The sequence below is a fragment of the Ctenocephalides felis genome, unplaced genomic scaffold, assembly GCF_003426905.1.
Source record: "Ctenocephalides felis isolate EL2017-DRISC unplaced genomic scaffold, ASM342690v1 CF-g0.4_SCAFFOLD_01886, whole genome shotgun sequence".
NCBI lineage: Eukaryota > Metazoa > Arthropoda > Insecta > Siphonaptera > Pulicidae > Ctenocephalides > Ctenocephalides felis.
Window position 1 is genome coordinate 91,180,990 of NW_020538040.1, and position 72,089 is coordinate 91,253,078.

The 72,089-nt window shown below is 29.3% G+C and overlaps 5 protein-coding genes across 5 annotated transcripts; all 5 read right to left on the reverse strand.

The window, feature by feature from the left end:
- Nucleotides 1-4,009: 4,009 nt before the first annotated feature.
- On the reverse strand, nucleotides 4,010-13,840 carry LOC113377174 (FACT complex subunit spt16). The gene is made up of 17 exons (XM_026617399.1): nucleotides 13,261-13,840; nucleotides 13,083-13,178; nucleotides 12,861-13,019; nucleotides 11,227-11,395; nucleotides 10,894-11,024; nucleotides 10,182-10,597; nucleotides 9,966-10,110; nucleotides 9,665-9,833; nucleotides 8,862-9,101; nucleotides 8,228-8,426; nucleotides 7,347-7,744; nucleotides 6,778-6,944; nucleotides 6,147-6,448; nucleotides 5,691-5,959; nucleotides 5,224-5,401; nucleotides 4,749-4,964; nucleotides 4,010-4,309 (listed from the first exon to the last, which is right to left on the reverse strand). The coding sequence occupies exons 1-17, from the start codon at nucleotides 13,327-13,329 to the stop codon at nucleotides 4,303-4,305; spliced, it is 3,330 nt and encodes a 1,109-aa protein (XP_026473184.1). The 5' UTR covers nucleotides 13,330-13,840; the 3' UTR covers nucleotides 4,010-4,302.
- An 8,722-nt stretch (nucleotides 13,841-22,562) lies between these two features.
- LOC113375519 (beta-lactamase-like protein 2 homolog) lies at nucleotides 22,563-26,872 on the reverse strand. The gene is made up of 5 exons (XM_026615450.1): nucleotides 26,628-26,872; nucleotides 26,397-26,563; nucleotides 25,654-25,775; nucleotides 24,659-24,925; nucleotides 22,563-22,832 (listed from the first exon to the last, which is right to left on the reverse strand). The coding sequence occupies exons 1-5, from the start codon at nucleotides 26,747-26,749 to the stop codon at nucleotides 22,563-22,565; spliced, it is 948 nt and encodes a 315-aa protein (XP_026471235.1). The 5' UTR covers nucleotides 26,750-26,872.
- A 7,529-nt stretch (nucleotides 26,873-34,401) lies between these two features.
- Nucleotides 34,402-39,800, reverse strand: LOC113375520 (lethal(3)malignant brain tumor-like protein 3). The gene is made up of 6 exons (XM_026615451.1): nucleotides 39,563-39,800; nucleotides 37,299-39,353; nucleotides 36,663-36,894; nucleotides 35,923-36,234; nucleotides 35,172-35,403; nucleotides 34,402-34,978 (listed from the first exon to the last, which is right to left on the reverse strand). Exons 1-6 carry the CDS (start codon nucleotides 39,677-39,679, stop codon nucleotides 34,402-34,404), a joined length of 3,525 nt encoding a protein of 1,174 aa, XP_026471236.1. The 5' UTR covers nucleotides 39,680-39,800.
- Nucleotides 39,801-41,719: 1,919 nt separating this feature from the next.
- LOC113378058 (zinc finger CCHC domain-containing protein 10-like) lies at nucleotides 41,720-42,943 on the reverse strand. Its single transcript, XM_026618570.1, has 3 exons — nucleotides 42,672-42,943; nucleotides 42,424-42,597; nucleotides 41,720-42,161 (listed from the first exon to the last, which is right to left on the reverse strand). The coding sequence occupies exons 1-3, from the start codon at nucleotides 42,707-42,709 to the stop codon at nucleotides 41,891-41,893; spliced, it is 483 nt and encodes a 160-aa protein (XP_026474355.1). The 5' UTR covers nucleotides 42,710-42,943; the 3' UTR covers nucleotides 41,720-41,890.
- Nucleotides 42,944-50,649: 7,706 nt separating this feature from the next.
- On the reverse strand, nucleotides 50,650-59,158 carry LOC113378749 (neuropeptide CCHamide-2-like). Its single transcript, XM_026619329.1, has 4 exons — nucleotides 59,035-59,158; nucleotides 53,679-53,801; nucleotides 52,810-52,889; nucleotides 50,650-50,855 (listed from the first exon to the last, which is right to left on the reverse strand). The coding sequence occupies exons 1-4, from the start codon at nucleotides 59,120-59,122 to the stop codon at nucleotides 50,790-50,792; spliced, it is 357 nt and encodes a 118-aa protein (XP_026475114.1). The 5' UTR covers nucleotides 59,123-59,158; the 3' UTR covers nucleotides 50,650-50,789.
- Nucleotides 59,159-72,089: the final 12,931 nt, after the last annotated feature.

Here is a 72,089-nt window from a genome sequence, read left to right on the forward strand (position 1 = left end):
CATTTATGAATGATAAAATTACGTCATTTGACCATTCCATAATTTATTCAAAATTTTCAAACTGTACACGATAATTAAAAGTAAATATTATTAAAATGTTCAAACATTAAAATTATTAACATTATTATTAAATTATTAAAAAATTATTATTAAATTATTAAAATTATTAAAACAAAAATGTTCGTTTGCGTTCGTTGAGACGTCCACACTGCACACACGAGTTCAAACATGAACGAACAATTCCCTTTGATGTACCGACAAGTTGCGGAACATTGCTCGCCATGTTTGTTTATGTTCGTTCGTGATCGTCGTAGCGTCCACACTATGCTGTTGCCGTTCGTTCTGGTACGTTCTTTTATGTTCGTTCGTGTTCGTTCGTTAGGTGTGGACGCACCTTTATTCATCATGTTCGTTCGTTAAGTGTGGCCCACCTTAATACGTTTTTTTAAAATCAGTTCAAGTCGAACCCTCGACACGAGCGAACGTGTGAAAGTGAATGCTCTCGCGTCAAATTATTAAACTAGTGTAATCCATAATCAACGCTTGAAATTTATATAGTTATATACTGACATTAAATAAGTTTTTTTTATAACAATGTACTTAACTTGTATATTAATTAAATTGAAATTACATTTTTTGTGTCACCCTTATGGGGACACAATCAACAAACTTTCTCTTACCAAAACAAATAACATATTACATGAAGATTTGCAAACATGTTCAGATCAATCCACAGAAAAATTTCGTCTCAATTTATCACGCCATTTATTAGTCAAAATTCGCAAAAGTAATTGGAACGAAAATTCAATCAATTGTCAAGAAAATGTTCTATCTGGAAGGTAGAACATTGTTCGTTAGTGTAAAGGGTGAAAAATCCACATCACATCCATGCAGATGGGGATTGCCTCAAGGTAGTGTCATTGGGCCATATTATACCTTGGGTGCGTTCGACTTGGACGCTTACGCGCTGTGAGCGCTCACGCTTATAAGCACAAATTTTTAGCGTTCGACTTGGCCGATAAGCGCTTAGAATCGATAACTAAATTCCGTTCGTTTTGGATACTGTGAGCGTCAATAAGCATCAAAATGGCGGTAACGGTAATTGTGTAAATTTTATTACTTTCTGGATCATTCAGCGGGATTATAAAGAATTTATATACACTTATATACACTGCGGACCTGCCACAAAAAGATGACATTCTGAAAGCAACATATGCAGACGACTCGTGCATTCTGGCAACACATAAAGATCCCATAATTACATAAAGATGCAGCAGAATCATCTTGATGAAATACAAAAATGGTTAAGCTTGTGGAGAATAGAAGTTAACAGCAGCAAGTCAAACACATCATTTTCACTCTTTGCAAAGGGACTTGTCCTGCAGTAAGGCTTAATGACGAAGTTATAGATCAAACAGATACAGACAGTCAAATACCTAGGTTTACACCTGGATAAAAGACTAACCTGGAAAGAACACATAAGTAAAAGAGGAAGATTATTGGCTCCTCAGATGTAAATCAAAACTTGACACGCATACTAAAATTTACCTATATAAAGCCATCCATTTATGTTTATTTATCTATGAAGCCATCATTAAATCAATTTGGGTATAGAGGATACAGCTATGGTGATCAACCTTCAACTCAAATGCTTTAATAATTCAAAGATTAAAAGAAATTTTGAAAACACCAAAGTATGTTCCAAATTGGTTTAATACACAAAGACAGGCACTAGCTAGCTAAGGATGAAATAATTGCTTTCTCACACAAATATAAAAATCGTTTATCCCAAACATGCTTGCCAGAAAACTTCAGAACAACTCTACCAGTGCCCAATTGAAATGAAAATTTCTTCTGCATTAATCAACAATAGATAAGACCTTCGACAAATCTCTGGCAATGGTCAAAAGATTTGTATTTAACTAATAAATTCTAATAATAATACAATAACTGCAATAACATAAAAAAAAAAATCACACAGTTTAAAACTATGCTAACAGAACACATTACCACTTTAAAAGGCAATGTATATTTTTTTTATCTTGACCACACTACATTTTGAGGAGAATTTATACAAAAGATGTGTTAGCAAAGCTTTTTTTTTAACCATTTATACAATAGAACAAATAAACGCAGTAAACTTTATTTATATAGTATTTCCAAATTTCTTACAAAACAATAAAAAATGTGCAAAAAACTCACAATCTTAGTAAAAATCCTCTCTTCATTATGTCTACAACAGATAACACATATATCACACAGTATAATTATAAAACATTGTCATAATTTCAAGTTTAATGTTTACATTCCATAGTGAAGTGCTTACCATATGCTCATTCTACTGATTATTGAATTTTCAGATTTTAACACTGAAGATTAGCAAATTGCAAGTACTTTTTACTTTTTATAATTTTTTATTATTATATTACTATATTATTTTTTACTTTTTATTTTTTAATATTGTTTTGATTTAAGTTTTATTGTTTGTTCCCACTGAATGAAGGCTAAGACTATAGCCAAAATGTATAGGTTTTAAAATAAATTTCTAAAAAATTTATGTTTCTTCCCGATTATTAAATGTTTCTGTAGATGATTTAAAATGAAATTTATTTACACATTGCACATAATATGTTGTAAACTATATTCCTAAATTATTTTAGTTCTTGGTATAATTTTTTTTCTTGTTCAAGGTATAAATTTCATTATAGTACATTACTTGTACATATTTTTATTTGGCTTTCTTTTAGACTCTTTATTTTTCAACCATCTTGCAAATGCATTTTCATTTATTTGATTCAGTTTTACTTTATCATCAATTTTTTGTTTTTTATTCTTCAACATTTGAATTCTGAATAACTTTTGCTTTTCTACTTTCATTAGTAATTGACTTTTACTTAAACCATATTCCGAATTTAACCCATCATATTGTGGAAGCTTTTGTTGTTTGTTAATATCATGTTTGCAACAATATCTATATTTTAATTTCAATACTGGCGTTGGTTGTTCAATTCGTCTTCGAAAGTTACCATTGCAAAAAGTTAACGAAAGGCGCTCATTAATTTTTTGTTTGTGTTCAATAATTTTAATGTTAAGTTCACTTTCAGAAGAACTTTCAAAATTATCACAAATATCTGACTCACATTCAAATGTATGAGTATCACAACAAGTATCATCTTTCACAGATAATGTTTGTATAGTATCACTAATATTCAATACCTGTTTTTCTGAATAATCTGCTATCTCTGTTATATCTTCCTCAACACTACAACTATATTCTGCAATTTTTTTTCTGATTGATTGCAAATCATTCATTTCTTCATTGTTTGTATTTGTATAAGTATATTTTGCACTTGCTTCAAGTTCTGAATTACTGGAAACATCAACTTCAAATGAGTCTACATATCCATCATCTGAATCAGGTTCAAAATTTTCTATTATTTCATGAAAAGTTACACGAGGTTCGTAATTTCTATTTAACACTGGACTTTGTAGTAGTTGCTCATTAGCTCTAGTGATTCTTTCTTTAATGTTATATTCTTGGACAGGAACCAAAACTGCAATTTAGCAGAGTTTTATTGATCAACTTACATTTTATCATTCTATTTTTATAACAGTTTATATTACATATTATTCAATTTTCTGTAAAATTAACAACCAGTTATTTCCAACAAACAAAATTTAATAATTATTGAATTCTATCCACAATTATTTAAGTACAATAATATCATATAAATATAAAACATTCGATACTTGTCATATATGCTTAACATATGAAATATGGTTTGCATGACAAAATGAAAATTTTGCTGAATGTTATTCCAAATCAATAGTTACCCCTTCTACTATGTGTTACACATCATGATAAGCACCTGGTTATTTTTAGAATTGATCACTCTTATATCAATACTATTTCTAGACATTTTTCAAAGTAAATATGCAAGAATTAACAATAAAACAATATTTTATCAAAAAATGTTTAATTAAAATAACAATTACATACTCACAATAACTCTCACAATCATCTTCATCAGAATCAGAATAAGCATCCATTTTTATTTTTAGCCAAGTTCATTTCATAAATATGACAATTAAGTTACACAATACATACATCTTACCAGTTATATATAAAGTTGCTGATATTGATTACTTTTTTGAAAACAGCATTTTATGTGTATTTCTATGGTAACGAATTTATGTTGGTATACAAATTATTATACAAAAATAGAAAATAGTTGTGATCCACTTGAAATATATTACAGTGTAGGAGCATTAGGTTCAAAATAAGCATTTCACCATTCATTATTATTTTCTGTAAAATAAAAAAATTACATCAATATTTCATAATACCACAGGCTATGATATATAATGACAAGAGCCTATTATTGATCATGAATAAATAAATAAAATAAATAAACAATGAAGTATCAGACTTTTTAATGAAAATATTATTATTACGAATACTAAAATAACTCTGAGTATCGCTCAGAATAATTAAAAAACCAATGGGTCACTAACATTTATATATTATGTTATAGCTGACTGGCTATTATTCTATATAAGTGATAGCTGACTTAGTAAATAATAAAGATTATTTTCGCAATTTTCCTTCCAAGATTTATGAAAGAAACTGATTTTTTGTTAAAACCATATATTCAACTAGAATTTTGAATAAACTTATAAAGTGTTGAACTTAATACTTACAGCAATTTTTGAATGTTGGATCTAATAAATGAGTTTATTAAAATTACCGAGATTTTTTGGGGCTTTTGTGATTACTCCTATCATGACTTTCTTCCCTTGATCTTTTTCTGTCGCTAGAAGATTTATGGTGTTTATCACTACTGGATTTATGATGCTTATCTCCATTTGAAGATCTATGCTTATCACCACTAGAAGACTTGTGATGTTTGTCTTTACTTTTCGATGGACTACTACTGCTATTGTGCTTGTTCTTGGAAGGAGAGCTAAAATAAAAATCGTAAAAAATAATAAAATTATGAGAGAAATAATAAATTTAATTAAAGTACTATTTTGTATTGGATTTGAAGCAAATCTCTTTAGTATCTTATAAATTTAGTACAATTGTTAAAAGTTTTTTATAAAAATTTATTTAATAAAAATCCAAAAGCAAAAGCAAAACACATATTTAAGCACTTTTAACACATCTTAAATAAAATAAATATTATGAAAAATAACAAGCAAATGTAATGCAGTTTTACATACCTATGTTTATTACTATGCTTATGTTTACTGGAGTGTCGTTCATCATAATCACGTCCTCTCTTATTACTTTTTTTAGAATAATCTTCTTGAGCATACTGACCGCGCTCCTCATCTTCTTCAGCTGCTTCACGCTCTAAATCTGACCAATCTTTCCCAGACTCTTCATCACTTCCTAGATCTGAAATGATTATATATGCACGTTGTTAAAAGTCTATCAAAGTAACTGTTACTTAACATATTACACTAAATGACAATAACAAAAACATATTTGACATAGCAAAGAAAAATATATTAACACTATAATCAAAATTTTTCCTTCAAATTAGGCAAAATATTGAAAAAAAAATCCTAGAAATCCATAAAACGCAATGTAAAAAAAAATCACATCAATTTTATGAAACTAAGAATAAAATTTGCTAGTGAATCACACCTGAAGCAAAGCTAAAAATAATACAATAAATGTATACCTTCACTTTCATCACTGTCATCTTCGGACGCTTCACTGTATTCTGAATCATCATCTGATTCTTCATCAGACTCAATGTCTGTTGGTTCGTAAGCATCATCCTCTTCAGATTCCTCTTCAGCTACTTCACCGTTCTCATCATCTGATTCTGGATCCAAGAATGTCCATCCACCAGAATCGAAGAAACCTTCAGGATCATCGGTTATAGTTTTCATAATTTTGGTCCAATTTAGAGACTGGACTCCTTCAGAATATCGTATGTCACAAGAACTGTAATTTCAGTTTAAAATTGAATTCCAATAAAGCTAGATATAATATTTAGCATCATTGATAATTAAATAAATAGTAATTAAATTAAATAGACTTCATATTGCATCTCACTTTAACATAAAAAAAAATTGGATCAAGGCATAATATGCAAGATCACAAAATGTCACAAAATCATTTACCAACTTACTTTAACCATTCTTTCACATGATCCAGCAGATTCATTGGTATTGCATTTACCATCGATACCTTTTTATGGTAATCTTTGAAGACAAATATCATGTCAAAGTTTTTCAAGTGAAATTGAACTCTTTCAAAGTGAACTAGTTCAACGTCTTCTAAAGTTATTACAAATGGAGGCCACTCTGTTAAGTTCACTAAACTTCCGCTTGTTGGTTGTAATAATACTGTGCTACGGAATGGTGCACCTGGGAAACCTAATTCCCTAAATGGAGTATCAAATTCTATTTCTTGTTTAGTCATTCCTTCAACCTGGAACAATTTTTATCAGTCAACGTGTTAAAACTAATACTGATTAATTTATTGTTTTATTGTGTTATTGCTTTATGTACAACAAAATGCTAAATGCAACTCATATATATATATATATATATATATATATATATATATATATATATATATATATATATAATGCAAAGCTTGCATGTTTATGACACTTTATAATAATAGTCTCTATTTAGCTCTATGTGAGCAATATTAAATGGCAACCCAATTTCAAAATATATATAATAATTGCGAGATAATAATAATAATATTATCAACATTATTCATAAAAAAAGAATTACGGAATAAAGACAAACCTTTTCACAAAAGCTTTTGAATGCTGTTTTAAGCTTGTGTCTTAATTCCCTTTCTGATTGTTCTGCAGCCAAATCATCTCTATCGTGCATATGCTGATGTTTACCTAAATCGGTTGTAATTTCACCAACCTCTGTATAGAACTGCACATCCACATGCTTCTTTTTACCTATAATATGATCAAATTAATTTGTATATTGAAATAACATATTTCATAAAAGATTTATATAATAATACTTATAATTTATTGTTTTAGAAACAATGGTTCATTTTCTAACAATCATATGCTTCTACATTAATTATGTATTTTATTCATAAAAGTTACAGAAAAAAAAATCACACTGTTCATACTAAAGTGCCCAAATAGATAACTCTCAACAAAACCATCCATGTATTTATATGAGAATTGTTATTTTTTTTTTCAAAAACGAACTGAAATTATTTTTTTTATTGGAATCACTGGATGAAACCAGAGAAACAACATTCAATATGTAGTGCACATGTATGATTTATATGTAGATATACATACATATATTCAAATAAATGCATATTATATAAATACAATATTTACCAAACATAATAGCATGCTTCAAATGAAAATGTAGCAGAATTATCATTTCACTATCACAAGGTTGGAAAAATGCACTCTTGATGTTATTGTATAAAATATCAACTTTATCTCCTCGCACAGATGTATATCTAAAACCGTTCATATGCGCTTCTAATGAGCCAGTCATACGCTTGGTCACAATATTTGGGCGAATGTATAAATCTTTCAACTTGGGATTGCCCTTATTCTGTGAAAGCAATAAGGTATCTTGTTTTACTAAATCCTCCTTCTCACGCTCTTCAGCTTCCCTATTTTTAAATTTTTTCTGGACTTCCTTAATCAAGCGAAACGCAGTGTTAAGGTTAGAAGATGGTGGAGCAATTTCACCTGGTTCCTTAGTGTTTGTACTTCTATATGTACTGTAAAAAAGAAAGTTTATTTCTAAATAAAAGATAGCATTTTCATAAAGTTTGTTTGTTGGGGTTGCACACTAAACAAACTTAAAATTGGTACATCTGTTTAAATTTACAAGAAAGCATACTTCAAAATTGTTTTTGATAATTTAATGTGTAGTATCTTGCTTTGCAATTTCTTCTCCGTATAAAAGTTGTTATATGAAAAAATATCTTCTTTAAGAAAGAATTACTTCTAAATGCAAATAAAATTTTATGAGCAATATACACCACCACCTATTTCAATTCTTTGGGTACTATTTGATAAACAATAAAAATGTGTAAAATTTTACCTCTCAATCTCAATTATTTGAAAAATGTATTGCAAATTCAAAAATTCTTGATCAAACATTTGCATAGCAAATTATGCCAAATCCAATGACCATTTAATATTCCAAGTTTTTTTTATATAACTATATTTATATAAAACAAAACTATTTAGAAACTTACACTTCCTTTACAAATGTGGCATCAGGTTGAGGGTACATGCCACCTTCATTTCTACCCATTGTAGCACCAGGATGAAAAAAGTTTATACGTAAATATGTGTAATCTCCTTCCACTGATTGTGATATGTTTTTTATTGTAGAAATGTGGAATGGTACATTTAATCCAAAAACAGGAAGAATAACAGTTTCATACTTTTTATCTGAAATTAAAACATACTCATTTCTATTTTATGGAAACTTATTGGAACCCAAATGAATAAAAACATAAATAGCAATCTTTAGATACTTGTAGAGATATATAAGTAAGATATATATGATACAATTTTTATGTATGCATGTAATAATATTACATATGTAATAATTATAATATAATGTAATAATTAAAAAAAGTTCAATGAAATTAAAATCATAACCATATTTTACAGTTTTAACATTTACAGACACAAACTTAACACTGCAAAAATATAATAATCAATTGAAAATTAAGCAACAATAATAATAAAATGTATAAATCTATAACTCTTCTGAACAAGCACAACCTTAAAAATGAGCAATAAAACACTGGATATTATTTTCAAATATCTGAAAATACTGTTTATATTTATATATTAAGTAATATTCTGGATACTACTCACCTACAAACAATTTAAGTTCTTTTACTTCAGGTTCTCTTGGCATTTGATTTACACTTTTGTAAGATATTGTTGATTTCCTTACTTTTTCCTCCTCTTTTCCACCAGTTTGTTTAGCAAGCCTTTCTTTGGCTTTAGCATTTACTATAACAGCCAACTCCTTCTGATGTTGCTTACGCTTCTCATCACTTGTATGTTCAGAACGTAGCTTAGACTCTATCACAGCTGTACGTTTTCCTCGACCTTTATGATAATAAATAGTACATTATACAATAACATTTTCATTCAGAATAGATATTTTTACAATAATTTTTTGTATTTTAATGTATTAAATGCCAAAAAAACATTCTTAATTATTTATTAAATTAAGAATTTAATAAAAATAAGAATTAATTATTTAAAAAAATATTGTAAAATTTATTGTATGTCACAAATTAACAACAAAAACTCATCATAAATGTTCCGACATTAAAACATATTGAAATGGTCAGGACATAATAGTCAATAACAGTATATTTAACTTACATAATATAAGTGTACATACTTCACTGATATATTATTTAGCTTTTTTTTAAATTAATTTTGGAAAAAAATTAATTTATAATCAACTTTTCTTCTATCATGATTTGAATTTTAATGAATATTACTGCAATTTTTAATATTTAAAGTGATGAATGCAAAACTAATATAAATAAGAACTAAATAAATATAGTACAAACCTCTATCTCCTTCATAGAATGCATATAAGAAATAAAGAAAATTAAAAGATGTTAACAATAAGAATTCTAACAGTAAAATTAAATTACCAAGTATTTCAGGTTTCTTAGGTTTATCATCCTCTTCTTCCTCTTCATCATCATCATCTTTGACAAACAGGGCAATGTTTTTAATTTTCTTTTTCGAAACTGTAAGGATTGTAGCTGGGCTTTCTTTGTCATTTACAATAACAGTATCACCAATAAATAAAGCATATGTCTAAGAAAAAAAAGGAAGAGAATACACATAATATTGGAATAACACCATATTTCATGATAATTCAAAATAGTCAATAAATCAATAATGGAAGTGCATAAATTGATATTACAATACACCAGTAATGTGACTAACCTTTCCTTCATCATCATTTGCCTCTTTATTAGTGAGTTTTGATAAGCCAACATTCAAATTAAATACCATGCCTTTTTTCAATGCTGCTGTACTTTTTGGACCAATAGGTAAAGATGATTCTCGAAATTCTAAACCCATTGCAAACCTGAAGAAAAACAACAAAACTAGTATAAACACTATTCCATTCTATCCTATTATATCTTTTGAAGATCTTACCCAAATGATTTTGTCAAATTGTCTAGTAATTTAGGTTTTTCTTTCTGTGTAAATGACACACCGGCTTCATAAACCTCAGACAGCTTAGATCCTACAACCATTCTCTTAAGTAACTCCTCTTCTAAAGAAACTAAAAACTCATAATTGTTTTGTATTTCTTGTGTAGGATTAACTAGTACTGTCCGCACTATATTTGAACAATAAGATTTATAGCGCACACCCAAGGAACAAACTATAGCACCAAAGTGTAAATGATTTTTATCACTGACGACACTAAACTTAAGATTATAGTTTCCTCCAGATTGAATAATAGGCGGATAACACATGTCAACTTGATTCAGATCAACACCTAAAAGGTACTTCTTATCAGAAACTGCACCTTCCACACCTTCAGCGAGTTTTGAATGTTTAACTTTCTGAAATTGAAACAAAGTCCATATTAACTATAATAATTTGAAAATTAATTGTTTAAAGTTCAATCACATGATATTTTTAGCATAGTTCAGTAGATTTCAAGATATGTAATTTACTGCTCTTTAATTTGTTTTGCATTACAGTCAAATTAGAAAATTGTTTATAATGAAAAGTGTATTTAAAATTAGACATTTTTTGCTAGTGTCTCATATTTTAGTCTCAATTATTTAGAACCGATTGACAATATATTCATTCAGTAAGCTACAGCTCGCTAACAATCTTTTTTTTCAGCCTTCACCTTATCAGAATCTATTATATCCATTATTTGGTCTTTCAAATATTTAGTGAATATTTCCACTGAAATTGCACATGCTTTCTTGATTATATGAGTTTCTGAATCCTCTTTTGGACTCAGCAAATAACCAATGCCTGAAATATTAAAATATATATCATTTATGACTATAAATAGTTTTGCATTAAGAAGAAAAAATTAATTCAAACCATAAATAGAAGGCATTTTGAAAGAAAACTGTAATAATGATACTAAAAATCATCATATATGATTAAATAATTTGATATCTAATTTAAATTTTCAAGTCCAATAAAGTGTAGTAAATACTGTGAACATTACTTGTGCTGATGTCAACATTCTCAAAATCATGCTTTTTCAAAGCTGCTTTCCATCCTTCACAGAACTCTCCTTTATAATTCTCCTTAGGAAAAATACCAATACATTTCCCTTTCTTTGAGTTTTTTATACCCTCTATAATTTTTTCGTAATTGGATTTATCCTTGTCATTCTGAAAAGTTAATTTCAAACACAATATTGAGAACTTGATAAATTTTACATTGATTTTACAGCTTCAATTTAAATCTCATATAAAACAAAATATTATAAAGATAAATAAAAATGCAGATGATCAAAGACTGACACGTACAAAAACTGTGAGAAATAAAATGTAAAAGTGAACTACATTAAGAAAAAAAAAAGAATCAAATACACGATTTTACATTAATGCAGCAATTTCCAACCCTTCCAAAAATATTATTTTAAAATGCTGAGTAAGTGTCAAAAACAAATTAGCAAAATACGTGCAAGTAATCACGGACCAGTGTAACAGCATGAATATATGTACAATACTTTTGGTGCAATCCAAATATTTCGTTTTTGCGTTTATAGCCGAGTGGGCTGAAGGCCTATAAGCTAAAGATAAGCCCTCGGATCATCCCGAATATTTACCTGCTTACTCAAACAAAAGCATCTGAGACTAACTTAAGTATATAAACAAAAGCATACTTTTTATTCTGTTATCTATAAATCAAATTAGTTCATTCATTAGTTGTGATAGAGGTATACACTTTGATATATAGTTTTAGAATATTGTTAGCCAGGAATTATTATGAAAAGTAGTGAAAAAGTGTTTTTTTTTTATTTGTGATAAGAACCGTTTGTGATAGATAAATACGTGACTAGGTTGAAAAGAAAATTCAATAAAGCAGAAGAAGAGAGTGATGAAAATAATGGAAATATGTCTTTGCAAAATAGTAAAACTAAATATAGAAAATAGAAAATATATCCATGGTCATTAATGATCAAGACCGACCAATGTGCATGTATACTTCAGCCTCAGATAGCATGAAACCAAATAAATTAAAACGACATCTGGAAAAAGTACTCGCAGATTATGTTGGAAAAACAAAAGAATTTTCAAAAAAAAAAAAAAATAGAGAACTTAAATAAACAGAACGAATTGTTTTCAGAAGCTTTATCTTCAAGCAATGCAGTAGTTGTGTTTATATGTATATATTTTTATGATACTGAATATTGAATGATTGAATGATGTGTATTTATCAAAAATAACAAATACATACATAGATTTCAACGAAAATCAATGTTTAATAAGAAATTAACATTTCCTTATGTATGTATATATATTTTCTTATATTATATTACATACATATACTAAACTGCAGCATAAATCGTGCAAAAATTCGATTCGAAGATGTGTACATACATATAACTCTGTCCCAGTTGGTAGTCCGCATAATCGCAAATCCGTATAACTGAGGTCCGGATAATCAACGTTTTACTATATATATATATATATATATATATATATATATATATATGCCACAAAAATATTCCCTAAGCACAGAAAGTGTAACTAAGCATGAATATATTCCCAGATATAATTAAATTTTGTCTTTCGAATTCTATTACCCCATTATTTAAATTGTGAATGCAAATTAAAGCAAAACTCATACCCTATCTCGAACAAGAAGTTTCACTGCTGGTACTCCTGAATCTTCTTTGTTTTCAATTGGACGTAGGAAATCTATTTTCTTTTTACTTGAGAGAAAGTAAATGGCCTTCTCTGTTAACACAGTTAGGGTATCAGTTAATTCATACCCAAAAAACCAATTCTGAAATAAAATTAATTATAAGCACATTACATACTTCATATAAGAAGAATAGATAATTATTACCTGTAATGAAGCCGACTTGCTATAAACTATATCTTCATCTGTACCAACAATAGCTATCAGACAATCCACTTTACCGATGCCTTCATCTTTCGATTCCTAGACAGGAGTAGAGGTATTCAAAAAAAATTAGACGATTTTAGGTTAGGCTGCAAATTTAATTATTAGAGATATTACTTACTGTCCAAGCATTGTAAATTCGGTTCATACGCCGAAAAAACGTATCTTTATCTAAACTAACACTGGACATTATTATGCAGCGTATATAACAAAACCCAAGTTAGTTTATAACCACAACGTTCGAACGTTACTCCACTTAACTTCACCGAATTTCGGCATAGAAATTCCTTTTTATTAATTATTTTGAATAATCGCAAATACGTGCTTAAAATTAAATAACAAATATTTACAAAGTCAAAAATCGAGACGCTGAAAAATATACCGCGCTAGATCAATTAACTGTACACTAACAAAATAATGTTACCAACATTTAAATTTTGCCACTTCTTAACTAAAACGTAAAATAACTTAACACTTTCCGATCACAACCTATGTTTTACTGTTCGTAATTATTTATATCACAAATTAATTAACAATAATGGTTAATTCACCGTACGCAATTTTACAGCACAACAAAATCTCGGATTCTGGCGGTTTTTTTCTCGCCGTCATGTCACTAGCGTGGGAAATGCTTAAAAAAAACTACATCAAAAGTCACAGATATAATGTGAATGTGTTTTATAGATAGTCAACGATTTGATATGAAGTTAAACAACTGTAACAGTCAGAGATAAGTAATCATTGGTAACAGCAAGAAAAACCTGACATTGACATATTACTGCATATTACGCATGTCAATGGCTTTATGCTATGAATGTTTACTTATCTATGCTTATCATAGATAAAACTGGATAAAACCATGCGCACCATAGATAAAAGAAGAGTATATAAGATGCGCACATTGTGACATTGTATTGTCATGTAAACGTAGTAAATGTATTACTTTTTGGGTTCGTTCCATCCGAGCAAATCTGACAGTCCGAAACTGTTTCAAACTAGACCAGGGCTTCTTAAAGTGGGGGTCGCGACCCCCAGGGGGGTCGCAAGCCTACTAAAAAGGGGTCGCAAAGATCTGATACTTTTCAATCATTATAAACAAAATTTTAAAATTAGTATTATTAGGCCGACTATTTTCACGATAATTTATTATTATTATTTGGCCAATATTTTTGATAAAATCAATGATATGAATTCATCAATTAAGGGAGTCTGCGTTAATATGTTTATGTTAAAAAATAAACTTGAAGCCTTTGTTAAAATGATTCTTATATGGAAGAACAAAGTAGAAAGTGGATCGCTCGAAATGTTTCCATTTACTGACGAGTATATAATTAGTAACAATATTTCAAAAAAAGATACTCCAATAACAAAAATTATAGTTAATCATTTGAAGAATATGGAAGTTTACATTCATAGGTATTTTCTCAATGATATCGATACACAACAATGGATTTGCAATCCATTTTCAATTGAAATGAAAGAAATTAATTTTTCAAACCTAAAAGCACAAGAAGAATTTACCGAATTAGCAAGTGATACTATCTTGCGACTCAGATTTTATCAAGTGTCTGTGCATGAATTTTGGATTGAAATCAAATCAGTATATTCCCTACTATCGGAAATGGCAATAAACAAATTACTGTCATATGAATTGAGCCTAGATTTAATTATTTGTGTAAAACAATCACATTCATCACATTAATATTGTTGGATGTTTATAATAGGTTTTCATTAAAAAAATGTAACAAAGTTTTATTTTTTCTATTGAATATGTAGATATAGTTTTATGTTTTCTTATAAAGAATTTGTTACAAAAGTTTATATATATATATATATATATATATATATTCAATAGATAAAACAATTTGTTTTTTGAAGATGTTTAATAACGACGTTTCGGAACTAGGTACGTTCCATCATCAGGTTTATTCTGTCAAATACGTTTTTTAAAATTTGTTTTATATATATATATATATATATATATATATATATATATATATATATAGTTTTATGTCAACGTTTCCAATTATATATAACATGAATGGGTACATATTCTTCAATCCTTATTTTATTTACATTGTAAAATAGTGCGATAACGGTTAATATATATTTTATTATTTGGAAGAGAGGATCGTGTAAAATTTCCTAAGCTTGAAGGGGGTCGCTATATAAAAAAGTTTAAGAAGCCCTGAACTAGACCAAACTCTTTCTGATTTTTTTATGGCAGTTGGCAATGGTTTGGTTTGGATACATCCAACGCGTTCGAACTCGGAGCTCACTCGATAATAATAATAATTATTATTTTAATACATAAATATATATATATATATATATATATATATATATATATATATATGTATATATTAGACATATTTTAATAAAATATTACTTAATTATCAATGAATTTGCTTTTTAATATTTTCTAGTTATATATCGTTATGTCGCTTTTAATCTAATATTCTACAATATTTGGACTCCTGTAAATTCATTAAATTTTTAATGTTCTATTTGAGATTAAATAACATTATATTTTAATCGTATTAAATTGCGGAGTTTTCGTTTGTGCCGAATACAAACACAAAATGATAGTTTCAAACTCATCGGACTGCTTGATGGAACGCATTATTGACAGTCCGCAACAGTTTGGAATCCGAAATTTTGGATGGAACAGAAAAAAGTGTTCTGCGCATGCGCGGACAGTTCCGGACTGTCAGATTGGCTCGGATGGAACAAACCCTTTGTCTTCAGATATAATTATTATTATGTTACAAAACTGTTTATCATGATTATTTTAGGCTTATATGCTATTTAATTCTGAAATTTATATTTAAATGAATCTTGAAATTTGTTCTAACATATATTAATTATATTAAAATTGGATGACTAAAAAGGCGAGAAATACAATATCAGGAGATCGGGACATGCATAGATAAATAAGCAAGGGGGCATGATCAATCTATTAAGTGACTCTACACACAATCCGAATATCGGTGCCAACCTGTGTTTGCGCAAATAATCTCAGACATACTATTTTCAATTGGCTAGTAATGCGCAGTTCAAGCCGAACCCTCGACGCGGACGGACGTGTGAAAGTGAATGCTCTCGCGTCAAATTATTATACTGTGTATGTAAACCATAATCAAAGTACGAAATTAATGTAGTTTTTACAAACATTAAATAAGTGATATTTCTTATAACAGTGTACTTAACTTGTATAGTAATTAGTGTGTTGACATTACACATTTTTGTGCCACCCTTATGGGGGCACAATGAACAAACTTTCTCTTACTAAAACAAATAATATATTACATGAAGATTTGCAAACATGTTCGGATCAAACCACAGAAAAATTACGTCTCAAATTATCAAATAACTTGAACGGAAATTCGATTAATTGTCAAGAAAATATGGATATTGAACAAACTATTCCAAAACCGATGCCTCGGAAAAGCGTGAAAATTCATATAGAAAATCCATCTAAGCAGACCCGGACCCCATCAGAAAACTCACTTTTGAACGATTCTTCATCTTGTTTAGATAATGTTCATCCTGTGTCAATTTCACACAACCAACAACCATCGACCTCCAAACAAGGATCAAAAGTCATGAGCTTCGAAGAATGGATTGAGGTTAAGTACAAAAAACATAAAGCAAATAAACCTGCAGAGTATTGGTTAAACCCTACATTAACCAGCAATTCCTTTGAAATTTTAAATGAAGTTCAAGAGCCAACAGAGAAAGAAGTAGTATCAAAACCACCGCCAATTTTTGTCCATGATGTTAAAGACATCAGACCTTTGTCAATTTTACTAGAAACACACGCCAAAGGTAACTATACTAACAAAATTGTTGGTACAGATCAAGTCAGAATACAGTTGAGTTCTGCACAGCTATATAACAAAATTTTGAACCTTTTAAAAATTAGAAACACACAGATGCACTCTTTTCAAAGCAAAACCAACCGAACATTTAAAGTAGTCATTAGAAATATTCACTTCAGCACCGATATAAAAGACATCAAAAATGAAATTGAATCTCACGGACACAAAGTTGTGTATATAGCCAACATCAAGCACAGATTTACTCGTGCTCCACTGCATATGTTTATGGTAGAATTGGAACAAAACATTAACAACAAAGACATCTACAACATAGAATTTTTGAATAGAATTAAAGTTAAAATTGAGCCCAAAAATCCAACAAGAGAAATTGTACAGTGTACAAAATGTCAACGTTATGGTCACACTAAATCGTATTGTTTCAGAGACGCAAGATGTGTGAAATGTGCTGGCGATCATCCCAGTAAAAAATGCGAATGGACAGATCGCATCAACAAAAACGTCAAATGCGTACTTTGTAATGAAAACCACCCAGCAAACTACAAAGGTTGTAAGGAATACAAACAATTATTTGCTCAAAGATTTCCCCCAATTCGCACCAGATATTATCCAACAGAAAATACTATAAACAGACCGTCATATGTTCAATCTAATAAATCGTACGCGCAAGCCACAAACCCAATAGACCAAACTATCCCAGATCCAAATGTCTGCAACCAGCAACAAGCTAATTCCGACATTACTGAGCTAAAAACTATGATAAAGGATTTAGTAGGACAAATTAGTATCATACTAAATTTACTAACCACCGTCGCTTCAAAATTAAAATGAATAGTAACTCATTAATAATTGGAATCTGGAATGCCAATGGTCTTGCTCAACATAGGCAAGAATTAGAAATATTTTTAATAGAATACAAAATAGATATTATGTTGATCTCAGAAACCCACTTTACAAACTTAAACTATTTCAAATTAAACAATTATAATTTTTACAACACTAATCATCCGGATGGAACAGCTCACGGTGGAACTGCTATAATAATAAGAAAAAACATCAAACATTACCAAAACAAATCTGTCAATGAGCATTTTATACAAGCCACATCACTAACGATTCAACAACAAACTGAAAATTTAACAATATCTGCAATTTACTGTCCACCAAAACACAAGATCACCTGTGAACAATTTGAAAAATTTTTCGGAACACTTCAGAGAAAATTCATCGCGGGAGGAGACTTCAACGCGAAGCATACCTTTTGGGGATCTCGATTGGCAAATCCAAGGGGCAACGAACTTTATAAAACCGTCCAGAAACACGGGCTAACGACCCTATCTACTGGCGAGCCCACATACTGGCCGAGTGATCTGCGCAAATTACCTGATCTATTGGATTTCTGCGTCCTGAAAGGTATAGCAAATGAACACATTCAGGCTAAATCTTGTCTTGATCTAAGTTCTGACCACACACCGATAATAGTCACATACAGTACAAAAATTTTAGAAGACAAGAAAAATGATTTTTTAACTAACAAGTATACAAACTGGGAATTATTCCGAAACATTATAGAGCAAAATCTTAACTGTAATATACCATTGAAAAACAAACATGACCTGAAAAATGCTGTTGATAAATTTAGTTCAATTGTAATAGACGCAGCTAGAAAAAGTACCCCCCCCCACAAATTAAAAAGAAAATCCATACTTGCTCCATAGACACCAAAGCTCTTATTGCAGAGAAAAGGAGGCTAAGAAAAAGATGGCAGCTAACCAGATCTCCACAAGACAAAACGCAATTGAACAGAACGTCTAAATTGATTAAACAACAGATAACAACGTTCAAAAACGACCAATTTCAAGACTTTTTATCCCATTTAACAATATCAGATCATTCGATTTGGAAAGCCACAAAAAACTTAAAACGACCTGCCATTACTATACCTCCAATTAGAAAACTGGATAACACTTGGGCACGCAGTGATTTAGAAAAAGCAGAATATTTCTCGGCTTACTTCAAGGAAGTTTTTACACCAAATTCTTCAAAATCCTCGGAACAAGAAGAAAAATTTATTTTTGATTCTTTGAAAGAAGTTCAGTCAAATTTTTCATCAAACATCATTATCAAAGTTCCAGAAATTACAAATGAAATCCGAAGGGCAAAATCTGCAAAAGCACCTGGCGTAGACAACATTAATATTAATATACTTAAAGAACTTCCCCACAAAGCCTACCGTTTCATAACAATCCTGTTTAACGGTATAATAAGACTTAAATCATATCCCGATCAATGGAAAATTGCTAAAATCATAATTATTCCGAAGCCTGGTAAAAATCCGAATGAAGTCCAAAGTTATAGACCAATTAGTTTACTTCCAACGTTATCCAAAATATTTGAAAAGGTCTTAATTAGTAAAATAAAACCATTTATTTATGATAGCAACGTTATCCCTGAGCATCAATTTGGATTTTTAGAAAAACATGGCACACCAGAGCAAATTCATAGAATTGTCGACAATATAAACAAGGCTTACCAAAACAAGAACTACTGTTCAGCTGTTTTCCTCGATATTAGTCAGGCATTTGATAAGGTGTGGCATCCCGGCCTACTTTACAAAATAAAAAATGCATTGCCGATTGATATATACCTAATAATAAAGTCCTACCTGGAAGGCAGAACATTCTTTGTTAGTGTAAGGGGTGAAACATCTTCATTACATCCTGTCAGATCGGGTGTGCCTCAAGGTAGTGTCATTGGGCCACTATTATACCTCATATACACTGCGGACCTACCACAGAAAGAAGACATTTTGACAGCAACATATGCAGACGACACAGGCATAATGGCAACACATGAAGATCCCATAATCACATCAAAAATGCTCCAGGATCATCTTGACGTGATACAAAAATGGTTAAGCTTGTGGAAAATACAAGTTAACAGCAGCAAGTCAAAACACATCACTTTCACTCTTTGCAAAGGGACATGTCCTGCAGTAAGACTTAATGACGAAGTTATAGACCAAGCAGATACAGTCAAATATCTAGGTTTACACCTGGATAAGAGACTAACCTGGAAAGAACACATTAAGAAAAAGAGAAAGCAGCTTGAAGAAACCAGAAGAAGATATCATTGGCTCCTTGGACGAAAATCAAAACTTGACACTCATAATAAAATTTACCTCTATAAAGCCATCATCAAACCAATTTGGACATACGGCATACAGCTATGGGGATCAACTTCCAACTCAAACGCTTTAATAATTCAAAGATTTCAAAACAAGTTATTAAAAGAAATTTTGAAAGCACCAAAGTATGCTCCAAATTGGTTAATACACAAAGACTCAGGCACTAGCACAGTTAAGGATGAAATAATCGCTTACTCACACAAATATAGAAATCGCCTAGCTGATCACCCGAACTTGCTCGCGAGAAAACTTCAAATCAACTCTACCAGGGCCCGATTAAAAAGAAAATTCCTTCTGCACTAATCATCAATAGATAAGACCATTCGACAAATTACTGGCAATGGTCAGATGATTTGTATTTTGCCAACGCCTTCAGTTTCTTGTCAAATATTTTACTTGTTGTCCGTTTCAGGACAGTTGTAAAAATTATTAAAATAAAAAAAAAAAAAAAAAAAAAAAAAAAAATATTATTTTCATCGTGACACATCCGTTCAAATATACGTGGGTGATTTTCATCGTGACAAGTAAACATGACACACATCGTTCAAATCAATACTCTTCTTTTATCTATGCGTGTGTGTCACGATGAAAATCGTATGCCTTTTTTTTTTTTTTAATAATAATTTTTACAACTGTCCTGAAACGGACAACACATAGATAAATAAGCAACAAGTAAAATATTTGACATAAAACTGAAGGCGTTGGCAAAATACAAATCATCTGAGCATTGCCAGTGATTTGTCTAAGGTCTTATCTATTGTTGATTAATGTAGAAAAAATTTTATTTTTAATCGGGCCCTGGTAGAGTTGTTCTGAAGTTTTCTGGCGAGCAAGTTCGAGTGATCAGCTAGGCGATTTCTATATTTGTGTGAGTAAGCGATTATTTCATCCTTAACTGTGCTAGTGCCTGTGTCTTTGTGTATTAACCAATTTGGAACATGTTTGGAACATACTTTGGTGCTTTCAAAATTTCTTTTAATAACCTGTTTTGAAATCTTTGAATTATTAAAGCGTTTGAGTTGGAAGTTGATCCCCATAGCTGTATGCCGTATGTCCAAACTGGTTTAATGATGGCTTTATAGAGGTAAATTTTATTATGTATGTCAAGAAAATCGTATGCCTGGTTGTGAAGTTAATTGCGCCAATTCGCGCAAACACAGATCGGCACGGATAATCGCATTTTATGAATGAGAAAGAGTACTTTGCTTCTCTAGAAGATATGAAACATATATTTCCATAGATAAAAGAAGAGTATGGAGAGAGTAAAAGACTAGGGCTACGTACATTATGGCTCGCTCCACTACACGGCGAATCCTGTTTTTGACATGCGCGAGGTTTGCTTTTGCTTGCAATAATTTAGTCTGCGCACATTGCGAACAGATTCGCCGTACGGATTCGTGCAATGGAGACGAGCCATTACGTGATGGCTTATTTTATTTATCTATGGTACATGGGTACATAAGAGAAGAGTACATGGAGTACATGGTGCATAGATAAATAAGCATGGTGTACCGTACCATGGTATATGCATCGATAAAAGAAGGGTGCAAGGTATGCTCTTCTTTTATCTATGCATGGTACGGTACATAAATAAGAGAGGGAAGGTTATGCACCCAGACAATATAATAATTATATATAGGTTATATACACATCAATATTATAGGTTATGTACATCAATAGCCTGAAATATATGATTTTTTTAACCCTCCGTCGGGCGCAGTCCAAATACGTACAGAATCGGGCGCAGTGTATCTGACATACAGGTTTTAAGTTATATTCACAGGAGGCTCATGGTTTTATGTACTTCTAACTAATTAGTGTTTTTACAATGCTGAATCTGTATTTTATGAGTAAATAAAAACAAAATATGTATTAGAGCAATATTATTTTTATAATATAGCAAAATATAAATATTCGTACATGCGCGACGCACAAACCTGTATCTGTCAGGTCGGCTGCGCCCGACGGAGGGTTAAAAGGAAACGAATTGGAGAAATAGATTATGTAAAACAATTTTTTAATATCAAAATTAATAAGGGAAAACTATTTACATACGAGTTCGGATGAAGATCATTTAACCACTTAATAAATTATTAATCTGTTCATGATTTTTTAAAAATGCTTTACAATAACAAAGTGATAATGGACCAGATTTGTTTGAATCATATTGAGAGTACTAACATCAAATCAATTTTCATGAAAAATTTCATAGACCATAAAATAAATATTTGTTAGAAAATTGTTGCTAACATGCCTGAAACAGTATGAGAATCAATGAGTAGTATTATGTACAATGTTTGTATTTACTAAAAAGATCAATAGAATTATATTCATACTTTTATTTTATTTAACAAGATAATAAAAATTGTAACAATATATTAATAACTAAATAAATAATCACAGCATAGACTCCTTTCTATAAGTCCATAAGTGTTCACCATGAATTATTTTTTCTGATACTCTATTCTCTCGCCTGAGCTTGTTTAAATGCTGTGAAACATTTACTGATGCAGCAGGCCATAAATTTTCAGATAGACCAACATAAACATTTCTTACAATGTCTAATGTGTTTAAAAGTTTATCTGGATTGCTTTCAAAATATTCTAAAATTTGTCTTTCACGCTCATTTCTATGCTGAATATAGTACTCAATTCTTTCTACAGGGTCCTGAAATTGATGTCATTATATTAAGTCAAAACTAATAATAATATTAATAATATGAATAATTAAATTTAATAATTAATAAGAATTATAAAACCTAGTCTAGATTTTGAATCAACCAGTTCAGACTTGAAAACACTAATTCAAACAACTATCATAGATCTGATATTTTATTAACTAAATTAATAATTAATATAAACCCCTTTGATACCCAAAGTAGTCCATATCGACCTACAGGGGTTCTCCCGATGTCTACGTCAGCAGAAAAAAAAAAACGGAACCCACGCGGTAATGAATCATAATACACCACCACATTAATACTTATTTATGTATATTATACTATCTATAATAAAAAATAGAACTAAAAAGTAAATAAAAATATTGTTCTTTTTGATAAAAGTGAGTGTAAGTTGTAGGCACTGATTTGTGATTGCAATATGGTTGAGCTTATAAAAACCAAATTTGCTGACTATTGAAAGGTTTGGCAATATATTTTGCACTTTTTGAGACTGTCAAAGTATTTTCTAGATACTAAAGATAAAAAACGATTTAATAGTTGTAAAATATTGATCTAACAAGAAGAGACGCATTGCATTGGTTTACTAGACGGAGCACTGACAATGAGAGAGAATCCATTTGTGATATATAATATAGATGTTGATAATTAATGTGTGTTTTAAGATCAAATATTATTTTAATAGATTCAGAACATATTAACTTTCAGCGGAGCGAATTATTGAAATCAATCAAAAATCGAAAATAAATTTTTTTGCATATCTTCACATTTCAGAGGTTTCTGAACATTTTAGCATGCTAGCAAAAATAGATTGTGTATGTAGTATGTATGTATGTATGTACAGATACAATTTTCGATTCCTATTTATAAGGAGATGTGTTGATTAGGTTTTGGCAAAAGTCGATGCAGCCTTTGAAGATATGGAGCAAAGAGTTGCAGTAAATGGCAATTAAGCTTTTGAGAGAACAGTGCATCCGATTTGAATGATTAAGTTTTTGCAAAGGCAGGTATAGCGGTTTCGGAGATCCAGAAAAAAAGTAAAAAAAAAAGCCATTTGGCGACCGAAAATCTGATATTTCGTAATTTGAATCAACACATGTGAATGAGTATGAAAAACTTTCAAAAAATTTCAAAATTCATATCAACAAATCAAATTTAGTTTAGTTTTCAAAAAATTTCAAAAATATCAGTATTTTCAAGAAAAGCAATTTTTTCCAATATTCAATTTTTTTAAATGTTTTCAAAATTTTCAAAAAAATTCAAATTCTCAAAAAAAAATCTGATTTCTCTTTTCAGAGCTTTAAATTTTTTTTTAAATTAAGGTACAGAAAGTTCCAGCAATTTGCCTTGAGACACGATGCCATGGACCACTAGTTTTATCTTTGTTTTTGTTATCATATAGTATGGCTTTTAATTCTTATCAGAATAAACTAAATAAATGAATGTATCAAGAAAAAAATTAAATTTAAAATTTTCATTGGAACTATTATTAAAAACTCAAATTAATACATTGGCTTCTTAGATTAAGTCGATTATTTGCATTCGCATTGGTCAAGGCAAAAAACAACTTACACCTAGATGTCATTAGCCTCCATATAACGCAGTGCAAATGCTGTGATTAGTACCAATTCTGAGTTTCTTATTACACGATTTCCATCGAATGCAATAGCCAGTTTCCTGATACTACAAATTAGCCTGGATTACACATATATGGTACACACTCGCCGCGCTTTCGGAGGGTTGACTGTATATACACACACACACACACACACACACACACACACACGCACTCACACATATATATATATATACATACTCGTACTACGTTTCCATGCCCTGGATAAATAATGGTTGGCTTCAGATTTAATATGTGATGCAAAGATCTCATATAGTCATATAAATCTTCAAATACAGCTGTGCCCTCACCAAGTACACAGTCTCCACTAAATAATACAAGATCATGCTTTTTATCCTCTATGTTAGATTGATGAGTACATTGACCATTGCTTTTTGAATTCTCAGTAATTTCTTCATTTAATAATAACACTACATGATCAGTAGTGTGGCCTGGTGTATGGTGAACCTAAAAACATACTTCTATAAAATTATAGAAAATCTAAAATGGATTTTAAAAATTAAGTTAGGTTTCAAGTATAATTTTCAAATATTGCTCAAAATTTATTTATGATTGATAATATTTAATAAGCAATATTAAAATTTTCAATATATATTCCATTAATTAGTGAATAGATAATGTTACAAAAGCTATCTATCACAAAAATGCAATGTGATAAACTGAAAAATTGCAACAGAATTCATAAATACTCTGGCTGCAATAAATCTTTAAGAATTATTTAAAAAGTGGTTTTAGTGAAGCAGTTTTTAAGTTCGGCGTTCATTGAATTACTGATATTTTGTTGTTGCATGCCCCAAGCAAATGTTCACAATTCCAAGTGACATATTTGATAGATTTATTTTGTTGTTCTCATGAGTTTTCTATGGATACATGATAAATCTAATGAATCAAAGAATATAAAATATTAAATTATTATTTATATAATTTATGTAGTTTTTATTTATGTATTCATTTCACTTCTTCTAACTGAACAAGATGTAAATGCCATTAGGTAACTTGCATGAACTTCCTGATACACAAGAACAAATAAGACTCATCAACAGGATTTTAGATTTGTTCTTAACCCGAAAATTGGTTGGGGGTAACAATTTCCATAAGTTAGATATAATTACAGACTTCCTTTCACATACACACAAAAATTGAATGTTTATTTCAGCTAAAACACTTCAAAATACCTGTAATGTTGCACCTTCAACACATATATCTTGTTTATTTTTCAAAAAACTAACAGACAAATTTGCATAGAATGTACTATCCTCTTCAACCTCACTTCTAGGATGTTTCCACACTCGACAACCTTGAAATGTATGAGTATAATATTTTTATCACAAAATATAATATAAACAATCATTAACTCTGTGTGAGACTTATTGTACATATTATAAATTTTATATGCAAAATGTGCAAATCGATTAAGAATCGGTATCAGTAATATCAAAATCAAATTATTTAATACAAAATATTGCAACTATTCTCAATTTAAATATATAGAATATTTTCTAATATCTAAATTATCATTATTTATCACTGCTTAACTATCAAATTGTCATTGTCATTAGCAAACAAAATGTTTTTGTTAATTTGTTCTGGTAAATATATAGAATATTTTCTAATATCTAAATTATCATTAATTATCACTACTTAACTATCAAATTGTCATTGTCATTAGCAAATAAAATGTTTTTGTTAATTTGTTCTGGTAACTGCATATTAATATTGCACAATCCAATAACAAAGTATATATAAAGTCAGTTAATTATTATCTTAATGTAATACATTATAATCAATTATTTAAAAAAGTTATAAATTTTTCAAAACAAACTTAAATATTATTTGGCTTTATTAAAATAAAGCCAAAAAATGTTGATAGTAAACATTTTGAACAAATAATTGATAAATTCTTAATTTAATGATCTACCTTTGTTTTCATTAAGCTTTAAAATACTCTCCACACCTCCTATATGATCATGATGCCAATGAGTAAGTATAATATCGGAGAATGCAAATTTGTTTTCCGTCATAACAGAATGAAGATTCTGTATGTACTTTTCTACGCCTGCGTCTCCAGTATCAATTAAAATGCGCCTGAAATTATAAAGCTTATTACCATCTTATAAACCTTTCACAAAATTTTATGCAAAAATTTTACTTTGATCCAGTTCCCACAATATAAGTATTTGTTCCCTGCAAAGTCATTTCACCTGGATTACAACCTAAAACCCTAATTATTTTTGACGACAATCTCGTAATCGGTGGTATAACAGCAGTCATGATAATATTTATTTATATCTTCTTAATAATAATCTTAATAAAATTGAAATCTTTGAAGCAATTCTTTGTACAAATAAATAATATAGATGTCTTAACGTATAGGTTATGTATGCTACTCTAGTCGATAACACAATGGTATGATATATTGTCTAGGACAGGGGTCGGCAAGCTCTTAACTGTGGTATGCCAAGCCATTCTACCAATATGATTCAGGGTGCCGCCTTAATTCTGAAATATACAACCAAGTTCTAGGGGAGAAGAATCGTAACCAAATTTATCTTTTAAACATACTAGTCTGGGCATGAGCATCGTGCCTTAAGGCAAATTGCTGGAACTTCCCGTACCAAAAATTATTTTTTTTTATAAAAGATTAACATTTTTGAAAAAAAATTACTCTGAAAAATTAGATTTTTGAGAAACTATAAATTTTGGAGAAAAAAAGACTTTTTGGAGAAAAGTGTATTTTGAAATATTTTGAAAATTCTGAACTTTTTTTCAAAGCAATCGTGTACTGCTTTAACTGCATAGAGTCGAAATATCGAAGAGCCTAAGCGCCGCGCTGCCGTCTAACGGATAAGCATTGGTACGGAACCCATAGAAATGTAAACAAAATTTATACTTATTGTTAAAAACTCTATAAAATATCTGATAATTTGATGTGCATATCTAATGATCATTTTTGACCGCCAGATGGCATTTTTTTACTGTTTTTACTAGATCTCCGAAACCGCTAGACTTGCCTTCATGAAAATTTGATCAGTTCTTTATATTTTTAATACAAGTAAAATGTTTTTTGAATTATTCAAATCGCACGCTCCGTTCTCTTAAAAACTGAGTTACCGTTTTTGGCACTTTTTGCCCCATATTTACGGAACGGCTAGACCTGCCTTTGCCAAAAACTAATCAGCACGTCTCCTTATCAATATGAATCGAATGTTTTTTGAATTATTCAAATCGGTTGGTCGGTGTTCCCGAAATCGTCGACAAAAATTTGTATCCGCACACGCACACACACACACATACATGCATTTTTTCTAAGGTATGACAAAATGTTCAGAAAACTCTGAAACGTAAAGATATATAAAAAAATTTATTTTCGATTTTTTTACTATAACTTACCCTACGGGAAGTTAACAAATAGCATAAAATTCTAACATAAACTAAACAATATTAAGGCGAACCTTGTCCCTATACATTTTTGCTTAACATTACAATATCCGGAGTATAATTTGTAACACACATGATTCTGAATGTTTAGTTGTTAAACGTCTTCTTTGTGAATTCAAAATATGTTTCATGTGAGAAAAAAATTGTTCAAGGAGATATGTGGAACCAAAAGTTGAAAGGAGAGCACGCAATTTTCTTTAAACAATTAAATATTTCCGGCAATGTCATCCAACAATTTAATTTTCCATGGAGTCATCTTTCAGATTTTTTCGTAATTCCTTAATTTTTGTTTTCCATAATTCTGAAGATATTAGTTCGATAATTTCCATTTCAAAATCATCAACACTCATCCATTCAAAAATTTAAAAATCAATCATAATTGATGGATCTATGAAATCTGGTATTATGAGGAAGAAAAATATAGGCACATAAGCTTCAAAGTCTTTGCATCTGGAAAATACATCTTTAAGTGCTTCAACGTAGGTTGAATTACATTAGCGAGCTACATTATAAATAATAAATATAAATTATAAATGATTATAAAACATTTTCTCTTATTTAAAAATTCGACTCGATATATTTGCGATTTCCCTGATTACTTTGTAGAGTGCCATTCAGAACCCCATCGCGTGCCATAGGTTGCCGATGGTCTAGGGTATGATACCAATGATACCAGAATCCAAGTGCAGGTTTCACCAACACTCTGCATGCGGGCGTGTTTAACTATACTTATGACACATTTAGTAATTTGTTTTAACAAATTAATATACAATAATAATACTCTAATACAAGTATATACTGCAATACGACTTTATTTTTTCATAGCTGAATATGCAATAATAAAAAACATGTATCTCAACATCAATTTACCTAAACACAATACACACACAAACACACACACACACACATTATATATATATATTGTTAAGGTTTTTCAGCCACAAGTCGAAAAAATAAAAACAGAAAATAAATATAAAATCTTTTTTAGTACGTTTCGAGCTATTATAGTAGCTCATCATACCATATTTTTCAAAGTCGAAATTAACAATATCATATATATATATATATATATATATATATATATATATATATATATATGTGTGTGTGTGTGTATGTTGGGTAATTAAAAATAAAACTAAAAATAAGTTTTTTAAAATAATTTAATCGATCCACACGTTTCGAGTCCGAAGACACGTTACGTACTAGTGCAAATTATGTAAATGAATTATTTTATATTGCTTTTTCCAATTTGTTCATATCGACTTAAATTATAAGTTATATAAAATAATATAATTTTAAAAAACTAATATTTTTCTAATGTTTTTTTCCACTTCATATTGCCCTTCAAGGCACATCCGATATTCGGATAGGGATCAAAATAAGATACTTTGTTGAAGAAACCATACTTCTGATGTCCCGTGCATTGACCCAAAAATAAGGGTTAAAATTTGAAAAATTCCATTTATCCAATTTAGAGTCCAAATGTATGAACGACCTCCACTAACTGTGGAAGGCCGATCCGCCCATGCCCATTGCTTATTTATCTATACCCATGCCCGTGGTTCACACCCTGCCCATTGCTTATTTATCTATGCCCATGCCCGTGGTTCACACCCTGCCCCCCCCCCCCCTGATAGGTCACCCATACAAAAATTGCATCATTTTTATGGTACTATGAGAAAAATTAGCGATTTATTTTTAATGTAAAAATTATTTAATCATAACATATGTTTTAATTACGTAAAACTTATAAATTATTGCTTGAAGTCTTTTTTAACTTAAAATCGAAAATGAAAACTACCCTACGGGAAGTTAAAAAGCCGAAATTCAAAAACCGATTTGAATGGTTTAAAAAACATTCGATTCCTATTGATAGGGAGATGTGCTGATTAGTTTTTGGCAAAGGCAGGTCCAGCCGTTACGGAGCGAAGAGTGCAGAAAATAGAAATCGAGTTTTTGAGAGAACGGAGCATCCGATTTGAATAATCTAAAAATAACATTCAATTCGTAATGATTAGGAGAAGTGGTGATTAGTATTTCGCAAAGGCAGGTCCAGCCATTTCAAAGATACAGAGTATACAGAGTAAATGTACAAAAAATTGAAGTTTTTGAGAGTAATAAGCATTCGATTTGAATGATTCAAAAAACATTCTGCTTGTGTTGACGAAACAATTGCTCTGGGAAAAAAAATATTCTTCATTTCATTTTTTTTGTCGAAAATAATTCATATTTTAATTTTAATTCTCGTTAAAGTTCGAAAGCTCATTTATACACTTTAAGTGAATAATTTTAACTTTGTAATTCAGTTTATATAATTCTTTTAAATATTAGACAATATTACGGAATTTGTAATAATCCATGAGGGGTCGGTCATACATTTGGACGCCATTGAGGCACTTTAAATATCTTTGGGTCAATGCACGAGACATCAGAATTCATTTTAGAAGTATGGTTTCTTCAGCAAAGTATCATATTTTGATCCCTAGTATCCAATATATATATATATATATATATATATATATATATATATATATATTAAATAGTCTTGAATTTGATGTTGATATATATGTTCAATTTGAGTTTAAAATTCGGGCGTAACATCAATAAAAATAGTATGAGAGTTTTTTTAAAAGTTTATTTATTTAAAATCCATACGTTTCGGCTAGCATCTTAGCCATCATTCAGTGATAATGAAATTAACTATAAAAATTAAAACTAAATAAATAATATGTAAGAAATTTCATAGAAAAACAATAATAATAATAATAAAACACTAACAATTTTGTATCCTAATATAGCATATGAAACCATTATTAATCCATGGTATGAGTATGTGCACGTTGATAAAATATATATTTTTTAACATCACGAATGGTAAAACACACTAATAACCATGATAACTTAACAAGTTGTCAAAACCATGTATTTACTCTTCAGGGTTTAAGATAGAAAGGTCACATTTTTTCTTAAAGCAGTTTTTAGCATGTGTTTAACGTATGCTATATTAGGATACAAATTTGAAAGAGTTTTATTATTATTGTTTTTCTATGAAATTTCTTACATATTATTTATTTAGTTTTAATTTTTATATGAATTTGATTACCACTGAATGATGGCTAAGATGCTAGCCGAAACGTATGAATTTTAAATAATTAAACTTTAAAAAAAAAACTTTTTTATTGATGTTACGCCCGAATTTTTAACCAAATTAAACATATATATATATGTCCGAATCGGATATATATATATATATATATATATATATATATATATATATATATTATATATCCGAATAGTAAATCCAATAATAAAAAACAATTTGTTTTTTGATGATTAACATTAATTAATGATGGTTATTACAGATTATTTAGAAAAATTATTAAGGAATAGAAAGGAAGGAAAGGAAAGGAACTTGCGTATATGTTCGTGTATATAATTGTATGTACATGAATATATGGATATATGCATATGTATGTATGTGTATATGCATTTATGTGTATGTAGGTGTGCATATGTATGTGCATGTATATATACATAATAATATTTCTCAACATTTACTGAAGCAATACATTCCCATTTTTCGTAAATTATCAATACAAGAGCCATAAAAAATTATTAACTTCCCGTAGGGTAAGTTATAGTAATCGCAAAAAAATCGAAAATGAAAATTTTTATATATCTTTACGTTTCAGAGGTTTCTGAATATTTTGGCATACCTTAGAAAAAATGGATGTATGTGTGTGTGTGTGCGCGTGTATGTATGTGTGTGCGGATACAAATTTTCGTCGACGATTTCGGGAACACGGATCGACCGATTTGAATAATTCAAAAAACATTCGATTCGTATTGATAGGGAGACGTGCTGATTAGTTTTTCGCGAAGGCAGGTCTAGCCGTTCCGAAGATACGGGGAAAAAGTGCCGAAAACGGTAACTCAGATTTTAAGAGAACGGAGCGTCCGATTTGAATAATTCAAAAAACATTTCACTTGTATTGACAAGATGAAGAATTGATCAAATTGTCATGAAGGCAGGTCTAGCGGTTTCGGAGATCTAATGCAAAAAGTAAAAAAAAAAATGCCATTCGTCAAATTTATAGTTTCTCAAAAATCTATTTTTTTCGAAGTAAATTTTTTTCAAAAACCGTTTTTAAAAAAATAATAATTTTTGGTACGGAAAGTTCCAGCAATTTGACTTAAGGCACGATGCCTTAATTGCCCTAAGACAGAATTCCACTTACAGCTAGTTTTTGCCTAAATTCCGTACATATCCCTTACATCTGGCCGACAGAACTCCATAACATCAGTGTGTTAAAGTCTTGTGAAGTCAAAACATTTACAAATATCCTCGGAAAAAATCGAGTGTTTTTAACAAAAAATATTAGTGATATAGATATATAAATTATTACAGGTAAATAATTTTTGCTTCTCAATTTTATATAAAACCTTTTTTAGTTAATTTTTATTGCTCTTTACACTGGTACATAATCCATTCATTTATGATTTTTCTAAATAATCTGTAATAATCATCATTAATTAATGTTAATCAATAGTTTTAAAAAACATTGTCTTTGACAGAATAAACCTGATGATGGAACTTATTTAGTTCCGAAACGTCGTTATTAAACATCTTCAAAAAACACATTGTTTTTTATTATTGGATTTACTTTTCGGAAAAGGAACAATCAATATATTGAAAAAATCCAGGACTTATCTATTGAATATATATATATATATATATATATATATATATATATATATATATAATGCCAAATAATAAATATATACATAATACAATACACACATACATATTATATTATATATATATAAATATATATATATATATATATATATATATATATATAATTCAAAATTATAAATTATATATTATCTGCATCTCATCATACATGCCATATGTGTTTTTATTCGAGATTTTATAACACAACTTTTTCCAATGATTTCAATGCAACTCTTCCAAAAAACTATTAAATTTAGTGTTTTATTTCACCACAATATTAAATGAGAAGGTAATTCAGTATTCCATATTTTGCAATATGTAAAAATTGAGTCAAGTATTTGTTTATAGCATTTTATACACTTTAATACACATAATTTAAAAATATGAATAAATTTTATTCAAAAGGATTTTTTTTTTATTGAAATGGCAAAATAATGTACACTAAAAAAATAATTAGTAATCCATAATAATTCTGTAAGTTGATCGGAAAATTCTTATCATTCTATTTATTGTAATGAATATGTTTTGATACTATTTTATACCATGTTTGATAACTGATTCCAGGACTAATATTATCATATAATAATTATTGTAATAAGATATAAAATTCGATTTCAATTCATGATAAACATGCAAATAAAATTTATACTGCACATATTTAAGAAGTGCTTACAATAAATATTTGCACAAATTGTGTACAAATACACCCTCATTTATGACAATAGTGACAATTAATTGTAAACAACTTGTCAGCATTCTCTGCTAAATGTAATTTATTTTTATAGATTGCAGAATGAAAATAAAATTTAAAAAAAAATTGACAATAGTTACATAATTCATAATGTACAAAATCCTATAAGTAATACCATCATTTTTGAAGTAGACTTTTTCATAAAATATCAAGTTCTTCAAAATTGAAGTCAAAAGTTTCTGTTTGTAATGTAAGATCATAAGTCATATCAAATATCAAGTTATCACATTACACATAATTTGTGAATGTTTAATAAATAAAATTCCATAATTCAAGGCGTAGCATTACTTATTTAGTGAAAAACTAACAATTCTAGATGTTTTACCTAATTTTTTGAGTTGTTGATCTCTTTGGTAAGACTTTAGCTTCTTGTAGTCAATATTATAGTTTTTCTAAAATTGCACATATTTGATCTTTCATTTGCAATCTTAGAAGTACTTGATCAGCATGGCATTGCACTGACAATTATTGCAGCCTCAAATTATTTGAAATAAAAAAATCTTAATTATAAATAAAAGCACTTCATGTTTTTAGAAAAGCATTTTCAATAGGCTGATTTTTTGTTTTAGACAAAACAACTTGCATAGAAAAACTTATTCACTTATATTTTAATATTTTGAATATATAATAATATTTTAGAATATAAGCTGTAATATATGCAGTTTTATAATTATCAACATCATTTATGTAAGTGCATTTGTACTTAACTAAGCAAAAAAATTTAGGAATATTTAAATTTCATAAATTTGTTTTATAAACATAATTTCATAAACATATTTCTCAAATCATGCTGAAGATGATCATAGCATAGCTTCCAATTAATCTAATTGCAATATTGTAATAAACTTATAAGTTCTAGAACTTATATTATTTCTAAGGCAAAAGTCAATCTCCAAGAGAATTGTCAAAATAAATCATTAAATGTTAAAAATGGAATATATGATCATAAAAATTTAAGATATAATTTATGAATTATGTACAGAAATTAATATCAAAAAGCTACATTGACATCTGTTGTCTTAATATCATAATACTATTATATATTTTAATAGCAGGTCCAACACGTAAATTACAGTACGAAATAAGGTCCTTTGTCGTTAACATAACAAAACATTCACCATCAATTTGTTGTTCCTCAAATATTTTTGCGTAACTAGAACAATTTGGAATATTTCTAACAAATTTAGCGACATCTGTACTACTCCATAACCTTGGATCTAAATCTTTGTATGATTTTCTTATGACATAACTCAAAGGTTTTGTATATTTTATCCAAAGATCGTTATCAATTTCAGAGCACGCTGCAAGCATATTGGGTTTGAATACTGATGTATGAATTTTTGGTTTTACTTCAACCTTGTTTATCATGTTTGGCACTCGCTTCAGTTCAGGATTATTAACTGTCATCACAGCATTGGAGCTGTCACAAGTATTTGAATCATCATTACAAGTCTCTGATCTAATTGAAATAACACTGGAATCGTCAGCATTTGTACTATCATTATTGCTGCTTTCTGAGCTGGTAGTTCTAGGTCGTTTTGTTCCATTACCGTAACAAGTTTCACTATTGTTTCTCCTACATAATAAATTTCATTTATGTAAAATTAAATTCACCTTCCAACAAATAATATAATTAAAAATTTAACTTTTATTAAAATGTTGATTTAAAATAAATAAATTATCAAATTTTCATAGTGTCAAGTCACATATCTATAAAACGAATAAAATTGATATAAATACAAAAGATTTAACTGAAATTCATTACTAACCTTTTGAAATTAGTTTTTAATAAAACAGAAGCACTAAGTTGTGCTTCTTCATGATCAGAGGAAGACAATCTATCCCATCCTTTTTCAAGATGTAAATACAAATTTTTTGGTGCAAATGGACATAAACTAATCGATGAATGCTTTGATTGGTGCGGAATGTTAATATTTCCTTGACCATTGCAGCCGGGCACTCCACAACCAACTGATAAAGATATCTGAACATCATCTGGCACTGTAATTTCCAAATAAATATCATATAAAAACATTCAAAAGAATGAAAAAATATTTAAATAATCAGAATGTTATGTATTGCCGAGTATACCCATCATGCATATAAATCTTTGATCATTGGCCATTTAGATTGTCATTTTTGAATAGAAAGAAATAAAACATATTCTCAAATTTCAAAATATTTAGAATATTTTGAAGCTAATGTAAAATAAGTATTTACAAGATAACATTTTAGCTTAGAACAACATTTAACTCAGTTTTGATGACGCAAAATTGTGCACACAGTTCAGTTAACTGGTTAATATTAATTGCCATTTACCTCATAAATGTTGGAATAAGGTTTAGATTTTAATAGTTTTATGCCTCTAATAATATTTATGATACAAAAAAAACATTATAAATGAAGCATTATATCTTATTTTAAATTTAAAAGACTAAAAGAGACAGAGTGAAATGTAATAATATATTCAAAAATGATCTCATAAGCAAAAAAGTTATTAAAATTAATATTATAACTTACTCAATGGCGGCTCCAAAGGATGTCCTGTTTTAGTGCACCATCCCACAGGATGTATATCTGTACTGTCAGTATCAACCCAAATTGAATATCGAGGCGGCCATCCGTCAAATGAAACTTTAATTGAATTTTCTTTAACTTCTGCAACCGTAGCAACTCGTATAATATAAGGAACTTTAGGGTCAACCGCTTCTAATTTCATTCCAACTTGAAAAGAAGACATTGGCCTTGCTTTAAATGCACGGGATGGTACAGCAATTGACTTTGTTTCATTCAAATATGCAGTCCAATCAAAAGGATCAATATCAGTGCAATCTGTTAAAATATTCAAGATATATTTTAGTGACATTTAATTCACGTAACTCAACTGTATAGGAAGTAATGAATAATAAACCAAATGCATAAAAGCAGCTAAATGATATATAAACAATAATAATATATATGAAAATATAAGTTGTTTACATTAACATATACATATAATGATTTATATAATAATACATTAATCCAATAATCAATTGATCAATTTTCAAAAGGATTTTGAATTATATCTAACAATATAGTCTTAAGTGAGTAATATTTCCAATTTTTAGCATATTCAAAACTCAATTAAATAACATTTTTCCAACAATGGAGTAATACATTATTTAGAATTATATTGAATAAACTTACTAACACTAGTTTATAAATAATATTTTAATATAAAAAGTTTTAATTATAAATTATTATATATGATTGCTACTAACTGGGAGGTGGCAACAGTTTTTCCTTATGTTCTTGACACCATCCCACTGGATGTACATATGGGCTTGCAGCATCTGCCCAATAATCATACATTTCATTTCGCCCATCAAAATGTACTAAAAATCTTTGAGTTACTAACACATTAGTAATACTAGCTACACACATTTCCTTTGAATTTTTTCTGTCCAAAGCTTCCAATTTCATTCCGATACGAAAACCTAAAGGGCACACTGTCTGCAAAGTAAAAAATAACACATATTGTTTAAAATAGTAAATAACAACAGATAAAATATTAATTCCTATATTATTATTATTAAAGCTCTTTAGATATAAAAAATTGATAATTGATATTTTTTTTAATTATAACCAACAGTATTATAAAAAATCTACATAATATTCAATATAAACTAACCGATGAATATTTGAGCATTGGAAGGAATAGGACAATGAAAAAAAAATTGAATATTATGATAATATTTATTTAGAAGTTTGATAAAATTTATTAGCTGTGATAATGCTTGTGCAATTTGCAAAGATACTGATGCTTACATTGCAGAGTGCAAAAAATATTTAGCAATGATTTATTCTGAATATACCTATTTTATAAAAGTATATCACAATTGTGTATTATTATTTACCTCAAAAGCAAGATGAGGAAAAAGTGTTTTTGGAGCTGGAACTGATCTGCATTTTCTTAAATATGTTTGCCAATTGAAAGTTTCCAATGTATAATGCTTAGGTACTTGCAGAACAAGATTATTTTTCTCACACCATCCAGGTGGAAAAATATTATTAGAGTCAGCGTTAACCCAAAAATCAAATTTTGTTGAATATGAATCAAAATGCAAACAAATTCTATAGCCTTTGATATCCACTACACTCATTACACATATAAATGATTCATGCTTTGGATCTATTCCTTCTAACTTCATGCCAATTTTAAAACCATTAGCATGATAAGGAAATGGTTCCTTAAATAATTTGATAGGAGCAGGTTTCGTCTTCTTGAAATTCATATATTTAGACCAAGAAAATCCCCTGGTAGAAGTAGGCATCCATGAATATCGAGAATTTCTTTCTTCGTACTCAGTATCGCTATCGTCTGATATTACTATTTGGTTACGTTTCTGGTGATTTAAAGAATCATCATCTTTACTCATTTGACCCCTATGATCCCTATAAATATCTGCACAAACAGTGCTACAAAATTCTGGACTTATAAATTCAATTGCAGGACCAGTACTAGCACAAGTATAACATTCATATAAATCTTCAGAAGATGTTGATTGTTTTACAACTTGTATTTCTGTTCGTTTAGCTAAAGGGGTATAGTATTTAGAATCTTTCCTTCCTGTAGTTAAAGCATCATATTCCATTTCACTCAGTAGATCGTATATTCCAAATTCATTTTTTCGGAAATGTAAATTTGTATCATCTAATGTACCTATGCCATCTTTCCATAACAAGTTTTTGATTGGATCATCAAGAGTTTCATTAGTATTTTTTTTCATTATAGGTTTATTTTTACGCTTTGATTCTCTGCGTTGCTTTGTCTTCAAAACTTCTATGCACAGTTCTTCTTCTCTATCCTCTTTAACTTGAAGTTGCTGTTTCTTCACACGTGGCTGGGCTTTTAATTGAGGCATTGCAACTTGTTTAGTATCATTTATAATCTCCTCATTGATAGCATTAGAATTTTTTTCAATTTTACTTTGTTTGGCATCGTCAGGTTTTGGAATTTTAATTACATCGTTTACCTTATTAATAGAACAAGTTAGCTTTTTTAAATTATCTAAACTTTTTTCTGTTGTCATTTCTATTTGTTTATTGTTAGAACCGAGATGTTTTTTTAATATACTTGTTAAGCCGTGTGAACTGCTATTTAAATTGTTAAATATACTCCCATCAGCTGCTTTTGCTGATGTATCGTTTTCTATTTTTGCACAATTATAACCTTTGGTTATTAAAGAATTTCTATCTTTCTGAATTGGCTGTAAAGGTGGTAAATTTAAAACTTTTGATTCATTGTTAGAATTATTCGATGACAAAGAAATACCACTTTGATTGAATTTACCATCTGCTATTTTAAAATTGAAAATTGGTCCTTTATTTAGCATTTGAGATTTTGTGTTGGACAATCCAACAACAGAATTTTGCACTTTTGCTAAACTGTTAACATGAGAACCTACAACAAGTTTCTGACGATTTAAAATAGCAACATTTGTTGGAGACGATGTCTTAATATGTTCTATATTCTCATTTGAAGCTTTTGTATCATAGTTATTCAGAGATGTATTTACATGACTTGCTGCTGAAGTTATTATAATGGGATTTTTAACAACCTGACTTATATTGCTGGGTTTGGCTTTTATTACAGATACCTTGTTAATAGGCTTTATAACGCTACTAATCAAACTCGGAACAGAAGAAGAGGGTCGCAACACCGTATTTGATGTTAAATTATTACTTTTAATATAAACTATTTGAGGTTTAATCTGTGATGAAACATTTGAAGATTTTATTCCTTGAACATACTGAACTTGTTGTACGTGTGAAAGTGTTTTGTCACCACTAGATTTAGCTATTGTCTTTAAATGCACTGTTGCACTTTTCCCTGTTGATGCATCTTGCAAAACAACTTTATTAGTTGAATTCTTAATTCGTGACAATAATAAACTGGGCTGATCATTTGTCTGAAAGAATTGAAACAAAACAATAATACATTCAATAAAGAAGTCTGATGCTTTGAAAAAAAAAAAATTATAATCAATTTACAATACAATCTATGTTGTATGCATTATTGTAATACTATAAGGTTTTATGACTTTAATATCAAAATGATATGTATATAATAAAAATTAAAAAATAATGCGTCTTATAAATAAAATGTTGTTTTGCTCACCTGAGACCCATTGCTACTCTCTTTATCAGTTAATAGTGATCTGATTGATTTGTTAACAGCATTTGATTTCGAATTATTTGCTTCAATATTACATTTCGACGATATATCGCGAGACATTTTAATATAGACAGCAGTATCATTTGTTTTTAATCAGTTTTGAAGAAAAGAGTGACAGTTTTTCAATTCAGCTTAAATTCGGCACATGTTAAATGCATGCCCGAAATACATATACAATTATGTCGTGGAATTAAAATCCAACTGAATTAAGAAACCTTTTCGTTTATCAAATAATAATTGCTCAAAAATACACGATTCATATTTATTTTTCAAAAATTGATTTCAGTTTGAATCATTCTGCTAACTTTGTTGTCACACAATTTTATCTATTACTTTTACGAGGATCGAAATACACATGTCACTTTTAATAACTGATAGCATAATTTTAACCAAAAATTTGCCCTTTTGCAAGTGAATTTCACATATTTCTATAATAAAATATAATCAGTTAAATGAAAACAAATATTTTTCACAGATAATCATACAAAATCACACCGAAACATGCCGAACTACACTTACTTGACAGACAAAAATGGTCTACTCTATATGATCTATGCTTTCAAGCAAACACGCAGTGCTACCAAATTACAAACTTTCCCGTGATAACAAACGAAAATAATTATACATATTATATTAAACCGATCTTAATATTTAATATAATCATCAATTAGTTTAAAAGTAACTTAATTTTATTTATTATCCATATAAAATTCATACCCTTGAATAGCTTTGCAGGTTCAATTGAATTTATTAATATGACAGACATAAGTAGTACAAATTTTTACCGTTAGATCTGATTTCACAAAAAATAAAATAATAACTAACACCTAGTAACTGCCTAGTACTAATATTATAATTATATTTCTTAATTGTCAGTAACATTTAACCCTTTCCGCCTGGTACTGATTCAGAAACAATCTTCTAGCTACTCTGTGCCGCATTCTGACGAAAACGTACCTCGTTTCTTCCTGTAAACTTGATATTATTGTTATGTTATGCAATGAATTTGTGAACATTGAAGAATATACATTTGCAATACTTTCTAAAATTGTGCTTTACGAATTGCTCGGTTGTTTTACAGTATTTAGAAAAAAAAGAATTATGCAATAAAAAAAAGTGTAAAAAAATACTTAATACTGAAATACTGTAAATTTATAATAGTGCATTTTCAAAAAGAGAACACTGTTTTATCACTGCATAGATTTATTCTAATATTTAGTAACCATAGATAGTAACCTTTAACTCATAAACTGCATTTAATTATTTAAATTTATGGCGGGCCGTACTTAACTCATAAACTGCATTTAATTATTTAAATTTATGGCGGGCCGTACTTAACTCATAAACTGCATTTAATTATTTAAATTTATGGCGGGCCGTACTTAAATTTACAAAACTTGATATATGCTCTGCTTTTATCTATGATATATCGTAATAAACATTAGAATATAAAAATACTAAATTGAACAAGTAAATATTCCATAAATTAATGCAACAAAAAAAGAATAAATTATCGCATGAAGGCTGCGTGCCGCAAGTTGCTCATCCCTGATCTGTTGTCCCCAAAAGGGGTCAGTCGGGTGCAAAGGGTTAAATTTGAGGATAGCATTTATATAAATGCTACAAATATTATACTTAAGCGTACTTCGACGCTATATATATATATATATATATATATATTATACTCTTCTTTTATACTATAGATTTTTTTGCTTGACATTGGAACAAATTCTTCGAATGTGTATTTGCAGCCAAATAGTCGAAATAAAAAGCAATTATTAATTAATTATTTATTAAGTATGTTTCAACACTGCACTGTGTTATCAAATTCAAACCAGGAAAAACAACACACATACAAAGAATGGATTAAGGTCCAAGTATGCTAGGCACATGCCCAAAACCCATGATTTTTATTTTAAATTACGCTTCTAAAGTTAATTTTCATTTTTATTTAACATGTACAAGACACTCTAATTTTGTGTCCCACGCATGCACATATAAACATTTTCTTGCATAATGAGATACTCATTTATTGGACAAAAATAGTAAGATATGAAATAAAATTGTAATAATGGTAATTTAAAACTTGTATTTTCTCCGCTTTTTATTAACTAGAAATTTATTATCTTGAATTAAAAAAATTGGATATAGGATTTATCTCAATTTCAATTACAATAACCATAATTTTGCCTTAAGTATTGTGATAAATGATTAATACTATGTTCAAGTATAAAAAATGATTTTGATTTATAAAATAAATAATAAATAAAATCAGCTTGAACTGCTGCTTGAAGAGTTAGTGCTTGAACCACTAGAGCTAGAGCTAGAGGTGGAGGAAGAGCTAGTGCTAGAGCTATCACTATCATTACTATCGGAATCACTGTCAGAGCTGCTGTTATCTGAACTATTTGAACTTGAGGTGCTACTGTCATCATCTCCATTTGATTTCAATTTAGATTTAATCTTGGAATTTACCTTTTTTTTCAATTGCTTTGAATCATTTTCTCCACTCTGCACTTTTTCATCTACTTCAGCTGGTAATCTGAAAAACTTATTAAATTAAAAGTTGTAAATTGCTATGAATTTGTAAATTGTTATGTTAGCTTGCATTATTTGAACAAGTAAACTTTACAAATTTGTAAATCGTTATGTTAATTAGATTTACAAAACATTAGCTTAACTAATATTATTCAAGCAATTCAGATTTCAAATATAAAATATTATGATCCTAATTACAAATAGTTCAAAACATTAGCAATCACAGCCTCTTGATACTCTATATTGTGAAAAAATGAGAATGTTACTTGTTTATCTGATTTTTATTCTCCATATCACGAATTTTTTTACGAAGAAGTTGAGTTCTAGAATCCCTATGTAAATATTTGCGTTTTCCTGTGCATTGATAACTCCAATGTCCATATTCCAAGCATTTCTGACAACGAATCCCTTGTGGAAAAGCGGCCGCCTCTGCAGCTGCCCTAGAACATTCATGAACTTATGGATAAAATAAAAGAAATAAGTTTCGAATACATTAATTTAATCTTATACAAACCTGCGTTTTTGTGCCATTCTACTGCTTCCAAATGTCATGTTAAAAATTTTAGTGGTATGGACAAATATTAAAAACTGTGTACTTATTTTATAAAACTTATATCTACTTGCGTTTTAAAAGCTGAAATGCCAGAAAATCAACTTTGCCAATAAAACATTATCGGCAAAGCAATATATATTATTTGAGTTCCTGCTTAGGCCAAAATATTTTGTTTTGACGTTACATTGTGTTTCAGTCGCAAATACCAACATGAGAAACTATTTGTGGAAAATTGAAACCAAAGTCGAAGTCATGGATAAAAGAAGAGTGGCACCATAGATAAGTAAACATAAAGAGCTCAGTGCACAGTGGCTCGATGTTTATTTATTTATGGCTCGATGCCATGCTCGCATCGTGCTCGATTGTTGAAGTTGAAACATAGATAAATAATAATATGAGTTGAAACTTAACTATCGAGCATTGATCTTTGATAGACTTTATGTTTGTAAATGCAAATGAAGTGAAGAATCATACAAATGTCGATAACATAGATAAAAGGAGAGTCGATAATATCGATTTTTAAGTTCAGAGAGCTAGGAAAAGGGTCGGGCGCTCAGGCGCTGTTGTCACTTATCGCTCGGCAGCCCCGCGCTCATAATGCATTCAAATTAATGGGGCAAAATTTGTAATGGAAAACAAAATTAATAAGTGGTTATGAATTTTGCAATGCAATCGTATCATTTTTATAAGAATATAATAATAACATGAATATGCCAAATAATAATATTGGGTTGGGAAAAAAGAAATCCATTATTTTTACGTGAACTTCAAGACTTTATTTAACATGTTTTGCATTGTCCGATTTAGGTCAAATATGCACCATTTTGTTCTATAATTTGTTGCCATTTTAATCGTAGCTTCATTATGCCTCTCTCATGAAAGTCTTGGTCCTTATTAGCGAAAAACTCCAGCAATTGATTTTCACACTCTTCCCTTGATGCCAATTTCTTATCACTAAAAAAGTTTTGCAATGCAAGAAAAAGATGGTAATCGCTTGGTGCGAGGTCCGGACTGTATGGTGGATTGATGCATCAAAACTTCCCAACCAAGCTCCTGGAGTTTCTGACGAGTCACTATAGAAGTGTGTGGCCTGGCGTTGCCCTAATGGAACACGATAGTGCAGTAAACGGAGCGTTTTAGGTCTGAATTTTTTTACTGTGCTCCGAATTGAATGAAATTTTGGAATTAGGTTCATCTTACCCTCAAGTTCAAAAGTGAAAACAATTCGGGTTGCGCCATCACCCTCCGGGGGGGATGACACCCCTTCTTAATTGAGTAATTACATTTTTTCAAAATAACGTTGGAAATCGATAGAAGAACTAATTATAAGAAAAAAATGTCTTTTATAGTTTTTCAAAAAACCTAATACTTTTCAAGTTACTGGCCACTAAAGATTCATATATTTTTGGCGTTTCTCTTCGTTTTTTGCAAATATCTCCTAAAATATACATTTTAACGAAAATCATGTAATGAACAAAATAATGTCAATAAAAATCTTAATAAATCGGTATTACATAAAGTGTTTTAAGAAAAATATTAAGCAAGATTTGAAAGAGCAAAGTCGTTTTTTATTTCGTTCAATTTAATTGTTGTATTTAGAGCCATCTAGTGTCGAAGTTTTACATTTTATGCATTTCGGTGAAATTGGGTTTTATAGTGCTCATCATAAGCTTTAAAATGAGTGCTGTTACAAATTTTTGCGTGTAAAGTGAGTGAGCTATCATGCAAATAAGAAGCATATATGAAGTTTTTTTCTTTTAAATCAAATGGTTTAATGAGCGCCATTTCCACCAGAATTAAAGTAATTCATATTCCATCTAGAATTCACTTCATTATAGGCATCTTGATGGATTCTAGCAGATTCACTACTTTAGCACAAACTATTTTCAGAAAACTCAAGAATTTATAAAAACTTTTTTTTCCATTTTTTTTAAAAATCGAAATTATTTATTGTTTTTTATTATTTTTCTTTATTATAATAATAACATGAATATGCCAAATAATAATATTGGGTTGGGGAAAAAGAAATCCATTATTTTTACGTGAACTTCAAGACTTTATTTAACATGTTTTGCATTGTCCGATTTAGGTCAAATATGCACCATTTTGTTCTATAATTTGTTGCCATTTTAATGGTAGCTTCATTATGCCTCTCTCATAAAAGTCTTGGTCCTTATTAGCGAAAAACTCCAGCAATTGATTTTCACACTCTTCCCTTGATGCCAATTTCTTATCACTAAAAAAGTTTTGCAATGCAAAAAAAAGATGGTAATCGCTTGGTGCGAGGTCCGGACTGTATGGTGGATTGATGCATCAAAACTTCCCAACCAAGCTCCTGGAGTTTCTGACGAGTCACTATAGAAGTGTGTGGCCTGGCGTTGCCCTGATGGAACACGATAGTGCAGTAAACGGAGCGTTTTAGGTCTGAATTTTTTTACTGTGCTCCGAATTGAATGAAATTTTGGAATTAGGTTCATCTTACCCTCAAGTTCAAAAGTGAAAACAATTCGGGTTGCGCCATCACCCTCCGGGGGGATGACACCCCTTCTTAATTGAGTAATTACATTTTTTCAAAATAACGTTGGAAATCGATAGAAGAACTAATTATAAGAAAAAAATGTCTTTTATAGTTTTTCAAAAAACCTAATACTTTTCAAGTTACTGGCCACTAAAGATTCATATATTTTTGGCGTTTCTCTTCGTTTTTTGCAAATATCTCCTAAAATATACATTTTAACGAAAATCATGTAATGAACAAAATAATGTCAATAAAAATCTTAATAAATCGGTATTACATAAAGTGTTTTAAGAAAAATATTAAGCAAGATTTGAAAGAGCAAAGTCGTTTTTTATTTCGTTCAAGATTTAATTGTTGTATTTAGAGCCATCTAGTGTCGAAGTTTTACATTTTATGCATTTCGGTGAAATTGGGTTTTATAGTGCTCATCATAAGCTTTAAAATGAGTGCTGTTACAAATTTTTGCGTGTAAAGTGAGTGAGCTATCATGCAAATAAGAAGCATATATGAAGTTTTTTTCTCTTAAATCAAATGGTTTAATGAGCGCCATTTCCACCAGAATTAAAGTAATTCATATTCCATCTAGAATTCACTTCATTATAGGCATCTTGATGGATTCTAGCAGATTCACTACTTTAGCACAAACTATTTTCAGAAAACTCAAGATTTTATAAAAACTTTTTTTTTCCATTTTTTTTAAAAATCGAAATTATTTATTGTTTTTTATTATTTTTCTTTCACACAAAAATTGACAGAGTTATGAATGTTTAAAGACTTCGCGGCCGCGCAAATTGAAAAAAAAAGTGAAAATTTTTATAAAATTTTTATAAAATCGTGAGTTTTCTGAAAATAGTTTGTACTAAAGTAGTGAATCTGCTAGAATCCATCAAGATGCCTATAATGAAGTGAATTCTAGATTCTTGTCTTTATAACTTTATATTTAACTTATATAACTTATATATTTGTAATTATTTTATATTTTTATAACTATTTGATTGATATCATTTGGAAATATATGGTTTTTGGCGAAGATCGGTCAAGTCGTTTCTTTTTCGTAATAGATTGTCAATTTTTTTTGCAATTTTAATGAAACTTTGCATGGCGATAGAGTTTCTGCTCTAAATGAACGTACTAAACTATATTAAGGCCTGTGACAAGTGGTTTACTTATGATAATTAAAGTTTGGATTATTTGACCGCGCGTTTAGAAAATTTACCATGTGAATGTATTCGGTTTCGTCAGTGACAGATTAAGCTTTCAGCCGCCATAGGCTCTATCCGTTCAGACGTCCTCTTTAATAGACAAAATTTTACTTTTTTAATTAAAAAATTTATTTCAAATTATTTAGATATAATTTTTAACTTTGCGTTGGGTAAGTTATAGTAATTGCGAAAGAATCGAAAATGTTTTTTTTTACCTTCACGTTTCAAGGCCCTCTGAACATTTTGGTACACTTCAAAATGTGTATGTGTGTATGTATGTATGTATGTTCGATTCCGATTGATATGAAGACGTTCTGATTAGGTTTTCGCTAAGGCTGATCTAGCCGTTTCAAAAATACGAAGCAAAAAGTCCAAATAGAAATCATACCGCTACAACCTGAATCTTTTCCTTATGTAGTATTTTTGTAGAACGTAAGCCGACTGTTGATCCATCCATATTTCATTATTTCATTATTAGAAATTATCTACTAGGGCTGACTTATTACAAACTTCCCGAAGGAGCAGTTTGTTTGAAAATTTAGAGTTTTTTTGCAAAGCAATGTTAGCAACATTTGTACTTATTATTAATATTCTTATAAAGTATCTGATAATTTGATGTTCGTATGTTTAATGATCATTTTTTACCACCAAGTGTTTTTTTCATAACTTTTTTCTGGATCTTCACAACCGCTGAACCTGCCTTCCCAAAAATTGGCTAATTCTTCATTTCGTCAATATGAGTAAAATATTTTTTGAATCATTCATATCGGACACTCCGTTCGCTCAAAAATCGAATTTCTATTTTTGGCATTTTTTGCCCATCTTTGAAATGGCTGTTCCTGACTTTGACAAAAACTAATCAGCACGTCTCCCTATCAGTAGGAATCGAATGCTTCTTGAATCATGCAAATCGGTTGATCCGTGCTCTCAAAATCGTGGACGAAAATTAGTATTCGTCCTAATTGTATACATACATATAACTTACATTCAAATACACGCACACAAACAAACATCCATGTTTCTAAGGCATACATGTTTAATAACCTTTGAAACGTAAAGATATGCAAAAAAAATATTTTCCTTTTTTTGCGACTACTATAACTTACTCCGCGAGATGTTAAAAATGAAAACAAAATTTATACTGATTATTAAAATTTTTGTAAAAAATCTGATAATTTGATGTGAAATCTACATTGATCATTTTTGACCATCAAATGGCAATTTTTGAATCACCAAAAACGCTGATTCTGCCATCGCAAGAATTTAGTCAATTCTTCATTTCGTCGCACAAGTAAAATGTTTTGAATTTTTCAATCGGATCGAAAATGAGCCTCTAAAAAATTGAATATCTATTTTTTGTTATTTTGCCCCTTATTCCGAAATGAGTAAAACTGCTTTACCAAAAACTAATCAGCACATCTTCCCGACAATTGAATCATTCAATCGGTTGATTCGTCTCAAAAACGTCAACAAAAATATGTAACCGCAAATACATAATCATACATTTATTTTTCCTAAGGTATGCCAAAATGTTCAGAAGGTTTTGAAACGTAAATATTTATAAACAATTACATTTACGTTTCGTTTTTCGAATTACTATGACTTACCCGTGAAGGGAATGCCAATTGGTGATCAAAAATGAACATTGAACATTAGCACACAAAATTGGCAGATATTTTAGTTTAGGTTTACTTATATCTTATAGATGAAAAAAATACGAAGGGCATGTAAAAAATAAGGTTCCGAACGCTGTACACTCGCCGCGCGAGATACTAGGGGAAATCCGGCAACACCATTTTCATTGTTGATCCTTGCCACTCCATTCCAACTACCTGGAAGATCACTGCAAAGCTTAGTGCCAATCTAACAGCCATCCGCGATGGAGCGCGCAATCGCCGTCACCGCCAGGTGTGAAATTCGTTCAGTCATTCGAGTTTTAAACGCGAAGAAGCTTACACCTACTGAAATTCATAGACAGTTGGAAGAAGTTTATGGCAAAACTTGCATCAACGTCCAGCACGTCCTCAAATCGTGCAGAGAGTTCTCCGAAGGACGCACCGACGTTCACGACGAGCAAAGGAGCGGGAGGCCATCGAGTTTTGGGCCCGAAAATGTGTCTTGCTTACCGAGTTAATGCTTAAAGGGTCCACTATAAATTCGGACAAGTACTGCGAGACACTAACAAAACTCAAAAAAGCCATTCAAAATCGCCGGAGAAGAAGACCGAGCAAGGGCGTGGCGGCGGAGTTTTTCGAAGCGGGTTTTCAGAAGTGGAAAACTCCTCAGAAAAAAATGCGTTGAAAGATCTGGCGACTATGTAGAAAAATAGTTTGGAATACAAGCTTTCCGATGGTATACACATTTATTGCAATAAAAAATGTCTCAACCCTGAAAAAAATGTAGGAACTTTACTTTTTACATGACCCTCGTATATACGAACAACGAAATAATTAAATTATCATAAAATAACAATTAATATATTATGTTAATTTCCGAACTAAAATAAGAAATCATTTTAAACCGTTTTAAAGCGTTTTGTATGTGAGATTTACCTTAACAAAGTTGCAAGAAATGAACAGAGCTTCAATATTTCTCCCGAAAAAGCTTATCAATTTGATACTTTTTATTTTAATGATACATCAATTAATGAGGCGCCATTGAAAAAGTTTGATTAGAAAACGAATAACATCCTATTTCATAGAAAATTATCTAAAGCAGGATCAATTCATAAAATAAATTGCAGTGACAAATTTTCGGGTTTAAAATTTTGAAATTTTGACAAAAATTTGCCGCCCCCCAAATTGAGCCGCCTTATGCCCGGGCCTCACGGATTTTTGAATGGATTTTTTTCCCAAACTGTAATACCTAATTCAAAATTATGTATAGGACATATATTGCCAATACAATTAGAAAATCCTTAAATTTTAGGAGTCTGACTCCGCCTTTCGTCTACAATGAGTTAAATATTCAAGTTGTGTGTTTGGTAACAAAATACATAAATAAAATCTTTATGAAGTAATTTTGTTGTTAAATTAGTGTTATATCTAAGTCCCAAAACAGGCTCAGGATGGGATTAGTAGTTTTAGCTATGGGACTTTACAGAACCCAGATAAGATACCCGGCAGTCTGATGTCAAGCAGTAGTGACATTGATTTTTACTTATAAACATATATAAATTGCAATATGTTTTCAAGTGAAAATACCCCAATTCCGCATAAATAAAAAATTCATCATTATTACAGAAATTGTAAAAATAAAATACATAAGAAATTTTTGGATTTCCATCTATGAAACCAACGTAGGTAGTTAAGTTAAATGATCAGAACAGTTAATAAGACCCTTAAGTTCTGATCTTTGTTCAAATAATAATAATAACTAGTGGTGTATGGCATCGTGCCTTAAGGCAAATTGCTAGAACTACCCGCACGGTAATAAAATATTTGAGAAATATTAAATGTTTTCAAATAGATAATTATAAATACTGTAACATATATATGTTTACAGAAAAGTAAATAAAACTTAATCAATCGAATTTAAAATGAAGGACATTGTCTAATATTTATAATATATAAGTGAACTTTAGAACTTTAGCTAGAATTAGAATTAAAGTCTTAATTATTTTCGATTCGATTTTGAATTTTTTTTTACAAATTTAAAAAAAATATTTTTTTCCAAAAGAAATCGTTTCGACAATACAAGCATAAAGTTTTGAATCACTAAAATCGGATGCTTAGTTCTTTCAAAAACTGCCATTTTTTGTACATTTAGCTGCGTATCTCCAAAACGGCTGAACCTGCCCTGCCAAAAACTAATAACTATTCTCGCTATCAATACGAATTAAATGTTTTCAGATCATTCAATTCGGATGTTCCGTTCTCTTCGAAACTCGATTTCTATTTTCTGCTCTCTTAGCTCCGTATCTCCAAAACGGCTGAACCTGCCTCTGCCAAAAACTAATCAGCACATCTCCCTAATAATAGAGATCGATTGTTAAAATCAGTTGATTCAAGCCCCCGAAAACATTTTGTCTGACGTATGCCAAAATGTTCAGAAACCTTCAAAATGTAAAGATATGCAAACATTTTCTCTACGAAAGTTAAAAAAAAATCGACCTGTTCAGTAAGAAATGAATTTTTATGTTTTGCTGAAGTAAAATTGAAATGGTTGTGTTACTGTAATTAAAAGCAAGATTAGTTATAGAACATTTATTAGTGTGGTGATTATTAATTTACATATATTTATATATATGTCACATCCTTGAGAAGACCAATATAGATACAAATATAACATGGATTTGAAGTGATATTGAGTTTTGAATGTATCACGTCAATATAAAGAGTGTTTGTCAAATATTGTCTCCTAATCCACAGTGCCATCGCTCGGTTTCATTGGTTCGCCTAGCTGCATCAGCCGATAGCGCTGCAACTGAAAAATGTATTTAGTTATGGATAAAAATGTGCGAACAGTATTATTATAAAAATAAAAAAAACAAAACCATCGCAAAATCATTATAAACTTAATTAATTCAACATTTAATCTATCTATCTTTCGTAGACTTCTTAATCTCTTGATTGGAGTTATTAAATAGAATCATACTTTCATTTTTTTAAATTTTTTTAAGACTAATTCAAAAAATATAAAAATTATCAATAGATATCAATTCGTAATGCTAATTGTCTTAATTAGTTTTATGCAAAGTTTGGATGATTATGTAATTAATATATTAATAATAAAAATCTTAAGTAAATCAATTTCTGCACTTTTAATGGATTTTTTAAGTTACTTTAATCTTATATATAAAAATGGATGGCAAAATGTGTTGGTAAGCGCATAACTCAACAACGCCTGGACCAATTTGGCCAATTCTTTTTTTAAAATGTTTGTTTATGTCTAAGGATGGTTCTTACGGCGAGAGAAAATCGAACAATCGTCGGGATATATATAAGCCCTTTTCTAACTAATACGAATAATCGTAGTCGGCTTCTTGATATTATTTCATTTGTTTTACTTTCGGCAGGCGATAAAATTGGTATGTCTTTAAAGAATTTGACTTCAAGTCATATAAGATTAAAACAATCACTGTCAATGTCCATTTGCCGCTCTTGCCGGTGGTGATTTTCTTGCATTTTCTGTTATACTCTACTGAGTGTGCTTTTTTTGTGCGATTGATCGAAATTATTCAGTACATCTAAGCCATGGTGAATGTTTTTATTTACGACTGCTATTAGTCAATGTACGTGGCCAAACATCATTTCAACATTTACGAACTGTTGATGGTGAATTGAGTGGATCCTACAGAGAAGCCCCTCAACGTTTACAATTTCTACAAAATGACGCTCATTGGGATCAAACTCTCAGCTCTTTATACGCTCATCAAACACGAACATTGTTTTCTATAATCATATCCACAGGCTTTCCATCAAACCCAATTGATTTGTGGATCAAGTACAAAGATTATATGTGTGATGATATTTTGTGTCAAATACGGAATAGAATGAGAAATCCAAATATGCAAATCAGTTAAGAAATTTACAACGAAGCATTGATTTCAATTGAAGACATGTGCTTGATGATGTCAAACAAAGTATTAATTCACTTAGGCCTGGCCGTGCCCAATAGTCCAATGCATGATGCTTTTAACCAAGAGTTTCATCTAGAAAAACTGTATGATCTCAACAATTTGAAAGAATTAATCGAAACAAATTATTCCGCTGTTGAATGAACAACAGAGGTATGTTTTTGATATTCTTATGAAAGTAACAAATGATGGAACTGAGGGGATTCACTTCTTAGATGCGCCTGATGCTACAGGAAAAACTTTTTTGATTTTATTAATATTAGAAACAATTCGCTCACAAAACAAAATTGCACTTGCACTCGCTTCATCGGGATTCGCAGCACTTTTACTCGAAGGTGATCGAACAGCCCATTCAGCACTAAAATTGCCCTTAAATATGCAAAGCAATGAAACTCCACCTTACAACATTTTGAAGAATTCTGCAATGGCTAAGGTTTTGCAGCAATATCAATTGATTGTTTGGGATGAATGCACGATGGCACATACAAAATCTTTTGAGGCTTCAGACAGAACCTTAAAAGATCAACAGAGCATTATTGTTATCAGATTTGGTAGATTTTTTCGACAGGACGAAGTCTGTCGGGTCAGCTAGTTTTATCAATAAAAATGCATACTATCTGTGATGTAGAAAGAATTGAAAAAATATGGAATAAAAAATATAAAACTGTGAAACATTTTGGCGCATACAAGTTGAATATCAAAAATTGAATTTATATTGCATATAAATGTAAATTTATTATATTAATATTATTTGTATTAATGTTTTATTATTAATTTTCTGATAAAAATCTAAATAAATACCCATTTTACAATAATATGTTCCAAATTTGAACGGATCGCTTCATCATCAACATCCGAAGGTTGCAGTTGTGTATTATATCCTGAAAAATATATAATAAGAATAATAAAATAAAATAATAAAATATAAATAAAATTTATCACTATTATTGTACTATAATGAAGAGAACGAGAGCAAAAAGTATAGAATTCTACATATACTTACAATTAGTTCAAAATAAACGCGTCTATGTAATTGAATTGATTGACATTTAGAAACCTTTAAATAGATATTTACCAATTTACCAATTGTGATAGGCATGAAAAGGCCTTTGAAAATAAAGTAATAAATTATAACATGAATTTTAAAATTCATATTATTAAGATCATTTATGTAAATATTTCGAATTTCCTCTTTTAAAGTAAACATTATAGTAAAATTAATTTCTACAATTTGGAGTCTAAATTCAGAAACAATTAAGGAATAATAAATTGAATTGCAATTAGAGAAGGAAACTGATCAGTTGAACTTTCTATAAATAAAATATGCAGTTCTATCATATAAATAACGATCAAAATAAATTTTGTTTAAAATGTTATGCTATAATTCCATATAATAATCGTTTAACAATATAACAAATTAAAAATGCATTCTGCATGATTGGTTTTATACTCTACAATTGTTAGTAATGTCAGTATAAAAACCAATTCACAAAGAATACATATATACACCGTAAGAATACACCGTAAAAACGTATAGTAGTCTTAATTTAGAAAAGTAACTGCATATTTCTAGACCTCGACTAATAATATAATGAGTTCTTAATTGTATTTTTTCAACATAGGTACGTAATGCAAGACAATCAAAATAATTAAATTTGTTAATTCAGTACCTGTGGGTGACCTCTGATTAACAAGTGCGGTTGTTTCAGGAGTTTCATAGGGTGAGAAGACCTCTTGGTCGGAGCGTTTTCCATGTCCACCGAAACACGAGTGGCCGAACGCAATGCAACCGCCTGAGAAACGATTAATTTTAAATTTCAAATTATTTCCATTTAAACATAATTATAATTAATGTTAGATTTTTAATAAGCCTGTGAAGTTTTCTTAAATAATATCAGGATTCAGTACAATTTACACACCTGTGTCACACAAGCATTTTCTTCAATATCATAATACAGGAAAGTCAAACATTTTCCCCGCATAATAGCATAATAAACTAGCTGAGTCTAGTCTTAAGGCAATTAAGGCATCGTGCCTTAAGGCAAATTGCTTTAACTTCCCGAACCGCAATTCAAAATTCGAGTAGTTAAAAATAATCAATAATAATCAATAAAAGTTGATCAATGATTTGAAACTTTTAATAGAATTTCGAACCATATTATATCATCTTAAATCATTCTATCTTAAATCATTTATTTTAAAATATTTTGGAAATTCTGAACTTTTTTTCAAAGCAATCGTACTGCTTTAACTGCATAAAGACGCCGTCTAACGCATAAACATTGGTACGGAACCCATAGGAATGTAAATAAAATTTATACTTATTGTTAAAACCTCTATAAAATATCTAATTATTTGATGTGCATAGGCCTAATGTTTATTTTTGACCGCCAAATGGCTCATTTTTTTTACTTTTTCTTCCATATCTCTGAAGTCGTTGCACCTACCTTTCCAAAAATTTGAACAGTTCTTCACTCAGTTAATAAAAATAAAATGTTTTTTGAATTATGGACGATCCGTTCTCTTAAAAACTGAGTTACCGTTTTTGGCACTTTTTGTCCCGTATCTCCGGAACGGCTAGACCTGCCTTCGCCAAAAACTAATCAGCACGTCTCCTTATCAATACGAATCGAATGTTTTTTGAATTATTCAAATCGCTTCATCCATGTTACCGAAATAGTCGACGAAAATTGTTATCCGCACATACATACACACACGCACACACATATACACACACACATACATCCATTTTTTCTAAGGTATGCCAAAATGTTCAGAAGGTTTTGAAACGTAAAGATATATAAAAATTTTCATTTTCGATTTTTTTGCGATTACTATAACTTGCCCTACGGGAAGTTAATAAGTTTTAGTAAACTTTAACATATTTAATTCTCAGTTATATAGATTAATAGAATAAAATAATAAAAGATTAAAAGAATTAAGAATCTATGCTTAAGTTCATTTCTATCATCTAATTTCCGAATACGCTTTGGAGAGAAAACGCGGTCATAAAATGAGAGACTATAAAAATTGCATTATGTCAGGAAAATCAAATTTAGAAAAGCTTATTAATATTCATTTACAAATTAATGTAAAATAAGGTAAGTAGGTACCTTAAACCAAGTAAGCTGAATTGTTTTTAGATTGCATTTTTCATCATTTTATATTAGGAACTCGAGATCGTTACTCATACAAATTTAAGATAATGTATATATATACAGTACCGGTCAAAAGTTGGATCCACTTCACTCGTTCATTGTTTTTTATTATCAATATTTATGAAAAAGTAATCACTGTTTATCCAAAATATGTCAACTTTTTTTTAGAGATAATACTATATAAAAGATCAATAAATCACTAAATAGCTGAGTCAATAAGATTTGAAATTTAGCAACTTTAAAATAGCCACAATAGAATTTAAAATTTTAGAGATGAAAGCGCATTTTGCAGGCGTATAATATTTTAAGATATTTTAAGAAACTCTGCCACCAGACATTGCAAAGAAACGGCTCGACAAATCTTTACCAAAACCTAAACGCTACGATTACCAACTGATACTTTCCGAAGGGTTTTAACTTTTCAAAATGAGTTCAGATATTTTGCGAAAACGTAAAGGAAAAATTTTGTAAGATTTCTGTTAACTATAAAAGAACGGTTTGACCGATGGCCGCGCAAAACTAGTCTCCTTATAAAGTTTCATCAAATAACTTTGAATTTTCAAAATCTATGTAGCTATTGTCAAACCACTTAGAATCCCTTGAAACGTCAATAATCCAAAATTAGCAATTAAGATTTTTTGGTAAAAATATAAATTTCTACTTTATGTATAATAATTTAATGTATTTTTTTAAACAAACCTAATTGACGATAAATATGGTAAAAGTATGAGTAAATTTAAATATTAGTTTCATTTAAACCTTTTCAATTTATTAAGTAACATAATCCCGCGAAATGAAGAGAATAGCATGCACTTGGGATAAAGGAATTGTGTGAACAATTGTATATTATATACTTATAGTCCGAGCGCTCAATTCAGTATTACCATTCGCCACTTTCATATAATTTTAAGGAGAGAAGTCTAGAATTGACCGTAAAAGTCTTGCACAATTTTTATTTTATTTACACCCAACACTCATTAAAAGCCAAATTGTATATTTACCAAAAATTATAATAGAAAATACCTTAAGATGACCTCAAGCTGCAAGTACATAGATACACTCAAGAGTTTCAATATTTCAAAGAAGGGGACATGCCATATATGCGAAATGTAAAAAATTACCTAATACACTAACATCAAATCATCAGAAAGAAATAGGTGTCCAATATATATGCTATCTCGGAGACATAATGAAAAGAAGATTTAAATAATATTTTTATCAAGATTTTAACATGTATTTACAAATTGCTTACAACACAATAAAAAATGTGCAAAAAAATCACAATTAGTTCCACGCATGTTAAAATCTTAATAATTTTTAACTTCCCGAAGGAGAAGTTTATGTTTTCATCAAAAAATCCGAATTGCTAATTTTATGTTTCCTCGACGTTTCAAGCCATTCTGAATCGAATGAGACTAACTTTGGAAAAAGTATGTGTGTGTGTGTGTGTGTGTGTGTGTATGTGTGTGTGTGCGTGTATGTGAACAGATTTTTTGCCGTAAATCGACGTTTTCTCGAAAACGGCTGGACCGATTTCAAAAATTTAAAAGCCACTCGATGTATCTCGATGAGGACTATTGTTTGTTAATTTTGTGCGACGATCGGCCAAGCCGTTTCTTTATAAATCGCAGAAAAGTGCAAAATTTTTCGTCTACGTTTTAGCCCGCAATTCTAAATCGATTTCGAAAATTCAAAAACCGTTCGAAAGATATTGGTTGGGAATCGTGCTGATTAGTTTTTGGTAGAGATCGGCCGGGCCGTTTTCTTGTAATAAAGTTTTAAAAAAAAAAATTCGACGATTTTCATGATTATTTTTTTGACGGTAGATACCATAGTCTTCTAGATCATACTAAAATATCACGGCCCTACGACAACTGGTTCAGCTTTAAAAATTCGTCAAAGTTCGCAAAAATTGGTATCGTTTTTTTGGCATTTGTCAGAATTAGACTTTTGATCGACGTTTTCTCAAAAACGCCTGAACCGATTTTAGAAATTTAAAAGCCATTTGTTGTATTTCGGTGAGGATTATCGTTTGTCAGTTTTGTGCGAGCCGTTTCTTTGCAATTTGAAAAAAAGTGCTAAACTTTTTGTCCACATTTAAGCTATCCTACCGAACCGATTTTAAAAAATCAAAAACTGTTCGAAAGATATTAGTTGGGAATGGTACTGATTAATTTTAGGTAAAAATCTACCGAGCCGTTTTCTTGTAATTAACTGTTGAAAAAAAGTGTTAAACTTTTCGTCCACATTTAAGCTCATCCTACCGAACCGATTTTAAAAAATCAAAAACTGTTCGAAAGATATAAGTTGAGAATGGTGCTGATTAATTTTAGGTGAAAATCTACCGAGCCGTTTCCTTGTAATTAACTGTTGAAAAAAGTGTTAAACTTTTCGTCCACATTTAAGCTCATCCTACCGAACCGATTTTAAAAAATCAAAAACTGTTCGAAAGATATTAGTTGGGAATGGTACTGATTAATTTTAGGTGAAAATCTACCGAGCCGCTTTCTTGTAATTAACTGTTGAAAAAAAGTGTTAAACTTTTCGACCACATTTAAGCTCATCCTACCGAACAGATTTTAAAAAATCAAAAACCTTTCGAAAGATATTAGTTGGGAATGATACTGATTAGTTTTAGGTGAAAATCTACCGAGCCGTTTTCTTGTAATTAACTGTTGAAAAAAAAATTAAGCCAATTTTTATGAAACTTTTTTTGGCGATATACATCATGGTCTTACAGAACTTACTGTAATATTACGGTCTTACGACAAGTAGTTTAATTTTAAAAATGCGTCAAACTTTGCTAAAATTATTATCGTTTTTTTTAAAGTAGGTTTGATGAAGTATATTATTTACACTTTTTTCTTTTGATTAAGTCGATTATTTACACATATCGGGAAGTTCATGTAACTTGCCTCAAGGCTAAAACCAAACCAACTAGTTTTTAAATCCTCTATTATGTCTCCAACTAGTTTACTAATAGCACATATATTGCATACTTATTTCTTTGTGATAATTTGACATTAGTAAAATTCTGAAACATTGCTATAATTACAAGTTTGATGTTTAATTAACATAGCGTAGTGTATTATTAAATTTGCTGTTTTTAACTCTAAGATTAGCAAATTGTAAGTATTTTCTACTTTTCATAATTTTTCAATTTCAATTCTTTTCGTTTTGTAAATTTTACTTTTAGTTTCTACAGAATGAAGGTTAGAACTATAGCTGAAACGTATGGACCATAAAAACATATTTATCAAGGAAAAAAAACTCACATTTTTTGATAAAATCGTTTTTAGTAAAAAGTGTTAGTGTATAATCAATCATATAGGTAATTAATTCTGTTTTTCAAACCCTTTTTTTTTTTAAAAAAAAAACTGTCTAATTTTCCAACATTTCTAATATTTTGTTATATAATCCACTCATTTATTTTTGTTACTTTCATTTTGATAGTCAAATTTCTGTAATGTTATTTCTTCCACAATTTTATTCATTCTATATAAAAAAATCCACCATTTTCTAGTTTTTTTTAAATATATTGTTTGTTTAAATTTTATCAAGAACATGTTTCTTGACAGATGGCCTGAATATGGAACGTACCTAGTTTCGAAACGTCGACAGTAAATAAATAAAGAAATTTTTTTTTTTAAAAAATTACGAAACCCTCTTCTCAATAATCTATTATATATAATTATATATATATATATATATATATATATATATATGTATGTGTATGTATATATGTATGTATGCACGTCGATATCTATAATTAAATTTTTATTGAAAATCAACGTGATTCCCAATACTATATCTCAAATATATATCATGTCATATTGACTTCCAATTAAAATATTGCTAATTTACTTACGTTTTGCTTGTACTTGTCCTAGCCATAAGCAAATTATTGCTCCAGCAACTAGAGCAATTTGAAGTAATCGTGGTATTGCAGCTGGCATTGAAATTTTTAGATTTAATTCAAATTCTGTAAAAAATAAATCGGATAAATGCTAATGAATTTAATAATGAATTAGTAATTGCATATTCACGTACTTTCATCTTTGTAAATGATAATAATACTATATAAATAGTGATAGTGATAGTAATAGCAATGGTAATAGTAAAACACTATATTCCACATGCATCAATAAAAATCACAAAAACAACTAACGGGAAGGGCAGCTGAAATTTTTTATTTAAATACTAGATATTATAATCTATTTACTGTATTAGTTTCATTTGATTCTGTTCGTTCAATTTTTTTTCTATACTTTGAACTTGTACATTGAACACGCTCTAACATGGGAGTAAATACAATTTGGGAATGATTGTAGACGTAAAAGCAAGGGTACAAAATCTGAAATTAATTAATTTAAAACTAAATATTATATTGCTTATAATGTGTTGATATAGTTTGATAATTTTAGTTCAATTTAATTTTTTCCGTACTGAATACCTTAACATTATTTTAGGGATGATTTGGGGCAAAACGGTGCTAGTAATTTTTTTTATAATATTATTATCAAAGATTATTTTGTTTTTTTTTTGACCTCAATACGAGCTTTTTTTCTGCACTATATACCTATGTTCACGAAACATCTCATATTAGGGCGGTCCGGCCGTCATGGGGTACTGATTTTAGTAGCCATTTTCGATTTTTTTGGTTTAATTTTGGTGGTACAAATTAGTACAAATTCGAATTAATCGATTTCCATTTAATTTTTTTTTATTTCCTTCTAAAACAAAAAGTGGTCTTGCTAGATTAATATTAAAGCTAGCAGCATTTTATGATACAAATTAGTACAAAATAAGTACTAAATAGTACAACAGGTCCGGATCGATTTTGCTAATTTGGTCTTGCTAGCTTAACAGATGTCTTGAACTGAGCCAAAACAAATACGAGAATCGGTTTTTGGACATTTTAGATTTTAGCGCTCTTTTACCAGTGTATGTATATATTTATATATATATATATATATAATATATATATATATATATATATATATACTTTAAAATCTAAATTTCTGTCTATAACAATATATAAATTTTAGAATGAGTTTTTTATAAAATTGTCATAAAAAATTTCATAAAAGCTCATTCTAAAATTTATATATTGTTCAATTTAAAGTGACAAGAATTGGTTTTATTGTGCATTGTGAACAATTATAATTATGAAATTACCCAAAACAAGTCATGTGTGGGTTTAGTTTCGTATTATACATAGTTGTAATTATCATCTGTGTTAATCGAAGGAGGGCAATTGAATGATGTATGACCGGGCGGTGTTTATTCATATCACTGTTTTCCATAATTCTAATTTATATTCACACGATGCGTATTCTTGGTGACTCGTCTTGAGACGACATATTGTCCTTAAATATAATGAGTTTGTACAACGTTCCCCATCTTATTCTTGCATTTACTAATTATGTTATTTTAAATTCATGAATACAGAAATCGGTATAATAATCGGCAGTCATTTGTAATTTTATGCATTACCCCAGATAAATGTCCGTCTTCGAATCTTATAGCATATTAAGTAGCACATTATGATTTGTCACATTATAAATGTAAAGCTACAAAGAAAATAAAAAATATTTAACTAATAAATAGGATAAATATAATATTAAACAAACGCTTACAGTGCATTGCGATTATTCTCCTATAGTTAATGTGTTATAAATTTTGAACTCACATTTATGAAATAAAAGAATACACTACGTAAAGAAAAAAGAATTTAATACGTATGGATTGCAACATGGAGTCAAACTACAAACAGATAGCATTGAGAAAATGAAAAATAAAGCCACAAAACCTACAATCTTTCCAATTTTACACCTACTAAAGAAGTTCAATGCATAACCATAACCGATAGCCTATCACTAAATAGAATTATTACTAGTGGCGCATGGCATCGTGCCTTAAGGTAAATTGCTGGAACTTTCCGTACCGTAATAATTATTAAATGTATTCAAATACATTTTTATAAATATTCATCCTAATTTATATACAAAATATAAGAGCTTATAAATTGGACGATAACATTTATATATGCTTTGTATATTCATATATAAAAAGTAAGTAAATAAAACTTAATGAAGCAGTGTTATAATAAAGGATCTTATCTTATATTTCCAAGAACTACATAAATTAAATTGCAACATTAAAATTATTTATTTGAAGTTCATAAGTGAACATTAAAATTTTATAAAGAATCCGAATCATTTTCGATATCAAAAACATTTTTTTGAAATTAAGAAAAAAAAATTTGAAATAAAAGAAAATTGCTTTTTCAAAATCTAATCATTTATTCACAAGTAAAATGTTTCTTGAATCATCAAATCGGATACTTTGATATCTTAAATTTTTGGCACATTTAGATCTCCGAATCGTTTTTTGAATCATTCAGATCAAATGGTCCGTGCGCCAGAAATCATGCAATAAACACATACATTCGTTTTTCCTATAGTGTGCCAAAATGTTCTGAAACCTTCGATACGTGAAATGTGCAAAAAATTTCATTTTTGAGAAAAGGCTAATAATATAAGCCTTATGTTATCTCAATAAACTATTTTTGACCACATTCAAATAAAATTTATGTGAAGTATGCAAAATGCGTGCTACATAAAAAGTCAGAAAAATTTGAATGATTGAGATGTCATATTTACATCTTTGCCCGTTCGGATCGAGCCCGTTTTGAACCAGACGATAACTGGTGATAAAAGTGGATTGCATTCAACCTCCAATTGTCATTTGCTTTTGTCCTAGAAGCTTTTTTGGCAGCAAAAAATTCAACAATGTAGAAGATGTCAAAGAAGCACTGGTTCAAATTTTCGCATCTAAAGATGAAACATTTTTCAAAAATGGGATAAAAAAATTGCTCTCGCGTAGTCAAGAGAACATTAATAATAATAACAATTATATTATTCAATAAAGTTAATTTGCGAAGAAAAAAAGTACTTGTTTTATTCCACAAACGGATAGAACTTTCCGGTAGACCTAATATATTTTAGGTCTTTTATTGTGGTCAATATTATTAGGTAATTTATTATTAGGTCTATTAGGTTAATACATTAGGTGTTATTTAAACTAGTTAAGATACGAAGTATTTCTCACCAGTTAACTTGACTTTCTTGAATAATTTCAACTGTTTTTATTTCTTAAAAATTATAAATATGAGTAGGATATGATAAAAAAATGCCCTCTCATTTTCCGCGTCAGGGATTTGTGTGGGCGTCTACACCTTTATTTACGTTAACTGCGTTAACTTCATTCAACCGAGGTGACCACTGTAAAACCTCTGAATATTTTAGTCAATCCATGAAACAAGAAACAAAGTTAATTACCAAAAAAGTTGGCACACATCTTATTACTCATTTAATCTTTCTGATATTTGCATTATTATAGCACCCATAATTAGAATATATTATAATAATAATTATTTTTTTATGAAGCTCGGGTGTAAAATATTTTTGTTTGAATAAAAAGAATATTTTTATACTTCAATTAATACTAATCATGAATCTGATTTATGAATCTTCTCTGACTTTAAATAAATAATTATTTTGCATATGAAAAAATGCGTAAATATATTATTCTAACAGCTGTTAATGGTATTTCACAAAAATAATACCAATGAAAAATAATCGAATACTATATTGTCATTTCTCCACAATATAGCCGTTCTGCATGATATACATTTTTAAAAAACAAGATTGATAAAAAATGTACTAATATCAAACACAAACAAAGGTTTTTTACTTTACTTTTGCTTTTACGACTCATAGAAATATTTTATTGTTCATAAAAATAACAAAATGATAAATTTTACCAAAAAGACATTCATAGACAGAACAAATTATAAGTTATATGTTTCCATTTTATTAGGGAGAAATCCCGTAATGCCAAGTACCAGACACTCTACTTAACACGTATTATAAGCGAGTATAAATCTGTTCATTTCAAAATACTAGTAAGGGGCATGGGCGGCACACAGGTACAGGATCACGCGCCAAGCCTCGCCTGTGACAAACAAGGCCACGGCGAGAGCAACCCTTTCCTGTTTTAGGCGCAAAATCACGGCGTCACCTAAATATCAATGGAAGTAATTCTAGCATATTTATGCTTTTACATCTGAGTGGTATGCAAAGATAAAAGTTGTACTTGATTGTTATCCGTAAAATGGTAGAATATTATTAGATCTTTTAACCAATTTTAGTAGGTGCCACCAAATGAACGAAAATGTCTGTCCCTTAGCACCGGACACTAAGTCGTCCCTTAGTGCCGGACAGTAAACATGTTGATATTTCTTGTGAAAATTTTCGTAATTTATTCCAATTAATAAATTTTATTCTGTATGAGAGCTAACGGTTACTACATAGCCCCATTTTTTGTATTTCCTAGTCAAAGAATGAAAAGCTTGTGGTGAATGCACCAGCTGAGAGTATCGGTGTGGCCCAGCTAAAAAGGTAGATAAATAGTGACTTTTTTTGCAATGTCTAAGAATATTCGTCAAAGACCCATGTGCAAACATTCCAAAGTGTGGAGATGGCTACATATGGGTTCAATGCTGGTTATTTTGAAATGTCCGGTACTAGGTGCCACTGTTTAAAATCATATTTTTTGATAGCAAAGTTTGATTGATAGTATTAACTATTTTTTAGCAAAGGTTGCGGTTTTGTTAATTTAGTTTGATTTATAACTTTGTTATCTAACATAAATCATAATTTAATAAACATATCGTGAAATATTTTTTTATTTATTTATAAATAACCTTAGGTGCCCGCCACTAGACGACTTCACCCTATGCTTTTTACAGAATTAGCATCAAGCTCTTAATGTTTGTGTTGGCTGCAGCCTTAAAATATTTTTGTTTTAAAAACTTTACGTATGATACTTATAATTAGATATTTTACTTTTATTGTTATCATTATTATAAAAATGTTAAATTAATTTTGATACTTGTTTTCAAAAATCTCTTGAAATAATGCCCATTTTGGATTTCCCATACGTATTAATAATTTGCATACTACAAAATTGCAATACTACAAATTAAGTTCTAACTAGTAGGGCATGGCATCATGCATTAATGCAATTTGCTAAAACTTCCCGTACCACCATTTAAATTATTTAAAAGCTTTACATTTTTTTGTTTATTTTGAAAAAAATATTTGTTTTTGTGAATCTTGATTTAAATTTTGTTTTTTTTTCTAATATTCTTGAGAACATTTGAAAATTCGGAGAGCGCGTTAGCGCCGCGTCGCACTCTTGCGGTTAAACATTGTAAATTTTGATACAAAATCCATAGGAATGTAAACAAAATTTGTACTTGTTATTAAAATTTAAATAATAAAATCTTATAATTTGATGTGCGTATGTCTAAAAATAATCCTGTATCCTGAAAACCGTTGGAAATTGTAATCAATTTTACATCCCGCCAATAAAAGTTAAGTGTTTTTTGAATCATCCAAATCGGGCGCTTTGTTATCTCAAAAACTTAATTTTCATTCTGAGTGCCTTTGCCAAAAACTAGTCCCATTTGTAGGAATCGAATGTTTTTGAATCATTGGTTGAATAGTATCCAAACATACATACACACATACATCAATTTTTTTCTGAGGTATGCCAAAATGTTCAGAAACGTTTGGAACGTGAAGATATGCAAAAATTTTCATATTTTATCATTATAACTTAACCTACGTGAAATTAAAAATGCATTTTTCTGCTTGGAAGATAAAATATTATCATAGGCTCATGATCGTTTTATCAACTGATTCAATTTCGGCGGGTAATCTGTTTTCGTATAATACATGTCATTTGCTCAAACAGATCATTAACAATAATGTTGTCCGCCGCAGGACTTTAAAAAAATGAGCTGTGATTCATCTTTATATATTCACCGAATGTTAAACGCATATTAGTTCAATTTAATTATGAAATGACACATGGATATGTCAAATGCGTTGGCATATATGCGGAAGTTGCAGCTTTGATATCAGAATTCAGAATATCTGCGATGCAATACAGTGTTCACGCATTTACCCGGTATGTACCTTTATTTAAATTTGGCATTTTCTTTTACGCTCTGATATTTGATAGGAGCACAAATGCATAAACACAAATGAATCTATATTTTTTATTACAAGCTGTCACACTTAGGACATTCAGTAATTGTTTTGACTTTTCTCATTATATGAATCTTGAATGTATGGCAACTCAGTTGTTGTCCACTTATGACTAATTACCTATACTCGAAGTATTTGATAACATTTTTATTATATATGCAACTATACCCGCGAGAGGCGATTTTCACTTGAGGCTATATTCGAGATCTATAACCTCAAGTGGAAATTTGACATCAAAGTTGCCTGATGTCAGTCAGCGAACCCGGGACTAGTTGGTGCTAGCCCACGTTCTAACCGATATCGCCACCGCTGGCCCGAATCTATAAGTAATTGTCGAATTTGAAAAAAGATAAGAAAATTTAATTTGAAAATATTAAAATATATTTTTTAGATAGAATCTATAGGTAAAACAGATGAATATAAACTGGCTTTTAAGGTAATGCATGATAGTTCCAAAACTAAAGGCTAAATAACACAATTTTAATCCACAAAAACAGAAGTTTTGAAAAGCTACTACGATTAATTAAATTGTTATAAACATTGTAAAATAAAAAATAAATAAATAGAAAGATAAAAATAATATAACTCTTATTCACTTTAAATATAAAAACTTTATGAATATATAAAATACAATAATAACATAATTAAAGTTATTGCTATTTACATTTTTTAAATAATTTAAAACGACGCGTCTAAACGATATGTGTTCCTCATATGAAATGAAAATAATGGGTTCCATATAAATGCAAACAAATTCTTTTTTCGTAAATAATAGTGAATCCATAAAAATAATTTATTTTATCTGCCATTCTGCAACGTATTTTAAATTCAAAATCTGTACCACATTAAAAATGAAAGTTTCAGGATCGAGGAATTTTACTTATAAATACATTCTTATAAATATGTTAAGAAAATCGACTGCTCTTCAGTTTATTATTTAGTAGATTAAATCATATTATTTCATTGTAAGGTATTATTATTATTTCAATTTAATTTAAATTTTAATCTAATCTTTAAAGATCCACAACGATCATTTGTATCTATAACTGTTTGTGTCACCTTCTCGCCACGTGCCTTGCCTACAAGATATAGGAAAGAAAACGTCATGCGACAGCTTGCAATAAAACTAAGGACATTACATATGTTTTGGAACGTCATTGCCAATTTAATATTTTGTTCAGAAAAAGGTCTATATTACTTTATTATAAACAATGCAAAGCCAGGTAAAGTTTAGCATCCCAAGAGTAATATATATTTAAGGTAGAGCGGGGCTTAAAGATCCGCGGGTATAAAGGTCTACTACCGATATATTGAAATAAGCAAAGTTGAGAATTTTTTAACAACAATATTTAAAAGTAGAGGGAAATACATGTATGATCAGCCATCACCTTGATTTTATTTTTAACGACGTTGCTACGGCAATGTTGAAAACCTATAACGAAAGTATTTTACTTGTTGTTAGTTTTTTTGACTGTGAGCACTATTGTTTAGTTTGCAACATCTTAATATAATGTTTAAGTATACGTTATTTGATTGCCTTATAAGATGTATTGTTAATTTTAAGTTAGATTCTACAGATTTTTTAATATAACATTTATGAAAGCTTACACGTGGGTGGAGTAAAATGAACCAACCAAACCTTTAAATTGGCAAAGGTGTAAACAATATGAAATAGTAAATAAAAAAAAACTAATTAAGTTAAAAAAATCAATTTTACAAGAGATAAATTGAATAAGTAGTTATTCCAAGTCTGCCAATGAAAATTTCTGACGAAATAGCAGATCAAGGTTATATACAGTGTTATCTCTGTAAAAATGTACCCAAAAAATTTATATTTTGCATGGCTGAATAATGTAGTTATTAAATCGTAAAATTTCTTTAAAGTTAAAAATAAGACATTGAACTTGTTTGCCCCCTGTCCCTTCTATTTTACCTCACCAATTTTTGAAAAACAGCAACAAAACACATTTCTACAATCATGAATTAGCTGAGAGTTTACCTGAACATAGCCAGGTAGTATGTTTGATATGTATAATTTGTTTTTATATAATTGGTTTAGTTTCCCAAAATAAGCTATTTTCGATTGAAAACATATTCTTTCTATATATTATTTACAGGACCGGTCCTAGGGCCCTCGGCGCCCGCATGCCATTTATTTTCTAGCGTCCTCCCTCATTATTTTAACTGTTTTAACAGTTTATTATTACAGCTTTATAAACATTAACGTTATTTTTTTAAATACTGTTTAATAATTCTGGATTTAGTACACAAAAAATTAGATATAATCTAAAAGCGCATAAAATACATTTATAATATTTAAGATCAAAATGTTGTGTCATCTATCGTTGTCGCACTACCGAACTATTTTGAAATTTAAATTTTCAATCCAAACTTTTTAGAACATCCAAAAAGTATGATCATTATTGCTTGCAAGATTATTTTTAAATTTTCAATTATTTCTAACGCATATGTAATACTAATATTTTAGTTTTGAAACATTTTACTTATTGGGCAAATTATAGAGAACAAAAAAAAATTTGCTTTTCATTATTAAACATTATTTGTATTAACCAATGTTGCATCGTAAAGTTCTTCTAATTGATATCGTAAGAGCCAAATGATATGTATTCTTCTTTACTTTCCCATCGTGTATTAGATTTTTGTTTTAAAGTTAAATTTTTAATGTATTTTAAAAATATTGTTCAATAATTATTAAAAGATGCAAAGAAATTATACATGCATTTCTTGAATGATATTGAAAAAAACTATATCATAAATTTCATATCCAAATCTAGTTTTGGCGCCCCCTAAGATTTGTTGCCCGCATTTCATGCATGCACCGCATTCACGGTAGGACGGCCCTAATAATATATATATATATGTTATTCACGTGAAACTTGACATCGCTAATGCCTAGTGCTTTTTAGAAAGTTATCTCACGTTGTTTGGAAATTATCAGCTTTTAAGTGCAACCCAAAGATATTTACTTGTAGATATAGAAAGAAAACTTTAATAGCTTAAAGGATAGCTTTAAAAATTTTATAAAATATTCAAGTCTACAATTTAAATTCAAACGGTTTACTACGAGTTATTAACTTCCCGTAGGGCAATTTATAGTAATCGCAAAAAAATCGAAAATGAAAATTTTTATAGATCTTTACGTTTCAAAACCTTCTGAACATTTTGGCTTACCTTAAAAAAATGGATGTATGTGTGCGTGTATGTATGTATGTTCGAATACAAATTTTCGTCGACGATTTCGGGAACACGGATCAACCGATTTGAATAATTCAAAAAGCAATCGATTCGTATTGATAAGGAGACGTGCTGATTAGTTTTTGGCAAAGGCAGGTCTAGCCGTTCCAAAGATACGGGGCAAAAAGTGCCGAAAACGGTAACTCAGTTTTTTAGAGAACGGAGCGTCCGATTATTCAAATCAAATTCAAAAAACATTTTATTTGTATTAACTAAATAAAGAACTGTTCAAATTCAAAACGGAAAGGCAGGTCCAACGACTTTGGAGATATGGAAGAAAAAGTAAAAAAATAAGCCATTTGACGGTCAAAAATGAACATTAGACATATGCACATCAAATTATCAGATATTTTATAGAGATTTTAACAATGAGTATAAATTTTGTTTACATTCCTATGGGTTCCGTACCACTGTTTACGCGTTAGACGGCGACGCGGAGCTTACGCGCTTTAATATTTTGTCTTTATGCAGTTAAAGCAGTACGATTGCTTTGAAAAAAAGTTCAGAATTTCCAAAATATTTCAAAATAAATGATTTAAGATAGAATGATTTAATATGGTTCGAAATTCTATTAAAAGTTTCAAATCGTTGATCAACTTTTATTGATTATTATTATTGATTATTTTTAATTACTCGAATTTTGAATTGCGGTACGGGAAGTTTCAGCAATTTGCCTTAAGGCACGATGCCTTAATTGCCTTAAGACAGAATTCCACTTACAGCTAGTTTTCATTTCGTTTTCATATTACAACTTTTTTCAGAAGCTAACAATGCATCAAAGTTGGAAAATTCAACTAGCTAAATGCTAGTTATATAATAAAATTGATAGTTCAAACAGTGCACGTGAAAAAAATAAAAGGTAGAATATTTACAAGAAAAATGAGAAGTATCTCTAATACGATCATACAGAACATCTATTATTATGATATTGTTAGTCCGATATTGTTAACCGATCTTTATAAAAAATTCAAGTTTGTCATTGAACTTCCGCATAATTTGATTGAGAAATTAATTGAAAATATAATAACTAAATGATTCTTAAGATTTTATTATTAAAAGCGTAAGTTCGATTATTGCACCTTTTATATTTCTTTTTAAAGATCTATATCAAGAAGCTATCAAATTTAAAGTGCACCACTAATCCACAGTTATGATATTTTACACATAATTATATCTCGGATAAAACTTTAATAAGATTTATCTAATACCATGAAAGGAATATGTTCTATTTTACTATGTCGCCTGCATCATAAAATGAAACAAGAGCGGTTGAAGTTAAATTTATTGACAGCAAGGTTCAGATACACGTATGTGCGTAATTTTAGGACATATAATATTTCGGGTTATGCATTATCAACGAAAGCGCTTTCGTTTTTAATTCATAAAAAATGTATCGTCGAGAAAAGATCAAAGCTTCCGCAGTTATGTAATAAATTCTTCATTCATTCAAATATCTTTACTCTCTTTTTAGTTTTTTAATTTATCGTTTTTGTAAACTCGTCTGGTTTTGCGAAGCTATATTGTAGAAGATATGGATTTTATGATGTATCATTGCAGACTTTGAGTCATATGCATACAGTACAATCAATGTGTATATAAACATTGCTTATAAAATATAATACATTTTTTTTTTTGTTATTATAAGACTCATTCAAATTATTACCGATAAGTTTTCTTAACCGTCATTCCTCCCTAATAATTTATTACATTTTTTTAATTTATTTAATTCTAATTGTAAATGTAACTTGGAATTTGTAAATTATTAAGTATTTAACATTTAGTTTTTTTATTGCCTTTGAATTTGTGTGATTTTTTCTCGTTTGGTATGTTTTGAAATTTTTATTGTATTTGTTATGTCTTCTAATAATAATAATCTTGTATTTTTTAAACATTGCAAAATATTAGTTAAAATTTGTTAAAATGTATAGAAACGTTCATAATAGAGAATTAGTAATTGCATTTATTGCTTTTTATAAAATAAAAAACATTTATTTGTAAGATAAAATTATTGTATATTCTATCGTTGTCGCACTACCGAACTATTTTGAAATTTACATTTTCAATCCAAACTTTTTAGGACATGTAAAAAAAAAGTATGTTCATGATTGCTTGCAAGATTATTTTTACATTTTCAATTATTTCTAACACATGTGTAATATTAATATTTTATTTTGAATCATTTTATTTATTGAGTCAATCATAAAGAGCAAAAAAATTTAGCCTTTCATTATTAAACATTATCTGAATTATTGAATCGTAAACTTCTCCTAATTGATATCGTAAGGACCGAATTGTATGTATGCAGCTTTACTTTCCATGATGTATCAGATTGTTGTTTTAAAGGTAAATTTTTAACGTATTTTAAAAATATTGTCCAATAATAGTAAAAGATACAAGGAAATTATATATTTCTTGAATGATATTCAACTATTATATATATATATATATATATATATATATATATATATATATATATATATATAAAGCGAGAGGTTTTTCTTCAGATGGTGAAATAATATGATAAAAATTGTTTCTTGGGCATCCATCCAATAATTAAAAAAACAGTTTTAATGCAAAATGTATTAATTAAGAGAACATACGTTATATATATATATATATATATATATATTTATTTATATACTTTATAAACTATATTATAAATTTCATACACGCAGGGCCGGTTCTGAAGTCCTCAGCGCCCGCATGCAATTTTTTTCTAGCGCCCCCCCCCAATAATTTTAACTGTTTTCACAGTTATTATATAAATATGTACGTAATTTTTTTTAATTAATTTTTGTTTTAGATTTGGTATTCTATAAAAATTAGATGTAATTGATTTTAAATTTATTTAGAAAATCGAGACGATTCGCGGGTTGATCAATGATCATAATCAAATATTTTTAAATTTTCAAGTACTTCCAACGTATGTGTAATGTTAATTTGGGTTTTGAATTATTTTACTTATTTATCATGCGATTTATTCTATTGAGCAAATCATGCCAAGAGAGCAAAAAAACTAGCCGTTCATTTTCAAACATAATACTAGTATTATCCAAAATTGCATCGTAAACTACTCCTTATCGATATCGAAAAGGCCGAATTGTATTCATCTTTACTTTTCCATCTGAATCAGAGAATCAGATTCTTGTTTTAAAGTTATATTTTTAACGTAATTTAAAAATATTGTCCAAGGATCAGTAAAAGATGCAAAGAATTTACATATTTCTTGAACTATATTGAAACAAAAAAAAAACTAATTATATTTGTATCTGCATCATTTCTGCATAGTTAATAATCAAATTTAGAGTACGGGTACCATTATCTATAAAAAAACCCAACGATTTTTATTTGTAAATAAAAATTACTTAAAGTAAATTTTGCTTCCGTTGTTCATATTTGCTGAATTTCCATTAACTTTCACCACGCAGATCTTCAAAATTCAAAGTTCATCAGATGCGAAACATTCGCATCAAAAACAAAAGTTACAATTCAATTTTCGGAATAAAGAAGCCATTTTCTAAACACTGACTTTTCTTTTTCCATTAAA

What these genes read in the sequence shown, in the direction of transcription:
- LOC113377174 (XM_026617399.1), bottom strand. Translation starts at nt 13,329, where the DNA reads ATGTCCAGTGTTAGTTTAGATAAAGATACGTTTTTTCGGCGTATGAAC. An exon ending in CAAATGATGATGAAGGAAAG is followed by an intron (nt 9,834 to 9,965) that starts GTTAGTCACATT and finishes TTTTTTTCTTAG; the next exon opens with ACATATGCTTTATTTATTGG. An exon ending in GCCACATTTGTAAAGGAAGT is followed by an intron (nt 7,745 to 8,227) that starts GTAAGTTTCTAA and finishes TCTTTTTTACAG; the next exon opens with TACATATAGAAGTACAAACA.
- LOC113375519 (XM_026615450.1), bottom strand. Translation starts at nt 26,749, where the DNA reads ATGACTGCTGTTATACCACCGATTACGAGATTGTCGTCAAAAATAATT. An exon ending in ATTGTGGGAACTGGATCAAA is followed by an intron (nt 26,564 to 26,627) that starts GTAAAATTTTTG and finishes TTATAATTTCAG; the next exon opens with GCGCATTTTAATTGATACTG. An exon ending in TTGAAGGTGCAACATTACAG is followed by an intron (nt 24,926 to 25,653) that starts GTATTTTGAAGT and finishes GTATGTTTTTAG; the next exon opens with GTTCACCATACACCAGGCCA.
- LOC113375520 (XM_026615451.1), bottom strand. Translation starts at nt 39,679, where the DNA reads ATGTCTCGCGATATATCGTCGAAATGTAATATTGAAGCAAATAATTCG. An exon ending in TTCCTCATCTTGCTTTTGAG is followed by an intron (nt 36,895 to 37,298) that starts GTAAATAATAAT and finishes TTTACTTTGCAG; the next exon opens with ACAGTGTGCCCTTTAGGTTT. An exon ending in AAAACTGTTGCCACCTCCCA is followed by an intron (nt 36,235 to 36,662) that starts GTTAGTAGCAAT and finishes ATATTTTAACAG; the next exon opens with ATTGCACTGATATTGATCCT.
- LOC113378058 (XM_026618570.1), bottom strand. Translation starts at nt 42,709, where the DNA reads ATGACATTTGGAAGCAGTAGAATGGCACAAAAACGCAG. An exon ending in AGAATGGCACAAAAACGCAG is followed by an intron (nt 42,598 to 42,671) that starts GTTTGTATAAGA and finishes TGAATGTTCTAG; the next exon opens with GGCAGCTGCAGAGGCGGCCG. An exon ending in AATAAAAATCAGATAAACAA is followed by an intron (nt 42,162 to 42,423) that starts GTAACATTCTCA and finishes TAAGTTTTTCAG; the next exon opens with ATTACCAGCTGAAGTAGATG.
- LOC113378749 (XM_026619329.1), bottom strand. Translation starts at nt 59,122, where the DNA reads ATGCCAGCTGCAATACCACGATTACTTCAAATTGCTCTAGTTGCTGGA. An exon ending in TAATCAGAGGTCACCCACAG is followed by an intron (nt 52,890 to 53,678) that starts GTACTGAATTAA and finishes TATATTTTTCAG; the next exon opens with GATATAATACACAACTGCAA. An exon ending in AACATATTATTGTAAAATGG is followed by an intron (nt 50,856 to 52,809) that starts GTATTTATTTAG and finishes TACATTTTTCAG; the next exon opens with TTGCAGCGCTATCGGCTGAT.